The 69,895-nt window shown below is 54.5% G+C and overlaps 1 protein-coding gene across 1 annotated transcript; it reads right to left on the bottom strand.

Annotated features, from left to right (window-relative positions):
- Positions 1–14,478: 14,478 nt before the first annotated feature.
- On the bottom strand, positions 14,479–30,797 carry SH3TC2 (SH3 domain and tetratricopeptide repeats 2). Its single transcript, XM_082005999.1, has 17 exons — positions 29,953–30,797; positions 28,710–28,814; positions 28,311–28,438; positions 27,193–27,298; positions 26,693–26,836; positions 26,369–26,570; positions 25,640–25,713; positions 24,648–24,843; positions 23,442–23,578; positions 22,431–22,472; positions 20,624–22,327; positions 20,328–20,508; positions 18,694–18,844; positions 17,115–17,237; positions 16,412–16,562; positions 15,572–15,768; positions 14,479–15,211 (listed from the first exon to the last, which is right to left on the bottom strand). The coding sequence occupies exons 1-17, from the start codon at positions 30,317–30,319 to the stop codon at positions 15,020–15,022; spliced, it is 4,200 nt and encodes a 1,399-aa protein (XP_081862125.1). The 5' UTR covers positions 30,320–30,797; the 3' UTR covers positions 14,479–15,019.
- Positions 30,798–69,895: the final 39,098 nt, after the last annotated feature.

The following is a 69,895-nucleotide window of genomic DNA, read 5'->3' as shown; positions in this document are numbered from 1 at the left end:
ATCCACCACCTAGAGCTGGGACATCAGGTATCAAATTAATTTAATTAGTAATTACTGTGGGCTTTCAAGAGCCATTTGTGCACAGAACATGCCACAGTGGCCACACAGCCATCTGCCTGAGCCTCAGCCTGCAGCCCGTCTCCCCACGAGAAGTGTGGGCAGGGTGAGAACGACGAACTCTCCGTGCTGCGGCCTTGGCATTGTGCAGGATAACCCAGAGGACAAGTTGCTTGCAAGAAAGAAATTAAAGTTAACCGCACCTGTCCTCTCATGCCCCCTTGGCAGTGGCACCTGGGGTCTCGCTGCACAGCCGGTGGGGCTGGTAAGGAATCATGCACCAGAGGGGGATGGAGAGAATGAGCACAGAGAATAGGGACACGTGCGGTGGGGAGAAGGAGCAGGGAGCCTGGGTGACCTCCCAGGGATGAGAGACCAAGCCCTCTCCTAGCTTTGGCTCGGTTTCCCTTGGTCCCCGATCAACCACGCACCCTCACCCTCTCCAGCATGTTGCACAGCCGGAGACGTGCCAGGGCTGGGAAATACCAGGGCTGGGAAATACCAGGGCATCTTGGGCAATGCTGGGGAGGCCAGCGGTGCCCAAAACCGCTCACCTGCACACAGCAGACAGCAAATGAGCAGGATATTGCATTCAGTAGCTCCTGCCTGAAGATAAGACTGCTGGTTAGCTTGCACTGTAATCTGCATCTTGTTTAAAGGCTGTCAGCAGACTGCTGATCTGACCGCCCTGTTCCTGCTGCCCTCCCCTTGCTACACTTGTTGGTTAAATAAATGTCTATTTTTGTGCTCAGTTTCTGCTCGTTCACCACGTACTCTCAGGGAAATGAAGAGCTGTGTTTATTCCAAATGGGTTTATTGAAGTATCAGAAAGCACAAATCAATCTACAAACGAAATTATATGGTACCCCAGGAATCAAAACTGACAAACGCAGAGATTTGCTGTTAAATTAATAGCAAGCCATGATAAAAGGCAATGCAGACCATAAAATTAGTCAGGTACAACACACTCCCTAAAATTTAGAGCTTACAGGCACACTGTTCAATTTCAGAACTAAATAACCAGCACAGGGGTTTTAAAAATCAATATTGCAGGCCACATGGCAAAGCACATTCCAGAAAGCACTGTACGCATTTTGCAATGAAGGACTGACTGACTCCTGCCTTCCTCTATCCCCCACGAGGCAGGGGCAGCACCGACGTATGCGCTGCCCGTGGCGTGGGCTGCAGGAGAGCAGCACTGGTAGAACTTCTACAGCAAGTTCTCTCACTTTTCCAATTGGTTTGGGCAGAGGCAAATTCAGTGCTGCCTGCTGCACCTCTTGGGCAGAGGCTGAGGACCTCCTCACGTCTTCCTCCAACGCCGGCGGGGCCGAGAGTCGGTGTTTCTCTGGCTGGTTGTGGTACAGGGCTGAGAGCGTGCATCGCTGCCGGGCTGGGGAAATGCCCTTTGTTCAGTAAATAAATTAACAGGAGAGGTCAGGCTGGCAGGGAGGGCGCATGGCAAAGCAGGAGCAGAACAGTCGTCACCCACCGCATGACTAACAGGCATCGCGGCTTCCCCAGGGCAGCGTAACCCAGGTCCAGCGCTGTAAAAGCGATGCAATGCTGGAAATCACTCTCCAAAGCCAGAGGATAGCTCCCGGGCAGCCAGCGTACGCCAGCACGGACACTCTCTGGAGACGCTCCCTTCACCCCGCTCTGTGGTGGGGGGGTCCCTGCTGAAAGCTGGGGACGTGGCACGCTGCGGGCAGTCACCCTCGGACAGGAGGTGTCCTCTGGGCGCGGTGCGGCAGCGAGGCGCTGTGCTAAGCGCATTTTTCCACTAATAGAGCTGTCCTGGCATGGCACAAGCATCCGCCGGCACGCCGCGTTCATCCTGAACGACAGCAACAAGATGCCCAAAGTGTGGCTTTGTGAAAGGGGCAGCACCTTGGGCTTTGCTTTCTGAGCTCATTTGACATTTTCACATGTTTTGCAGGGCTTCTCTGACTTCTGCCGCTTGCTATCCTGTCCTCTAATTAACTAACAAGACACATGATGAAGCCATGACATGCATAAGAAATGACAGGGCCACCGACTACTCCAGTGTGGCATTCCCCTCAGGCGCCCTGCAAAGCGGCAGGCGTGGGGCAAAGCTTTCCAAGATAACGTGCTAATATGCATCAAAATACGAGAACTTTTAAAAGTGAGAATAACACATCCCTCGGTAGAGACTCCAGGCACTTGAACCCCGGGGTGCTCCTGCCTCCCCAAGCGCCTGGCATGGCAGAAGGGGTGGGAGAAGATCGTTGGCTTCTCTGGGAGCCTGTTCAAGGCAGTGTGACACATCCTCTGTTAAAGTCGCTGTAGGGCTGTCATGAACACTCATATCTTGAGGACATAGGCTAAAACTCTCCTGGAATGTTCCAGGCTTTAAGCTAATAAAGCTATTACAAGTAAATTAAGTTATAGGTATCTAATGTTATAGTCTCTTTGGTTTTCGCTGCCTTTTGTTTATGAAACTAAATACACTGATGCCTAATAACAACTAAAGATTGGCTGATGAGCAGGAAATCAATCCATGTCTCCTGGGCAGTCACTGACTATCAGTCATTTTCTGAAATCTGTTTTTTTATAAACATGCAACTATCGTCTTACTAAAACTGAATTAACAAATTGAGCTGATGTATGACTGTATGTAAAGCAGCTCTGGTGAGTGGTGATGACTTCTACAGGCTCCAGCTCGGACTTCTCTCTGGAAGAGGTCCAGGGCAACCCAGCACAGCCCTGTTTTGGAGCAGCCCGTGGTCCTTGCCATGGTAACCCCTCTCTGCCTGGCCACGTGCAGCCTTTCACCTGCTAGCCCTGGCTTGTGTTTTTTTCTCAGGCAACCTCCGAGTTTTAGATGCTGTCCCTCATAAACCCTTCCTCTGGGCCAACCCACTGGGTACAGACCTCAGCCTTCCCCTGAAAACCTGCTTGCACCCTAAAAAAATGCAGAATAGCCTCTTCAGAGCAAAGTTTTCTGTATTGAACTTGTTCTCTTCCACAAATTAAGCAGACAGAGGACTATCCTGGGAGCTGCCTGTCTGAATGTTTTGTTTCATGTTGAATCAAGTAAGCCACTGCCCCGGTATCACTCGTGCTGCTCCTGCAGCCTGCCAGACTGAAGGACATCTCCAGTGGCAGCTGTACCTTGTTTTGGGCTGCAGTTCAGTCCCTGCCGCTTTCATACCCATAACAAAGCCCATCTCTATCAATATTAGCATACAAATATGCATAAATTACAGCGCACATCCCAGAACACATTACAGTCCATCAAGGCTTGCTCGCAGGGTGAGGCTATGAGCTGCTTAACACCTTGAAGGAGCACCCGGGGGGAGGCTGGGCAGGGACACAGGACACAGCTGGCCGCTCTCCAGGGGCAAGGACACAAAGGTCTGGGCTCAGTGGGAGCAGAGGAGCTCCCCCAGCCTCGCTGGACAAGCCTTTTGAAGTCCAAAAGTGTAATTTAAGCATTCACACAATCTCAGTGTCAGAACCTGATAATGATTATAATTTCCTGCAGCCTAATTGTGCAAGAAGCAATGCATAAACAGTTATCCCAGACATGTCTTGACTCAGGGTGTCCCTTAGCTGAGTAAATCCACCTTAATTAATGCTTCTTAGAAGAGAAACGGACAAGGCTGGCTGCATGCCACATTCCCAAGCGAGTTGAGTGTTAGCTCATCTCTGCATCTACAGGCCACTGTAGGCTGAGATCAGCCGACTTATCTCACTAGAAGCAGCCCAGGGTGATGAGGTGGTCACCTACAGCTCTGTCCCGTCATTCACTATGCTGCCTCTCCTTGGCAGAAACCAACACCCAGACACAGGGCGACGCTGAGGGCAGCTACCTGCAGCCTTCTGGAAGCATCTTGTGCTGCATCTTTCACCTGCTGAAGCACCACTGGAGAGCTGACCAAGGGATCCTCCATCCTAAAGGAGAGCTGCAAAGCATCTCCCCACTAAGGACGTTCCATCTTGCTTGCACTTGATTTCAGGCCAGCATCTCTCTCCATGTACCATCCTTTCCACCTCTTCTGCTGCTTGTGAGCAAGATGGGACTGAGCAGGAACATCATCTGCTGCAAAGCCCAGTGCGAACGGGATACCAGTGAGCTGAGCAGCTCGGTGCACGCCTCACGGGCAGCTCCCGGCGATAACAGGTACAGACGGGCTTTGCTCCCAGGCCAGCGGAAGGGATGTCCAGGAAGGGCTGTAGCGGCAGGTGGGTGGATGCCAGAGCAATGCTTCAAATCCCCACAGCTCCCAGCAGTGAAGAGTTCCCCTTCTCTGCTGCCTTCATCCCCTTCCTCTCACACAGACACTGGACAGCACTGATCTGCATATCAGCCCAGCTGTGAGCTTTTGGGAAAGTGGCACCCAAAACAAGGCAGGGAAGCCAGATGTAGGGAGACGAGCCGGGCTGCCAGGGGCCGGGGGACCTCCAGGAGAGCCTGGTGCCTGGGGAGGGGACGCATTGTTTACAACAGCAGCCGGCCCAGCAACACACCTTTGTCCTGATCATGGTTTGTGTTTATTTTTTGCATCAGCCGAGGCCTCTCACCCTTGTTTGAAGGCAAGGGAAAGGAAAGAGCTCGTTTCCCTCAGTCACAGGAGTGGCAGCTGTGGCGTGGCAGGGATGAGTTCAGGATGCCTGTGGAAGAAGAGCTGTGTCTATGAGGCTGCTCAAGGGAATGGCCTTTAGCCTGGAGACCAGGAGATATTAATGAGCTGTTAATTATTCCTGAGCTGCTCTTTCTCTCTCTCACATATACCCCCTGCACTTACGCATTCACCCAGGTCTGGGCGAAGGGGTGTTGGCAACATCTCAGCCAGCCAAAAAGGTGCAGTTCTCTCTGCTACTTTCTCTCTTCCCTGTGGTCCAAAGTTCCCAGACCCACCTCCCATCATTTCCCACATATTCACCTGTCATCCGAGCGTATTCATCTCCTTGTCCTTTGCCGATAAGCTATGAATGCTTCCCCCTCCCGGTAGTTCAGGCAATGCAATCCCCTTGGAGTGACACAATGCCCGGGAAATGGGCATTTATACAGTGTCCTTTGCTTCGGACACTTGTTCCGGAACACCAGAAAGCTGGTGAGGGGCCAGAGCAGCAGAGCCCAAGGCAGGCAGCGCTTCACCCTGCTCCCAGCTGCTGGTACCCAGCCCTGCAATCTCAGAGCCTCCTGTAGCCCTGGGAAAAGCCAGATACTGGCCATTTCAGGTTGCCAAATCAAGCAAATCCAGGCCCCTCTGGTAGCGCATACATCACATACGTGACTGGGGAATGGGAAACAGCACCTGCAGTTTCCTCGGTGCCTTGCCCTGGACCAAGTGCTGAAGCTTGCCCAAGGTGTGCCAGCAGCTACCCCACAGCTCATTAGGATGCTCAAGCAATAAAGGTAATACCTGGGACTGCAGGGACTGATACTTCCAGGCAGCATTGGAGGACTTGGAGCAGGAGGCAAGGAGGGAAACACACGTTTGTGCCATGTGCTTGGGCCAGCAGAAGCTTGCTGTGGCACGTACCAGGCACAGGCAGAGAGACCATCTTAGCCTGGCACCCACAGCCAAGCAAACAGCTTCTGCCTCTCAGCAGGGCTTAGCGAGGGGGTTCAGAGCCACGTACATGTAGTCATGTCATGCTGAGAGCAGAGCTGGCCAAAAGCATGGAGTACCCACAGCCGTGCCATGCCACTTCCCTGCTTCTTAGGCTGAAGCACTAACAGGGTTCAGAGACAAGCTGGCTCCCACAGGCGCAGGCAGTCAGAGCCAAGAAATCCAGCAGGACAAAAAGAAAACAAAAGGCACCCAGAAAACAACCTGCACAGCAGCACACCAGCTTCCAGGCCCCAAGGCTTTTGATACGAGAAGGGAAGTGTTTAGCAATGGGGCATTCTTCAGAGCACAACGGGGAGGCAGCAGAGCTGCAGCAAGGCTGGCTGGGGGAGGGCTGCGAAGCCAGAGCAGCAGCGTTACAAGCAGGAACGGGAGAAGGCTGCATATGCTGCTAGTGGCTCTGGAAGTCCCCTCGACATCCCACCTGCAGAAGTGACAGCACAGGAAAGGCTTTGTGTCTGCTAGAAATCAGCACTGGTGAGCAGCAGCTTATCAGCCGTTGTGATCCAGGAAAACAACATCCAGTTGTGAAAACGGATTTGTTTATGGATGAAGTTCACAAAGCACCTGACCTGTAAAATAATCCAGCCTTCAGAGCCGTGTTGTTTTCACTACAGAATAGGAAGAAGGAGCTTGTCTGTGAAATGGCACCTAGGGTCAGGCTTGCTGGGCGACTGAAGCAAGCTCAGCAATATGCCACACTCCAGCAGAAGAAATGAGATAAAGCAAGAACACATCTAAGAGTATGCAGAGATAAAAAGCAAAAGAGAAACATAACTGCACCCACAGTTCTGTGGGTGGCACTGGGAAAAACATAACAATGGAAAACAATGTGCATACGGTTCCTGTACAGTCACCATGGCAAGAGAAATTGTTATCCTAAAGCTTGCAGAGCGGAAAAGCAAAGGAAAAAGCCACCCTGTCAAAGCCGTGACTGAAGGTTTCTGTTATGCCCATGGGTGACACTGCAGGTAGTGCAAATCTGCACAGAAGCGAGTGCCCAGACGAGCTCGGAGGAAGGCATCTGCATCCAGATCAACCTCCAACTCAGTGTCAAAACAGCAGCAGGACATCAGGAGTTTTGTGAGTGAAGAGAAACTTCTTCAGCGCTCTGGAAGCAGAGGTGGCACAGCCCAAGCAGGCAAAGCCGCGCTGAAGCATCTGTGCTGGCACAACCACAGCAGGAGCTGCAGGGTGGCAGTTCCCACAACGCCATGGCAAGCAATGCGCTTGGAGACTTCGCTTAGTGTAGGCAATACCCCCAGCTCACAGACCCGGTGCCACCAAACCTTAGAGAAAATCTTTGTGTATTACAGGCAGAACAAAGACACAAGGAAGTCCCAAATGCAAGTGACACACTGTGACATGCCTCTGCTGACACAAAACACTCAAGATGGATTTCCAGGAGGAGCCTTACAGAAATGGTACCAATAAAAAGAAGGGAATGATTCAGGCAGCACAGGATCTGCCCAGGGAAGATTTATTGCACTGGAAGCAAAAATAAGGGCGTGAAGTAAATTGGAAGAGAAGCTGCTCCACCAACAAGTCAGAGCCCATCACCCATTCTCAGTCCTTCATGTGACATTTTCCTTCTCCATCAGCCAGATGTAGACAGTCACAAACCTGAGTTAAAATGCAAGTGGAAGAACAAGACTGCTAGCAGCATGCCAGGCTGGCAGGACAATGTCACAGCAGATGACACTCTGGAGTAAGGCACTGAAACACCACCCATCACACCCTGGCTTAGGTCTTAGAGAAGAGGCAGGAGCAGGCTTCAGCTTGGCCAAAAGCAAGATGAAATTTTCAGCAGCTGTGGCACCATCGAAGGGACACCTGCTGACTTCCCAAGGCAACAGCCTTCCTGCCAAAAAGCAAATGCAAATCACCAGATATCCTTTCAGAGACTATTAGGATTTGTAAAGTATCTAATAGATACTCCTTCCCAAGTGTCTCTTTATTCATTGTATCCTTCCGCATGAAAATACAACAGATAAACAAGATCTAGAGATTTCAAATCTGAAATGAATACTGAGAACACAGAGGGATGTTGCATCAAAAAAGTAGTTATGTGCCAGTTTTCAAGGCAGGTTTGGAAAGAATCTGAGAACAAACCATACTGCTAGTGCTCATGGCTACTAGTTTATCAAGATAGCGTCAAGGAGGTTTAAGAAAAGATGTCAATCCCAGACACCGGTATTTTATGGGGGAGTTCAGCAGGACACAGAAGGAAAGGACTGACAGAAGCCAGAACAGACTCACGAACGCTACTCTGCAGAAGCCAGGTACAAAGCAGGGCCTGTCATCCCCAAAGACTGGAGCTTCTGGAGTATCAAAGAGCTTCCAAAATAGACATAAAGATGATGCAGACACAGAGGGCAGAGAGATGACTCAGAAGGCAATGACCCTCCTGACAAGTTTGGCTGCCCAGGGATACTCAGCACCCCGCAGGTGCCTTGCACCTCAGCGGTGCTCCGGCATGGTCTGCCCCAAGTGTAGCCACCACCAGAGCATGCAGTTTATTCTGCTGTCAGATCATGAGACGGACAAGATGGGAAAGCCCAGCTGATGGTTTAGGGAAGTCTGGGAGAGACTTCAGAAAAACACAAGCCTGACGCACCGGAGTCATATAGGAACCTCTGCCAATCCTTCCCAAAGCACTGGAGCAAAGATTTTTTTTTTTAACCTGATTAATACTGTACTAATACTTTGGGATCAAGCATGGCTTAAATCTTGGACGGCATAAGAAGTCGTCATGCTGCAATTCAAAAACCAGCTGCAAGGAACTGAAGGTGTCCCAGACAGAATTAAACCTTAGAGACAGGACATAAATGCTGCAGCCATTGCTCCCTACGCACCGATCTATGTTTATGCATTCTTGTGTGGCCCCAACGCCACCGTCAGAGCAGGTGCAAAAGAAAGGAAAAAAACCCCAAAATAAAATAGCAAAATAAAACAACCACCCCATAACCAGTGCACAAAGGGAATTTGGTTATGCAAGAATTTATCCTTCCTTTCTCAAAAACCGTCTGGTGCTCAGGGGCTCATTTCTTTGTATTCATCCTGATTCCTGGGCTGTATCCCAACAGCCCTCATGGCAGCCAAGTACAGAGTCTTTCCCCCCCCACACCCCCTGTAGCGTGACAGGAATTGTTGGCACTTGTGCTGTTTCCTACACTTGTCTCCGGTGCTGTGGCGAGGGGAGCCTCTTGCTGCCAGGTTTCCTGCCCATTTCCCTCTCGGGGAGCCATAGCTGTTGGGACAGCATGCAGGAGCTGTAAGCAGCTTATCTGGGACCCCCAGTGCACCCTGGCACCATCGTGCTTGTCTGCAGAGCTGGGACAAGACAGGAACATGGAGCTCTTTGCCCATCAACTGGTACCAGGAGACCCAGTTGCCATTCCCTGTGTCCCTGTCACTAGCACACATGGTTTCTACCAGCTGCACACTCAGAAGGGATAAAGCTTTCTGCACCACGTTTACCAGTTCATTCTCTGCCCTCTCCAGTCCCAGAGGGATGTTTTCCCTGGCAAAGCCCAGTACAACATCCAGCACTGGTCCCCCATCAGTCCTGCTGAATGCAAAGCGCCCATGAGAGCAGAAAGTGGCTCTGGAGATCAGTGCTGGTAAGTCCTGGGGATACCTGGGTGCCCTGTGGCCAGTGACAGCAGAGCTGACAGCTCCAGAGCTGACCCATGCCCAATGCCATCTCAGCACAAGAGGTATTAAATCTCAGCTGGGAATTTTTTTTACATCTGGCCTCATTATTCCCTGTCCACAGTCCTTGGCCATTTCCCAGCTGCCCTGTCCTTCCTCTTTTTGGTTTTGTTTCTCCTGTCCCTCAGGGACACGGCAAGCTCTCAGGGCAGGGACACCAGCAGTGCAGGCATAGCCCCCCCACCTCAGCACACAGACAGGCTGCGCTGCCCACCTTACCGTAGTGCAGGCAAGGGGAGGGTTATTTAAGCACATGCAGTTACAGTTAGTGACTCCTGGCTGTGGCTCAGCCTCCAGCATCAACCTCCAATATACCTTCTAGCATACATATTTATGATCCCAATTATGACTGAACAAAACCCCAGGTTGCTGTGAAAATAAATTATTTTTAATGTAAATTGCCCAGTTTACATACTTCACCCACCTCTGCTTAGCAGAACAGCTGGTGTTTACCAACTTCTCATTACTCTTCCAAGCAACACAAGAAGGTGCTGGCTGGAGAGGACCAGCCACCCCGAGAGAAGATGAGCTCAGGTTTACCTCTGACTCACTGCTCCTCCACATCACTGATGAGCCTCCAGCAGAGGCAGGCTGTGCTGGAGGTCAGCCTTAGCCAATGCCCGAGGTTTAGGGAGATGGTTCACAGAAATGGATAAATGATGTGACCATCCATAGACTCCAGCTACAAAACCTGGGCACTGAGCTCCAGAACAGCTCTGCGCAGCCGCGGTGTGCTTTTAGCAGGGGTGGTGCAGGAGCATCAGCTGTGGTTGATTGCTCTGGTTAAGGGGAGGCCCAGGTGGGGATCCTTGGGATGGGAGAGGTAGTTCCCACCCACACCCTGGAGCTGCACAAGCACACCACCAAAATTCAGACTTTTGTCCTAAGCAGCATGTGCTTTCCCTGCCCAACTGCTAGGCTTTGACAGTACTCAGAGAGGGTTTCTATCCCCCGTTTAACCCATAGGACCTGAGGCATGGAGTGGAGAAAGGCTGGTTTGGAGCTGGATGGTGCAGATGGGAATAGGAAGGTCTCTCCATCCAGCCCAGCCTCCTTCCAGCACAGGCCTGGTGAAAATTTGCAGCACTGTACAGTGAAAGAATGATGAAAGATGTCTGCTGATAATAATTATTATTGTTGGGTGTTATATTTCTGCAGGAAAGAGTAGTTTCCATGTAAACCCAAATAAATCTAGCTATCTCTACACTCTGTCCATATCTGTATTTACAGTTATCAGCACTTCCTTTTTCCTAACACCTCGGGAGGCTCACACCGGAGCTAAGATGATCCAAGAATTATTCTTGTCATGGTATTTCCACTGTCCAAGAACAAGTATATGTTAAAGAAATCCAGTCCCTCTTTATTCCAAGCCTTAAATGGCCCCCTGAGGCATTAAACAAAAATGGGGTGAGAGTGCCAGCATCGGCAGGACTGGCCAGCATATGGGGTGAGAGTGGCAGCATATGTCAGGACTGGTAGCACTGGTGCCCGGAGGGTTGCACTGGTGAAAGACTGGAGTGAAACGGGTTGGCACCAGGTCCAGACACTGTCACGCAGAAGCACTGAAGCCAAAGCAAGGAGGTGCCTACAGCACCCTTCACCCTTTGGAAGTGCTGGAAAGGAAGGTGCTGCTTTTAGCAGCTGTGTGAAGGCATGTGCTGCTGCACGTGGTCCCCACCAGTCCTATTTCCAGCTCGGCTGGCTGAGTACTGAAGGAAGGAAGGAAAACTCCGAGGACTGGGCATGGAGCAGTCAGTCACATGCGGCTCAGAAATAAGTCAAAAGCCACAGCAAGATAACGGCACCTGGCATGAGGAGACTTGATCCATCCTTTCCCTTTCCCCTATTTCTTCCTCTGTCTGTTTGAGCTGACATTAGTGCTGGCGAAGGCGGGCTGGACACTGGTGGCCAATGCCTACTGTAGGATAAATGCCTCCTGCGTTTCTACAGTCATGCTCTTCCAATCTTCTCTTGCAGCAACATCCCACCTCTGGCCAGGCTCTGCACCCTGCAGCACCTTGGGTGCATACCCCTTACGTGGTCCCTGTGCTCCCTCCTTACATGCACACATCAGTGCTCCCTGCTGTGTCTAAAAGACAGACAGCTCTCAGTCGCCTTGCCCCAGAATGATGGACAATAACCTCCCCACCCAGGAAAGGTGGAGGACAACAACCCCCAGCCTGGCTGCCCCAGGACCTGAGCCGTCACCTGGTGACCTCCTCTGGCACCAAGTCCCCAAAGCATCCGTTTCTCTGCCCACAGAACTGTGCTGGTGGCTGGAGGGACGCGGTATCCTCACCCTCCCTTGGGCACAGGCCCAGGAGCTGGTATGCACGACTGACGGCTCTAAGTTTCATTTTATTTCCAAGTATTATTATGGAGCTTAATTAGCCCTGGCCACTCTGACCTCTCATCCCACTAGGAAAACTGCCCAGCTTTGTCACAGTATGTGGGAGCGGGCGGGTGGACAAGGGAGAGGGGAAATGATGTTTTAGGGGACGTTCACAAGGAGCAAGTCTCTACTTTTTTTTCCCCACGCACCACAAATTTGTTTGTGGTGTTTGTGATTTAAAGAGGACACATTTGGTTAAAAACCATGGGCCAAAACCACAGTCCCTGCAAATCAGAACATCTCCATTTGACTTCATGGAGCTTAGCTGATTTAGACCAGCTGAGACACTGACCCTCTGTTTAAACAAAGCCCATTTTTTCTCACTGGTGCTAGGCAGAACACTCTCAGGCTTGGCTCTGGAAGGGATATTTTAGCGGGGATGCTCTCTGCATGATTCATCTTCCTCTTGACAAGAACTGCAACAGACACTGGCCACCACTGTGGGTCTGGGGGCTCTGACACAGACAGAGGCACAGCCACCCACATCCCGTCCCCCACGCGCAGAGCCTGGCCAGCAGCGCGGCACCAGCCGCTACAGCCGCTGGTAACAAAAGCCCCGCTGGGATGCCGGGGCAGCAGCCTCCTGGTGGCCTTGGGCCTCATCTCAGGGACCCAAAGGGCACTGCTGAGGACCAGGTAGTCTGGGTGCAGCAGCTGCTGCAGACAAGCTACTGTGGGGCTGGGCAGCGTCCCTAAGCGAGGTGCGGGGGATGGCGGGAGAGAGGGGTGGAGATCTTGGAGCCAGGGCAGGGCACTTCTGCACCACGCAGACCCTCAGGTCTTCCAGAGCCATCAGAGCTTCCCTCTCCCCTCCCCTCCATAGCCTGATGTCCAGTCGTTGACCTGCCTTCTGGGACGAAGATGTGAGACTGCGCTTTTCCGTGTGCATGAAAAGAAAAAGGGGAACTGACCTGAAAAACTGCTGAAAAGATCCCGCCCTAGCAGGGTGGGCACCAGCCACCCGAACTGAGAGCAGGCAGCCTCGTGGAGTGAGGCAGGAAGGTTTTGGGGACCGGCTCTCTTGGGATTGCTGTATTTCAAACGGGACCAAGATTTACCTCCTCTGAGCTCAGGGCTGAGTCTCCCCTAATGGCATTGCAGGAATGCTCAGTAAACAAGCAGTAAACTATTCATTGCCTTGCTGATGGATGCCTCGCAGGGATTAGAAGGGGAAAATGAACTCAGCGTTTGCAAAGAGCAGTGAAGAAATAAATGTTCTGCATTTGGTATTTTCAAGCAGTGGAGCGTGTCAGGGAGGTGGAAGGACATGGAACAGGGTCCCCCTGTGAAGCCCCAGCTGGGTGTCCGGCCACCGGTTGCCAGAGCAAAGAGATGAGCTGGAAAAACTGCTCATTCTTCACTCTGTACCAGTCCAGACTGAAAACCGAGGCCGGTGTTAGCCGGGAAGCGACACTCGCCCGCATGAGGCTGCAAACATGGGCAGTTATTGCTCTCTGGTGGCGAGAGGGGCTGTGGAGGAGAGCTGCGTGCTGCTCCCGGTGCTGGGCGGCAGCTCTCAGAAGACACCTCATGCCCGCTGCTCGCTCCGCAGAGGCGTTTCTGCTTCTCCTCCGGCCCTGTAGCTCAGCTTGCTGCCTGCGGGGCGGCCGGCTTCTCCTTGGGCTGCCAGTGGCCCATGCAAAGGCGGCGCAGCTGCCTCTCCGCACCAAAAGTGCCCCTGCGCCCTGTCAGCACCCCCTCCCGGGGGGCTGGATGTGTGCCACAGCACAGGCCAGTGCACCCAGCCTCACCTGTCACTCACCCCAGCGCTCCTGCGCCCTGCGGGGCTCTGCAGCCTGGAGAAGAGAGGCTGGGGAGGGTGCTGGGCTGCGAAGCCTGGGCCAGGTTGGCACTGATGGCTCTTTTCCTGTGCGGGACCCATAGCGTGCTCATGCTTTAGATGCTGAAAGGGCAGGTGGGCTGTGGGGCACAAGAGGTCACCCCGGCTGCTCCGGTGCCAGAGCTGAGGCTGAACGTCAGGGCTGGGGTGAGGCTCTGCCTCCCTGCCAAGCAGCCACCCACCTGCATACGGGGATCGTCCCCAGGCAAGGCTTGACCAGCCCCTTTCATTTCTCCTCCTTTTTTCCTCCTTTTTCTCCTCCTAATTCTACCTCTCTCTGTCAAAAGCTTTGGTGGTGCTTTGTACCAAAGAGGCCGCAGGCTCTGCAGAGGTGCGGGTCACAGACCTCTGCAAGAGCAGACAGGACAGAAGCCAGATAGGAATAAATAAAAGAGTTACTATTCACGTTAAAACACATTTGGGTCGGGCTGCACTGTTCCATGGGCCCTGAGGTGGGGGGCGCAGCTTGGGGGGCAGGCAGGCCCATGGCAGCACTCTCCTGTCCCCATCCTGGGCAGAGCAGCAGCGCTTCCAAAATGCGATCTGTCGCTGTGCTGGTTTTGGCTGGGATAGAGTTAATTTTCTTCACAGTAGCTGGTATGGGGCTGTGTTTTGGATCTGTGCAGGAAACAGCGTTGATAATACAGGGATGTTTTGTAATTCCTGAGCAGTGCTTACACAGAGTCAAGGCCTTTTCTGCTTCTCACCCCACCCCACCGGCGAGGAGGCTGGGGGTTCACAAGAGGTTGGGAGGGGACACATCTGGGACAGCTGACGCCAACTGACCAAAGGGATATTCCACACTATATGATGCCATGTTCGGCTTATAGAGCTGGGGAAAAAGGAAGGGGGGCATGTTTGGAGTGATGGCATTTGTCTTCCGAAGTAAGCGTTACATGTGATGGAGCCCTGCTGTCCTGGGGATGGCTGAGCACCTGCCTGCCGATGGGGAGTGGTGAATGGATTCTGTGTTTTGCTCTGCTGGCGTGTGCGGCTTTTGCTTTACCTATTAAACTGTCTTTACCTCAACTCACGAGTTTTCTCACTTCTACTCTTCTGATTCTCTCCCCCGTCCCACCGGGAGGAGTCAGTGACCGGCTGCGTGGGGCTTAGCTGCTGGCTGGGGTTAAACCAGGACAGCTGCTGGGCCCGGCTGCACCACGCGCTCCAGCACTGCTGCTGGGGCCCCATCCTGCCCGGATGCCCACCCTGGGCTGTGGTGCACAGCCCTGCTCCTAAAAAATGAGGGCAGGGCCTGTCAGGGACAAGAAGATCAAACGCTGCCAGCTCCTTAGGATGTGGCACAGGACCTCTCCTGGGCCCGTTGTTCTGGAGAGCATATGGACACATGCCAGCAGCACGGCACAACGCTGCTTGACAGCTCGCACTGGAGTCCCTGGGGTGGCGGGTGCGTCAGACAATGTGGCCACCTTCGCTCAGCCACCTGGGCCGGTATGTGGCACAGCCCAGCGTGCCCTCGGGCCCCCACGGGGCACCAGGGATGTCACCCAGCTTGGCGTGAATGAGGCCTTGCAACTCCTGGTCTCCCAGCTCCGTCGCTGCGGCGAGGGCCAGGAGGAAGTAGGCTGCTGCATCCTGTTCATCCTAACCGTAAAGGACAGGGTACGCATTAGGAAGTTGTTTAATTGAAGGTCACAGGGTATAAGGGAGCTGGAGCAGAGCCCAGTGGTTCCAGGCAGAACCCAGTAACACCTGACCTCATTGAAATGGGCTCTATATAGTTGCAGCTAAGTGCCAGCACTTCTTTCCAAATTACCTTTCCCCCTTCAAAACCTGGTTGTGCCAACATTGTGCACATCTATTCTAAAGCTGCAGGTAGGATGGAGAGTCACAGGATGCAGCTGTGTATGTGTGGCTGCTCTGCCAGCAGAGGTGATACTCCACCTCCCGCTCTCCATCGAGACCAGAGGGCTCAACACAGCATCATGGAAAGAGGTTTCCTACCTTCAGTTTGTGCAGGGTCAGGTTGCCAAGGTGGCAATACATCTTGGAGTAGTACAGGGCCTCTCCAGAGCACTGCAGCAAGGGGGGACGCAAGGCAAGCGTCTTCAGGTAGCAATCTTCTGCCATCTCATACATATGCAGAAAATAGTAGACTGTAGCCAGGCGGTGGAATGCAACCAGCTCTTGTAATTGGTCTCCTGGAAAAGAGTTGCTGGTGCAGTCAGCCCACAGCACGCTCGCAACACATGCCCAGCCCAGCAAGCTGAGCCACTCAGGGATGCATTTGCTCAACAGTCTGGGGGTGCGGATGTCTTCATAAGGAGATACTGGGTTTGAAGATGATGCAGAGAAAAGAGAGCCATGGGTGCTGATACCAAGGCTGGACAGATTGCCCAGGGAGTATATCATTCAACCAGGGGATTTTTTGGGTGCTGGAAAGGGCTATTACAAGACTGGCTCCATCTCAGACATTTATGCTGGCATTTGGCCTATTCAAACTATTTCTGTGATGGGAAGGGATGAGTTTATCAGAAGAGCCAGGGCAGGGAGGAACTGTTCAGTCCTGTGCCTTCACCAGATTTCCTGTGCTCTGGTGTAGCAAGAACCCTCCACTCAGCCGGTCCCACCAGCACCACGGCAGAGCTCTCCCATGTGGCTGTCATGCAGCCTAAAAGGGGAAGTGGCCTTAAAAAGATGTTACCCCTTAGGATAAGAAAAGGTCCAGAGGTCTTATGAAAGCAGGAGATCCCCCTTTCACATGCACACTGTTCTCACCCAGAAAGGCAACCCCCTCCACAGGAGCCAGTAGCTCCCCATTCCCTGCTGGTGTGCATCACTCACCGACCCTGATGCTCAGCCTGGCTGCCAGCGTGGCAAACTCCAGTGCCTTCTCGTAGCCCTGCAGCCCAATCTGCAGCTCTGCCAGCTTATTGAACAGCCGTAGCTCTGTCTTAATGGCCTTCAGTTTCCTGGCCAAGGGCACAGCACCTCCCTGAGGAGAGAGAACAGAGAGTCCAGGCTGTTCCTGGAGGTATTGGTACAACAGTGCCCAAATAAGGGTGATAGAGCAGCCAGAGATGGACCGAGTTTTTGGCATGGCAGGCAGATGATGGGGTGATTGAGTGCTGCAGGTTCGGGTTCTAGCCCCTTCTTTCCCTTGAAAATGAGTTTCATATCCCAGAGCATAGTTCTCAAAACCTGCGCCTCATGTCTCTGCCCTTCCCTATGTGCCTGAAGTTCTGACTCTGAGCATGTCTCCAGGAGAGACCAGCTCACACCTAACGCTGCCAGGATTTGTAATGTCAGGACCCTGTTCCCACCTCCCAAATGATCTCTGGGGTGAGCTGCAGCCATTGCAAAATAGGTCTGTGCTCCAGGCTTTCCCCCCGCAGCAATGTTTGTACTCTGGCACACTCACCCATCCCTCTCCACGCTCCACCCCTCCAGCCTGGCCATGCAGTGCTGCAACCAGCCCTGGGGCAAAGCTCCCCACAGCATCGCCTTGCAGGGACACAAGGACAGAAATGCTCGGAGGGATCAGTACCCTATAAAACTCCACCGCTCGATCTCTGTTTCGGCTGCCATTAAAAAAGGTATCGCCTGCTTTTTCATAAAGATCCATCGCCAAGGAGAAGTTCTCGGACTTCAGAGCAGTCTGAATGGCTGCCTAGAAGGAAAAGGAACTGGAGTGAGGCTTGGAAACAGACATTTGCACTTAGACATTGGTGTGATTAAATAAAACCAAGTCATCGTAAACATGAGCCACAATGCTGCAAACAGCACGACGCAGGTTGGCCAGTGGGTGTATGGGACTGTTGTGCTGCGTTTGCAAGCTATGTGTGCAAGGGTGGAGCCAGGAACCAGATAACCCATCCCTGTGCGGGGTCAGTGTGCCAGACTGGTCAGCTGGGATATCCAATGGGATCAGGATTCAGAGTCAGGACAGTGCAGCCAGCAGCTGTCCCAGCCCTGGTCTGTCATTGGTGTGATGGAGCCAACGTGAAGATTGACAAGGGGGACAGACAGCTTATACAGAGAAAGGGCAGAGCCAGCGGGAGGCAGGGCAGGTATGCTAACTTCTGGGAAGAAGAGTTATTTGTGCCAATTATGCACTTGGCCCTGGTGCCACCTTCCAGCCAGAACATGTTGTTCTTTACACCATTACAGTTTATCATTGCTAGTGACCTTGCCTGGGAGGGGGCCCCTCAGGGACTTAGACATGCCCTGCTAAGATCCCTTCTTAATGGGACGTCATCTCTCCTTTAGCCCCTGCATCTCTGCTGAAACCATGAGCCAGGGAGGCAATGACGGCTCTTTGTTATGGGCCTCAGATCTCCCTTGTGAACGCTAGGAAACAGGCTGATGCCAAAGCCACCTATTCATTTCACCCAGGTCACTGAGCAGCCACCCAGTACCAGTAACTCCCTGCCTTTACCACCTGATTTAGGGGCAGGCTGGTGGGACCTCAGTCACCCAGCCCCACCAGTTTAGAAGTGCTTCTGGGGTAACTGAGTGAGGACCTACATCTTCTACATGTATGCAGGCTGGTGCTGCCCCAGCTCAGTGCAATCCCAACAGACCCAACCAGCCTTCTGCTCTGCTAACTCTGGGCACATGAAAGGATTTCGCATCTTTTAATAGAAGCTGCTCCCTGAATGAGGGAGCCCTAAGATTTTATGAGCTGCTCTTCCTCTTTGCAGCTCAGCTGATAAAATAATGCTAGATATGGAAAGAAGCCAGTAGTCTTCTACTCCAAGAAGTCTCAAAGCATTTCCCTGGCACCTTACTCCTTATCTATGTGTATTTCAATAGGAACCAGTCACCTGCCACCTCCAGCTTGCTTTGGCACCCCTACATCACTTTCTTACTCAATAAATTCACTTAATTTCACACAAGAATCCTCTAAACCCAGTGTGTGGGAGGAAAGATAGGAAATTTAGTGCCAGATAGTTCATGAGTGTAAGGCAACAGCTCCTCCTTCCAGCAGCAGGTTTACACTGCTCATAATAACTTTCCTTTCCAGGTCTTCCAGCCTCAAAAGACTCCTATCAAACCACACAGCTGTGATGGGAATGCAGCTAGCCAGGGTGAGAATGGGACTACTCCAGCAACCTCCTCCATACCTGAAAGTACATTTCCACCAGCTCGTCTTCCTGCATGAGATAATAGAGCCTTCCTGCCTGCAGCCAGGCCTCTGCTGCTTTCACAGTCTCCTCAAGGTCAATGAAGATCCTTAGACTCTGTTTGGTGCAGTCCAGGGACTGTCTCAAAGACCTGTGACAGTAACAGGCAAAAAGCCACTACAGAGAAATCACAGGACACCCCCAGCAATCAGCTGCCAAGCTACCACACCACCTCCCCATCGGCAATCCTCTCTTCTCCTCCTACAGTTGCCACAGATTAGAGATAAATGGACAGCCACAGCTCCGAGCAATGTGTCCTGGCAAAACTGTGGAAGTCTCCATGCTTTAGTGCACGTGTGTGTATCATCTGGCAACTTTCGACCAGCCTGGGACCCCAGTGCCCAGCAGAGTCCCAAGGCAGCCCACTCCCAAAAGGGCTGCTCCCCACCCCTGTTCATTTCAGCTGATAAAGAGAGTTTTGTCCAGGTCATCTGCAAACCTTATTTGCTCCCCTACACTGAGCCCCAAAGTCACTCCCAGTTACACACGGGAGCATAGGCAGGGAGTACTTGCACCTTTGTTTTCCAGACAGCATCTGGCACCCAAAATCTCATCTCTGCCTATTGTTTGTCCCTCGGTGCAGGCGAAGAGGCAGATCTGTGGCCACATGAGCAAGACCTTACAGCTCCTTTCCAAGCCCCTGGTCACTAGAGGACAAAGCGACAAGCAGCAGGACGAGCCCGAGGGTCAGACACACTGCCTGCAGAAGGCAGCTGCGGCCATGCTTGTTTGCCGGGTGTCTCGCCTGCTGGCAACGAGGCTCCAGCTGTCCTTTGAGTCCAGGGAATGGGGTGCTTTGTGATCTTAAATAGCACTGTTCACATGACAGGCGTCTGCTTCCTAAATTCCTTCCCTCTGAACTCACTGTGACCTAGCACGGGAAGGTTAACATCCAAGTTAATGACAGCCCCTGCCCATTTGTCCTTCTGCGACAGGGGAGCTAGCTCTCCACTATTTGACACGTCTGCCTTCAAAGATGAAGAAAGTCTGTGGTCTGTCCAAGTCTCTTTCTCTCCCCTCGTGCCTAATCTAATCAGTCACCTGCATGTGGCAAGCGGGAGATTGAGAGGTGAGCTGATACAGGGTCTTAAGTACCTCCCTGGGGAAAATATTCCAGCAGAGATAGGAAGGGCAGACTCAGCAGCTCGAAGCTGAAGCCAGACTTATTCAAATAACAGATAAGGAACCTATTTTTACTGGTGAATGGTGATTAATCGCTGGAATAAGCCTCCAGAGGAAATGATGAATTCCCTGTCACTGGGTCCCCTCTGATCAAGGCTGGATGTCTCTCTGGAAAACTGTGTTTGGCCAGACCCCAGTTCTGTCGCAGCTAACAGCCCGGCATTTGCCCGGCAGTCGCGGTGCTCCGGTTGACATTGAACTGTTCCCCTCTTCACCGCGCAGTGGCAGCTCGCAAATCTCAGCCGCTCACTAACCCGAGGCTGCTGGCGGGGCAGCTGGAGCTACCACACACCCTCCCCACAACCCCCGAGGGACACCCCAGGAAAACCACTGCTCTTGCTTTGGGTGAGCAGGGACCCCACTGACAGCATCTGCACATAGGCAGGACTTACTCAGCTGTGCCCAAGGCTTGGTAGAGCCGGCTGAGGGTCTGACGGACATTGCCCTCCATCCCTCTGTCCTGGAGCTGTTGTGCCAAAGACACCCAGTGCTCATGGTAGGTAATGCAGGCCTGGAGATTGGGGGACACTTTGCTGTAGAAATGGCAGAGAGACTCAGTGACGTGAAGCTGACCTGCATGGTACAGGGAAGGGAAAAGGACAGGTCAGGGGGCTGCGTTAGGGACCTGGCAGGGGTGCTGCACAGACGTGAACGCTGCCCTGGCTCCCGCCAGCAAAGCTGTACTCACTCCTCACGTTATGCCATTTCAGGGCAAGAACCAACGCCAGTTCATAACAGAGTTTGCCATCTTCCACCCTCTGCTTGTTCACCATGGCCTGCGCTAGCCACAGCAGCACCCGCACCAACTCCATCTCCAGGTCTTCGCTCTCCTGGAGCTCAGCGTACAGCTGAACCGACTGGAGCAGGTAGAGCTCAGACAGCTGGCTCGCCCCATGCGAGAGGATCAGCTGCCCCAGGTTAGCCAGGGCAATAGCCTGGTTCCTCTTGTTCCCGGTCTCCTTGGCTTTGTGCAGGGCCCGGAGGTAGTTCTCTGCAGCCTTTTGCACCTGCCCTTCTCCTTTGAGGGCGATGGCCAGGAGATTGTGCACAGCTCCACCCTGGGTCACGCTGTCCGTCCCATGCAGAGAGCGCAAGAGCTGCCACATGATGTCTGCAGCTGGGCCTGGCTGGCTGTTCAGGAGATGCATCCACCCCAAAGCGAGGGAAGACTCGAAAGCCTCCTCCTCACCCATCAGTCTGCTGAGGGTTACAGCTGTGGCTGCGTAACAAACCGCCCCGTCCAACACGCCATGCTGCAGGTACATCCTGGACAAGATGGCACACAGCGTCCTCTGGATGGGCACAGCTCTGGCCTCGCAGGAGAAATGCAATGCTTGCTTGAGATAGAAACAAGCCAGTGCTGGGATGCTGCTCCTCTCCAGCTGGCTTCCCAGAAGTTTGGAAGTATTTTGGAGGATGAAGCCAGCTCTCCAAATGGGTGTCGGTGCCCCCTTGATGCCACTGGGAACAAACAACCTAGCAGAGGCCACTGCGATATTTGGCAAATACTTCTTGTCATACAGGTAGCTCAAGATGGGGGTGGCATCCAGTGGCAGAGAACTAGTGTCCGGGCTGAGTAAAGTGGTGGTGAGACATTGAAGGTGCTCGGTAAAGGGCAGCACTTCATCATTTTTGCCTAGTTGTAGGAAAAGTTTGACAATAAGGAAGGAGACCCGTGCTTCCAAGGGAGCGTTACCCACAGCAATGGCTTCCCTCAGGACGTACATCATGACTTCTAGCTCATTCTCAGAGCTGAAAGAGCGGCCAGGCAAGCAGACAAGCAAGGCCACTGTTTTTCCCAGCAGGGAGGAGAACTTCTGCTTCATGTTCTGTTTCAAGTAGATGGAGGCAAGGTTCACATGCAATGCAGCCAGCAGGGTCAGGTCCCCAAAACCCCTGTCCAGGATGCTCATGGCTTCCTCAAAGTAGACTCGAGCTTGGGAGAACTTGACCTTTTTGATGCAGAGCTTACCCAAGAGGAAACAGAGCCTGACATGAGCCCACACTGAATGAGTCCGCTTGGCCCAGTTCCTGGACGTCTCAAGGTACATGACCAGTTCATCCTCATCAGAGAAACCATAAAAAGTGGAGTTGAGAAAGGAAAAGCTGAGATCATAGAGGCTTTGAAAACTGGGCACATAACTGTCTTGGTTAAGGAAGGTCAATATGGGTTCAAAGACATCAGCATCTTCCATGTGTCCAGCGTTCAGGTCAATAAAGAACTTGGGATCATCAAAGTCATCCAGATTCTCCAGGAGAACATCTTGCAGCGTACCAGGGGCTGATTCACTCCCTGGGCTAGACAGTTCGGAGGTGCTAGTCGTAGCCAAGCCATTTATTTCCTCCCAAGACTGGAGCAGCTGGGTATCTTTACAGCCACGGGGAACAGCCTCTGGAAGGGACAGGCAAACCATAGTGGGATGTTTCCCCATGTCAAAATTCACCCTCAGAAGTCATCATAAAAGCATCCCATTCTGTCCCCGCCACATACTTACCTGATGGCACTTTCGGGAACATGGCTGTAGGTTCAAAACCATCTACACAAAGAGACAATCAGAAAACAAAAAGCCTAAAGCCTTGGTTAGTGTTAATGTGCAGACACAGTGCTCAACCCTTATAGAGATCTTCCGCTGCTCTGCTAAACCCCAGACCGGTATGTGGGAGAGCAGGTTCACTTCTGTCCGTAGACACCATGGCCAGCTGGAATTTTCAACCCTGCCTGTCTGCTGAGGCTTGGCTGGATGCAAGACCATGGAGTTGGTGGTGGGGTAAGCACCAGTGACATTATAGTTACCTGGGATCAAGCAGGTCTTATTTTTCATGGGTAGAGTTTTATCAGCTCTGTCTTTCTTAAGAGCCTTGCTGTGCCTATTCAGAGGTTTCAGATATATGTGTGTCTCTGACAGGCTCTACCCCAGGCTCACTGCACCTGAGCTGGCTGGTCTGGGAGGTCCCCTGAACCCCAGGGGATCCCAGGCTCAGCCCTGTGTGGCCACATTGTGCTTTGAGGTAGTGAGAAGGCAAGAAACAGAGACAGAGAAATTAGCTATGGCCAAAAGCCAGACAGCCAGCATAGAGAAACTGAGAAGAGCACCCAGGAACCCTGGCCTCCTGGCTCCTGCTGTGGGCATGGAGACAATGACACCTGCCACTTTAGCTGTTCATCCCTCTCAATATACACCCAATGTCAGACAGCAGCAGGGGACCTGCTGTAGGCAGGGATCTACAGCCAGGATCAGTCGAGAGCAGCATCTGCCAGAGTCAACCACAGCTGAGGAGCTGCCCTGGAAGCAAAGACCCCTGCAAACTGCAGTGTGGCAAGGCCCAGCTCTTGAGGGTATCTACAACCTTTCATGACCAGGCTGGGCAGAGGGCTTGGAGGCTGTCTCAACCACAGCAGTTGTCTCCCCTGCAAAGTCTTGAGCAAGGAGCTCTCTAGACACTGCCCGGCATTGCTCTCCATGGGGATCCATGGGGCTGGGCACATAAGAGGAGGGGAAACTCACCCAACCGGTACACAGAGGTGATGTCAGTGCGTGCCAGGTCACCAAGGAGGGAGGTGAAGTGCTGCTCGCCACCATTGCAGGGGATGCGCAAAAGCGGGGGTTTTTCTTCTTCACTCAGAAACACCAAGCCCTTTTCCCTAGGTTGAGGGCAGATATCAGGGGAAAACAGTCAGTGTCTCCCCATCCCCTAACACTACAGGTGTCCTGTGGGATGGAGGTGGGCTTTCCCATCCCTCCTTTTCCTCCCACCAGAAAAGCTCTGCTGCAGATGGATACCAGAGTCTGGACATCTTCCCCATTAGAGCTCTCAGATCCAGCTTCTCCATGAGGGAACTGATGGGTGCCAGAGGAAGGGATTTATCGGTCTTTTTTTCCTCTAGAAGCCCTTTCTGAGGCCAGAGCATCATCTGATCTCCTATCTGTTCTCTGCAGTCAGAGAAAATTGCCTAAGATTTACCTTGAGTGAGCCTGACCCAGGAAAGCTCAATAGACCTAGCAACAGATTGAGACCTCATACCTTCCCCTCCCCTGCCCCTCCCTCCCCCCCAGACCCTTGGAGGAGAAGCTTTTTTGGATGGATATTGAACCAGAGCTATGTCTTTAAGCCACCAACAAAGACAACTGCCTGGGTCATCAGAGTGGGGTTCCATCACCCTCCCTCCCCGGATAACTCCTGTCTGTGTCCTTGGGAGGGTGTTTAATTCTGCTCAGCAAGGAACTGTGCCAGTGGTCATTCTGCCTCGACATCCCACAGAAAGCAAAGGGGCAGAAGGAAGCAAAGCAGGACTTGGTTTCCTTGGCAGTGATCACTCTTCCCACCCTTGCCAGACTCACAGCCCCTCAGACAAAGTTACAAAGACAAGAACATTTCTAGGTGAAGCTGTGAAGCCAGCTTGTCTGGTACACATATGTCCTGGGCTGCCTTAACATAAAGCCAGGTCTAGCCCAGGGACAGATCTGTTCCTCTCCAAGAATCACCTGAGGCCAAGGAAATATGAATGCTTTGTCTGCGCAGAGACTCCCACAGCCTGTTGGCAGCAGAGCCTGGCCAAGTCTTCCGGACAGACCTCAAAAGTATCCTCTATGAAGGCCTTGCAAAGCAAATTACCTGCCCTGGACTCTTACATAGCCTTGAGTTTGGACTTGGAGTCTTTTCTTCACTTTCTCCTGAGTTTAAATTAGTCTAGACAGTAGCAGTAAACTTACAAAGGTTTGCAAGCCTCGGGATTTATGTATTGGGTTGGGACAAAACCGATGCTCCCACTGCTGAGGGATTTGCCCACAAACCACGGTAGTCCTGGCATGAGGAAGCCGATGACTTCTATGCTGTCTCCTTTGGAGAAACTCAGTTCATCCCACGCTGCTCCTCTGTGATCCTCTGTGGCTGTGCATCTGCCTTTGACTGGGAAACCAAGGCAAACAAGGGCATTTCAGTGTGAGGCCACTGTTAAAACTTCCCCACTGGAAAAGACTTGGGCAAGGAGAGACCATGATTTCAGCTTGAGAAAGCTTACCTCTCTGTCCCCTAGGATTTACTGTGCTCTCAGACTCAGATCACTGCTGTTTCCTTGTGACAAGAGGTTTATAATAAAATATACAAGAGGCATGGATAAATGCCACACAGCCAAAGACTGAGACCTCTGAGAGCTGCAGTATGGAAGGTGGCTGGAAACATGGAGCTTCACAGAAGCTGCACTGTCTCAACTCTGCCAGGAGTGAAAGCTTTAACAGTGCAAAAGTCCATTACACTACATGCAAAATGCACACCTGCAGTGACCTCCCATATCCAGCATGCTCTGGACAGTGCCCATGTCCGGGCAGGAATGGCCTGGGGCTAATGGGTGGATGATGGGCACAGGTGTCATGTGCACACTGGTGGGAGGCTAATTATTTAAAACTTCAGACCCGAAAGAATTAAAGGAGAGGTACAATTGCAGTAGAATAGAAAAACCCAGTGGCAGAAGGATGCCATCAGCAGCCCTCTGTACTCTGTGTTCTTCAGATCGCCCTTCTAAGTACATGCAATTTGCACACTCTGTTCTCCATTCAAGAGAGTCCAAAGGTGCAGTATTCCCTTAGAGCACCTTGCAATGGAGTGTCATCGTCAGAACAAGAGATGGGCCCTTTGCATTTGTGGCCAAACCCAGGTTTGCTCTTGCAAAGGGCAAGGGCAGCTGCATTGCCCAGGTATCACTCACCAATTGGCTGAGCGGTGGTCCCACTGATCTCCTGGGAGATGCCAAAACTCACAGCATAATTCTTCAGGAACCACCTGCAAGGCAAAGGGGAACCACACTGGTGCTCTCTGAGCAGTCCTGTCCTCAGGCCACCTCCAGGGATAGTCTCACACAAGCAGGACAGATGTTCTGTCCTGTGGGAGTGCTGGAGCTGCTACGGAGCATGGCCAGCGTGGCCAGTCCACTAATTCCTTGTAATGGTGTTACTGGGCATGGATGGCAGTTTGCACCTTACAACTGCAGCCTCACACCACATGGTAAGAACAGGGTAATTTTGCCAGCCGGTAAGGAGGATTTCACTGTGTGACTACAGGAGGAGCTGTGGGTGTCTTTGAGGCTCAGCCTAGTGTCCAGCGTGAGGCCTCACTTTGACTGGCATTATCTAAGTCTTGAGGTCTGCTTTTTCTCCCAGTTATTCACCTGTAAATCACAAATAATCTCATGTATGTCCTAAATCAATACCATACAAGAATGATATCTGAAGTATGTCCCTGCTCTGTCCCATTAACAGGACCTGAATTGGTTCCAGTGGTTGTCTTTATGCATAATGTATATCCTCACAAAATTATGTAGCTCTTGCACATTGCCAGAGGTAAGAGCAATATCTCACCCCAGGCTTGGTGCTGGCTCATGCATCAGGATCAGGAAAGAATCTTGGCTTGAACACTGTTAAGTGGCCAGACTACTTACTGGTAAAATGGGTGAGGTATTGGCTCTAGAGCTGTCACAGGCACCAGGCCTCGCTGACCCGTCAGTAAGGACATCCCTTCCCACTTGGACTCCTCTCCAACGTTCTTCACATGGATCAGCTCGTTTGTGCAGAGCTGCAGGCCTTCCTCTCCCTCCTGCTCCAGCTGCCAGACACCGGGCACTGCTCTGGAAAAAAAGTTACCTGCAAAGAGAGTCATGCCCAGGTCAATGACATCAGTGCAAGACATAGCCCAGCGCAGGGCTACAACACAGCCCTGCTGCGACGCTTTAGAGGAACTCCGTACATATGCAGCCCCTTCTCACCTTCCTGGAGTAGCAGACCCATGTACATGGTGGCCAAACGATCTTCATCCACAGTAACTCTGATCTCTGTGTCCTCCATCAGAGCACAGTTTAGCCAGTACTCCTGGTCAAAGAGAAGCTGCTCCAAGCAGCTGCCCACATACCCTAAGAAACCAAGAGGGAAAGCAGTGTTAGCACCCTCCTTCACTGGGCACGATGAAGTGCTCTTTGGATGTCTCCTAGTCTGCCATCTGCAACCATGCTGTGACACAACAGCCTCTAATTCTCTCTCCACCCCCAAAATGCAACAGAGGCATTACCAAAAATGCATCCTCCTAGGTCTCTTTTACTGGTCCAGACAGTGGTTTCATAAATCTGTAGATGGACACCAAGGTTTTCTAATTCATATTCTTTACCTGTCCACCCTGTTACATTACTGGTTTTTTGCTGTCAAAGAATACCTTCTGCAAAAATGCTTCTCACGCTGTCTGTTTAGATCTCCCACACCTTGAAAACATTACCTAAAGCCAGATATGTGGAAAACTTCCAGACTTCTTCCAGGGTTTTGAAGGTGAGGAGGAACCGATCCTCCTGTGCTTGCACACAGACCAGCCTGGCTGACAGCTCCTACACATGGAAGACAAACATTATTTTGTCACTAAGACAAAGATGAAGGGACAGTCCTGGGACTCTGACAGGGGGTCTCCTTTGTCAGTGTGGGAATAATATTAGACCCTGGAATGAGACCAGACACTCATTTATTAGCATAGTTGAGACCGAAAACTGTGCAAGTTGGTTGCCTGGGATCAAGGGGAAGATGATCCAGCCAGCTGAGTCCTTCAGCCAGCTGAGTCCTTCAGCCAGGAGGCATGGAGCACCCACAGTGACAACTCCCCGTGGCACAGCAGTGAGAGGGTGAAGAAACTCCATCTCCTCCTCCAAATCTTTTCCCCCATGGCACACCCCAGAACCACTGTGCTTTTGAAGCCCAGACACCTGAACCATACCATGGGAGGGTTAATGTTCAGTCAGGGCAGGCACAGCTTCCAAACTGCAGCTCTGAGGCTGCAAGCGGTAACTGCCTTGAGGCTGCAGCTCTCTTTCCACTATTGCTGGCACTAGTATGTCTGCACTGTTCCAGGTCTTCTGGGAAGCTCTGTAGGGAGCCCTGAGGGCCCTTGGAAACCAGGAGGGAAGGAGAGTTGAGTCCAGGAAATGTCTCTATACCTGTAGTGATTTTTCTATACGAAGCCAAATACTCTGAGAACCCCTGGGTATGTCCAGAGATGCCACCTCCACTGGGGACCCGAGTCTGGCACACAGCTTTGGTGATCCGAGGCCTGTGAAATGCTGGCTATTTAGACTCACCCCAGAGCTATCTGCATGATCCCTCAAGCAGCTCAGAGCCTCCAATATGAGGCTCCTGACATGAGAGTCAGCTTTGCATCTGCCTCTAACCTGTTACCAGTTCAATTCCCTCATCATTCCAGTCCCCTACAGAGCCCCCGTGTGCAGGAACACACATGCAGCAGCCTTGGAGGAACTTCTCTTTCTCAGCTGGGTTTGGTGTCCCGTCACGATCCCATCACGCCAGGAGCCTCCCTGCACATTCTCTGCCCTGCTGGGCTGCGGCTCCTACCTTGAACAGGGCACAGACGTCTCTGTCATCGCTCTCCAGGGCCCACAGCTTCTTTCTGGCTGCTTCCTGGAGCTGGGAATTGGGGCACTGGGAGGAGCGGCTCGCAATGGAGAAGAAGAGCGAAATCTCTTGAAATGGAAACGTACAGGGTTAAGGGGGAGAAGGAGCTCCAAGCCACACCGAGCTGCCTCTGCCACACTGCGTCCCTGCAGCCAGCCCCCCGGTGCCTCCAGCCCTCGCCTGCCTGCAACGCTCAAACACCACAAACCCAGCCCCTCATCCCCCTCCAGCAACGAAGATGAGAAACTCACGGGGTGGCAGGGGTGCAGTTAGCTGCGGTGCCAGGCCTTGCTACATTTACCACTGGAAACCTGGGTGATGCCAAAGGCAGCATCTTACCTTGTGGAAAGCCCTCCCCGACAGTGAGCAGCATCGAGGAGGGGTCTGGCAAGCTTTCTGCTGCCTCGATAGCAGCGTCGCTTGGCTCCAATGCCGCAGCCTTACCTAGCAAGGAACAGGGATGCAGAAGAGTTGCTGTCAAATTTTGTGGCAGAGGTCTACGATATTCTGCCTAACCGTGCCACCTGAAAGCAAAGCCCATGGGTTGCACTGCAGATCTGGCTGGGGATTGTGTGAATCTGGCATCACTCTAAAATCATGCTCAAGGGTGGAGGCACGACCCATGGGATTGATGTGTCCTAACTACGTGATACCCTTGATGACCGACTTCTTGCCGGTGCTGGAGTGGTTTTGAAGTGAGAGGACTTTCCCTGCTTCCTCTTTGGGACAGACCCTCACTGGGCAGACCTAGCAGAAGGATGACCCCACGACACTGAGAATTTTTTGGAGGACATCTCAGAGAGAGTGCAGAGAGCTGAGGGCTTGCAAAAATCTTTGCTCAACAATTCTACAGTCAAAATGAGATTTCCTCCCCTGCCTGCCCTGGTTGGTATCTGAAATCCAGGCTGCATTCTGCCTGCTTCACACATCATCAACTGTTGCCATAAAGGATTTGGGAACTGAAACTTCAGCTGGTAATTATGTTAATGAAGGCTGAGGCACATAAAAAACCAGCTTGCCTTTCCACAGCTGTATTGGCTGTGGAGGGATAACAAGATTAAAAACCAATTTTTGTCGGTAATCAGATTGGACTTGTAAGACAAACATGTACCTGGAGATCTGGAGCTGGAACGTGCAGCGGCTTTTGTAAGTCACTTCTGTGACCGTAACTATACTCTACAGTTCTTTTTATTGAGCCAGCTTTGCTAGTCAGTTAAATAAACTGTTACTTGCACACAGAATTATAATCCTCATTTATAGCTAGCAGTAGAAAAGAATGGCCCAAGGCTGGACATGTAATGAATGAGCTTTTCTTTGAAAGAAAAGGCTCTACATTTCTCAACAGTTGATTCGAAGACACTTAACAAGTGACTTCATCCGGCAACTCTGTCCCCTTCCATGTGTGGGGGAAACAGAGATGGAGAAGCAAAATGAGCCAGAGGCAGCGCTAAACCCGAGCTGGCTCCTGCCCGGGCTGGGCTTGCCTGACAGTTGCTTCCCTCCTCCCTCCCTGCCTCTTCTCCCTGCATCCCAGCAGGGCCCGGTGGGCAGGGCTGGGTCCCCCTTCCACGGGGATGGGTACCTGATGCCATGGTCTTCTGCCGCCACCATTTTCCCCGGTGCTCGGCTGCGGTGCGCTGCAGGCGGTCCCAGCGGGGCAGGAGCACGGGCGAGCGGGGGCAGCAGGAGTCACAGTCCCCACCTGGGGAAGACAGGTGGTGGGGAGAGGCGATCGGACCCCCGGCAGGATGCTCCCCGCCTGAGGGGTCTCCATATGATGTGCCGAAGGAGGTGGCAGGTTGGACACCGCTCATGCCACCTCTGCCAGCGGCACGACGAAGCATGCTGGTGGGTCTCCGTGGAGCCGGGCGGGGGCCAGGGCTCGCTTGGGCGAGAGGAGAAGTGGGTCTGCTCCCCGCAGCACTCGCCAGTGCAGTGTTTATTTTCATTTGGGCCAGGCTCAGAAAGGGAACTGGGAGATTTTTCAAGAGACCAATTGAAATTGCTGGTGGGGAGTCGCTCCCCGTCGTGCCAGTGACTCACTCACCTCCCCGGTGCTGCAGTATTTTGTAACAGTGGGCAGGAAACAGCCCCAGCCCGGAGCCGAGCGCAGGTCCCGGCGCTCGGGGCTGCACTCTGGCAGCCGGGGCTGAGGCGCTCGCGGCACCCGCTGGCACCAGCTCTCCCGGGTGACACATGGCCACAGCCACTGGCCATGAGCCACCGTCCCTGAGCCACCTCCCTCCTCCTGCCCGTTAGCACAGCCCCGTTAGCTCATTTGGGCACGCCACTATGGGAGTCACGCCTTGGGGGCTGGCAGCACCTCATGGCCTCTGCAAGCCTTGAGATGTTTGGGGTGCTCTGGGGCAGCAGTGGCAGCAGGACAGGGGTGGCAAGGAGGCTCCTGAAAAGCCAACAGCATGGGAATAAACCAACCCCCTGAGTCATCCTCTCCCCTCTCTGGCCAAAATGCCCTGCCTCGTTCCCCACGCACCCAAATCTAGTGACACAGCAAGTGCCCAGCAAGAGGGGACACGAGCGGCCATCTCTGGGAGGGCAGGCAAGCAGCCAAAGGGAGCCACTGCCCAGTGCCGGAGTCTCCCCAGCAGCCCCGGCAGCAGGGTGAGCTCTGCAGCCACAGGTCTGGCAGCCCCGCTCGGACAGAGCAGGGCTGTGGCATCCCCACAGACAGCTTACCTGTGCAGCCCAGGGACAGGTCCTGGCGCCAGGGGGTCCCCAAGCAGCAGCCCATGTGTCCAGCAACACCGCCAGCCCCGGAGCCGGCAGGCTGCTGCTGCGCTGGCAGGGTGAGCGTGCCGCTCGCTGCCCGGCCGGCACCACGGCTCGGCCCCAGCCACAATGCACAATGCGCCTTTTGACCAGGCAGCGTCTGCCGGCGGGGCGGGGGCGATGGGCACAGAGTCAGGGAATGGTTTGGGTTAGAATCATAGAATCACAGCATCGTTTAAGTTGGAAAAGACCTTTAAAATCATCAAGTCCAATCGTAAACCTAACGCTGCCAAATCCACCACTAAACCATGTCCCTAAGTCTTTTAAATACCTCCAGGGATGGCACCTCAACCACTTCCCAGGGCAGCCTGTTGCAATGCTTGACAACCCTCTCGGTGAAGAAATTTTTCATAATATCCAGTCTAAACCTCCCCTGGTGCAACTTGAGGCTGTTTCCTCTCGTCCTGTCACCTGTTACTTGGGAGAAGAGACCAACATCACTTTGCTACACCCTCCTTTCAGGTAGTTGTGAAGAGCGGTAAGGTCTCCCCTCAGCCTCCTCTTCTCCAGACTAAACAACCCCAGTTCCTCCAGCTGCTCCTCATAAGTCCTGTTCTCTAGACCCTTCACCAGCTTCGTTGTCCTTCTCTGGACACGCTCCAGCAACTCAATGTCCTTCTTGTAGTGAGGGGCCCAAAACCGAACACAGGCTTTGAGGTGCGGCCTCACCAGTGCCGAGTACAGGGGCACAATCACTTCCCTACTCCTGCTGGCCACGCTATTTCTGATACAGGCCAGGATGCTGTTTGCTTTCTTGGCCACCTGGGCACACTGCCGGCTCATGTTCAGCTGGCTGTCAACCAGCACCCCAGATCGTTTCCTGCCGGGCAGCTCTCCAGCCACTCTTCCCCAAGCCCATAGCGTTGCATGGGGTTGTTGTGACCCAAGTGCAGGACCTGGCACTTAGCTTTGTTGAACCTCATACAATTGGCCTCAGCCCATTGATCCAGCCTGTCCACATCTCCACATCCCTCTGCAGAGCCCTCCTACCCTCAAGCAGATTAACACTCCCACTCAACTTGGTGTCATCTGCAAACTTACTGAGGGTGCACTCGATCCCCTCATCCAGATCATTGATAAAGATATTAAACAGAACTGGCCCCAATACTGGGCCCTGGGGGACAACACTTGTGACTGGCCACCAACTGGATTTAACTCCATTCACCACAACTCTTTGGGTCTGGCCATTCAGACAGTTTTTTACCCAGCGAAGAGTATGCCCATCCAAGCCATGAGCAGCCAGATTCTCCAGGAGAATGCTGTGGGAAATGGTGTCAAAGGCTTTACTAAAGTCCAGGTAAACAAAATCCACAGCCTTTCCCTCACCCACTAAGTGGGTCACCTTGTTGTAGGAGGAGATCAGGTTGGTCAAGCAGGACCTGCCTTTCATAAACTCATGCTGACTGGGCCTGATCACCTGTTTGCCCTGTATGCGGCACGTGATGGCACTCAAGCTGATCTGCTCCATAACCTTCCCTGGCACCGAGGTCAGACTGACAGGCCTATAGTTCCCCAGATCCTCCTTCCAGCCTTTCTTGTAGGTGGGCACCACATTTGCTAACCTCCCAACAGCTGGGCCCTCCCTGGTTAGCCAGGACTGCTGGCAAATGATGGAAAGTGGCTTGGTGAGCACGTCCACCAGCTCCCTCAGTACATTTGGGTGGGTCCTATCCAGCCAGCCATGTCCTGGGCTGCACTCAAAGCAGCATGGCCAGCAGGTCAAGGGAGGCAATTCTGCCCCTCTGCTCTGCTCTGGTGAGACCCCACCTGGAGTCCTGCATCCAGCTCTGGAGCCCTCAGCACAGGACAGACATGGACCTGTTGGAGCAGGTCCAGAGGAGGAGACAAAAATGATGAGAGGGCTGGAAGAGCTCTGCTGTGAGGACAGGCTGAGAGAGTTGGGGCTGTTCAGCCTGGAGAAGAGAAGGCTGCTGGGACACTTTAATTGCAGCCTTCCAGTACTTAAAGGGGGCTTATAAGAAAGATAGGGACAGGCTTTTTAGAAGGGCCTGTTGTGATTAGGACAAGGGGTAATGGTTTTAAACTAAAAGAGGGTAGATTTATACCAGACATAAGGAAGAAATTTTTCACAATAAGGGTGGTGAAACACTGGCACAGGTTGCCCAGAGAGATGGTAGATGCCCCATCCCTGTAAACATTCAAGGCCCGGGTGGATGGGGCTCTGAGCAACCTCATCTAGTGGAATATGCTCATTGCAGGGGGGTTGGACTAGATGGCCTTTAAAGGTTTCTTGCAACCCAAACTATTCCATGATTCTATTCTAAGTTGAAGTCCCCCAAGGGACATTTAAAGACCTTGTTCCAACCCCTGCTATGGGCAGGAACATCTTCCACTAGATCAGATTGCTCAAAGCCCCATCCAACCTGACCTTGAACACTTCCAGAGATGGCACATCCACAGTTTCTCTGGACAACTTGTTCCAGTGTTTCACCACCCCCATAGTAAAGAATTCCTTCCATATATCTAATCTAAATCTATGGTCTTTCAGTTTAAAACCATTACGCCTTATCCTACCGCTACAGGCCCTAGTAAAAAGCCTCTCTCCATCCTTCTTATAAGCCCCCTTTAGGTATTGAAAGGCTGCAATAAGGTGTCCCCAGAGCATTCTCTTCTCAGCCTTTCTTCCCAGGAGAGGGGTTCCAGCCCTCCAATCATTTTCATGGCCCTCCTCTGGATCCTCTCTAACAGGTCCATGTCTGTCTTGTACTGGGGGCCACAGAGCTGGATGCAGCACTCTGGGGGTCTCTCATCGCGCCGGCTGGTGCTGCTACCCCGTGTTGGCCCCACCGTTGCCCCAGGCTCCGCTCTCGCCCTTGCCTTTGGCAGCGTGTTGCCTGGCCTACGTGGCACATTCCTCTCATTCCTCCCGCCGGCCACAGCATGGGGAGCCCTGCGGTCTAGAGCTTCAAGGCTGATCTCCCATCACACCCAAGGGCAGCCCTGTTCCTTACGCTGCTGCAAGCACCTGCCTCACCTGCGGGGACAGCCCGCTGGGGCTTGTCCAACATCCTCCATCCAGGGCTGGCTGCTCCTGACCACCTTCCCGCCCGGCCAAGCCAGCACCGCCGCGCTCTCCCTGTTTCACGGCAAGGGCAGCTGGCAGCACCGCCTGCTCCACGCCGACCTCGACGGAGCAGAGCTACGTCCAGGCAAGCCGCAGGTGAGTTCTCTCCAAGCACAGACACTGTGGGCTCCTGCAGGGCTAGCAGGGCTCATCTCATCTCTGAGATCAGAATTGTCTGAACACCAGATGTGAACCCCAGGAGGGACCGATTCGGCTGCTGTGCAGGATCCCTTGGCCTGCCCAGGATGGAGTCTCATTCCCTCTTCGCTCACATGCTCTGACCTTCCCCAGCTTCCAGGACCAGGACTCAGGACCGGCTGCGTGGTCTCACTGCGATATGGGTGGCAGATGTCTGCAGAGCATCTCTGGGGAAAAGCAACACAGACCCTGCAAAATAAAAAACAAAAGGGCTAGCGAGAGAAGTCACAGGTAGGGAGGTCTTTTAGGGATGGACCTTTACTTCGGCAACCAGCCAGTGCCAGTGCCACCACAGCAGTGACTTGTTTGCTGTGATGTGCTCCAGGAGCATTGCTGGCTCTCCCAAGACACCCAGGCTGCATCCCAATGCATGACAAGGCCCTGAGCTTCTTCAGAGTAGTGAGTAATTACTCCAGTGAGTAATTTCTCACCACACAGATTCCTGTGCCGTGGCTGGGGCTGCCAGGCACCACTGCAATACCTCTAAAGCAAAGCATGAGGAGTAGCTAGCTGTGGGACGGGCTGTGGCAGGATGGAGTTCATGTTCATGGAGATGGCTGGGAAACTTCTAACAAAATTGAAGTCAAACCAAAAGGCTTTGCAGGGAGGGTTGCACCAAGTGATGTTTCTGTGCATTCCTGGCCAGCCACCAGAGCCTGCCTGCCCGGGAGAAGGCTGAAAGAGTGGGGATTTCTAGTCCTCATTGGGAGAAAACAGATGTTGAAATGCTGGGGTTCCCTGGAGAAGGGACCATCCTCCTCATCCTCCCCATCTTCCTCCTCCCCTCGCTGTAGCTCACCTGCCCTCCTGAGCCCCAGACGCAAAGTGCTGTGGCTCTCTCCTGGCTGCACAGTCAAGCTGATGTTTCCCAGGCAGAGCTGCGGGGACCTGCACGAAGGTGAGCTGCTGGGACAGGCTGGCACTGCTCGCCCTGTGGCAAGGACGCTGTCTCCTCCTGTTGCACGCCAGCCCTGGAAAGCTCCGCATTTAGAAAACTCCCCCAGTCGACCTAGGGATGCTCTGAAGGTGAGGGAACAGGAGGGGGAGTTCAGATCAGGTGCAGATCAGAGCACACTGCCCAGGTTTCTGTGGTGACGTCAGGCACCTCTTTACATGAAAGATGTTGCTGTTTTGAGCCCATGTTGTCAAAGTGGTCAGTGCTCGAACAGGGCAGGTGTTTTCAGACAAAGCTTTTTGCTTCATTCAGAATGCTGTTGGCTTTAGCAATACCTGCTCATCAATTAGCATCAAATTCTTCTACCCAGGGGAAAGTAATATTATCCTTTTTTAAATCACCGCAACATTATTTCCTTTTCTAAACAAGGGTGTCTTAATTTGTGAGTTTGAAATGTTTTTTTGCTTTTAAGTTTACCTACATAACTTAGTGACAAAACCCACCCTTCTATAAGCAAAGGCATCAACCTCCTGTTTGACCCGAAACATGATTTTCTTCTTGGCCAGCAACCCAAAAACCTCCTATTCCACTCCCTACCCTGCTGCTCACCACCCCTGGATCTCCCCTGGAGAGCTCCCATTGCAGCAGCTGAAGCCCTCAGCCTGGTTTCCCTGGAAAAGCCCGCTCCTAGTAAGCACAGAAGCAATTTCCCGGGGGTCCCAGCCTACGCTGGCTGAGGGTCTCTGCCTGTGCCAGCTCTCCAGGGTCTCTGCTCCCTTTGCCAACACAGCGTAGCCGTGCCAGCCGGGCAGCCTCTGCAGGCGGAGTGCCAGCCAGCCACACTTCCCTCCCCAGGGCACGAAACAGGAGGCAGGGCGAATGTCTGGGCACCCTTTGTCCAGGGGACGTAGCCACCGCAGACACTGTTCTCCAGGGCTCCCATGCAGCAGCACCCTTCCCTGGGACCAAATCCACTTAAAACCAGTGTTTCTGCTGGAATTCTCCCATCATTCTCCTATCAGTTCTTGGGTACCAAGGTCCCAAACCAGACCTACCCTTCCCCGGTGTGCTCATCACCGCTGGATCTGAGCCTCAAATTCATCCGGGACCAAAAATGCAAACTCTCTGTCACAACCTGGACTTATGCAGCCATGTCCCCGCACTGGGCTGCTCCAACAACCTGCAACCGCCGCGTCCCGGCTGTGTTTGCTCAGCTGGGGACGAAGGGCACAGGCATGCGACCGGCGCCCGGCGAGAGACCCAGCACGGCGGCTGGAAGGGCAGAGCGGTGCAAGCGGCTGTACTGACCTGCTCCTCCGCACATGCCTGCGTGGGGCCCCTCGCTCTGCTCCCTGGCACTGCTTTTCTCCCGGAGAACTCTTGGCCACAAAGCTCCGACCTCTCCAAACCAGGTCCCCCGAGGGAACGCTGCTGGTGCCAGGATGCGGCGCACGACCGTGCGTGCGCACAGGGCTGTGTACGTGTTTGCAAGGCGGGCGAGCGTGCCCAGCACCGCCACTCCCTCGCACAAGGAAAGGAATTTCTTCCAAGAGCGGCTTATCATCTTGGGAACCTCCGCTTCCCAGCAGAGCCGCTGGCGTGGAGGTCAATGAGTTACCCAGAGTTATGCTATAAACAGCTCGGCACGCCGGCAGACCGCCGGCTCCCGAGGGGAAGCACAAACGCCCAGGCACCAACTTCGCCCCGGCCCTGCGGTAAACAAGACCCAGCGAGGCTGCTCGTGGCTGTGGCGGCAGGGAGCAGCTCAGGGCTCTGCTCAGCCCGGGCACGACTGCACCGGCTACGGCTCCCTCCTGTTGCAAGCGGCTGCTTTGCAAGAGCAGCCTCTCCCAGACTCACCTGTCCCCTGCTCCCGGCCCCGCGTCCTTGGGGCTCGGGACTCTCCGTCCTCGCCGCGCGCCGACGGTGTCTGCCACCGCAGAGCCCAGGGAGAGGCTCTACCTGCGCCACAGTTAGGGCATCCCGGGGAGATGGCAGAGGCACTCAGCTCTGAAACCCCCTTCTTCTCTGGCAAACTGCAAATACAGACACACAGAACAAGAGATCTGTAGACCCAGCAGTATTTGTGCACCCCCGCTAAACTCCGCAAGCACGGCTAGCAGAGAAAAATACGGGGATTTTTTTTCTTTTGAAAACAATGAAAGAGTTAATATCAAGCTTTTCTAATATTCCTGTTTCCTTCTGGGAGTGCTCAGAAGTTGACCATTCCCTGGCAGGTTCAAAATGAAGCCTCCTTGCTTTGCACTTTGTTATTTAATAATGAACCTGAAAGAAAAAGGAAGTCAGCCTAAACCTAAACAAGACAAAGCGTTTTCTTTCAGGTCAAACAAACTCCTGTTTCATGTTTTTGTTTCTCTGATATGGGTGGGGGGACCCGTTTTGGAGTTAGGTGGAGCAGCGCTTTCCTTTCCTGCTCTGAATGCCCACCCAGCCCGAGCCCCGACTGCAGCCGGGGGAGCCGCGGGGACACTGGCAGGGGTGAGCAGGGCCAGTGGGGACATTTCCTCATTCTTACGCTCCCTGCTTTTGCTTTCACCCTCTCCAAATGGGTGCAGAGCGGTGATAAGCATCCCGGGCCCTTCAGGCTGCGCCAGCGCCTGCCTGCTTGGGGTGGGGAGAGAAGCATGGGCAGGGGGACCTGCCCCACGTACCTCCACGCATGCCTTTGCGTGCCCCAGGTGGGGTGGCCTTGGGACAGTGTCTTTCCTGGTGTGGCGGCAGCTGGGGAAGGAGGGGGTTCATGCGTGGCTGCAGGACACAGGGGAAGTGCAACGTTTTGCAGAGAAACCAGCGTGGCATGCCACTGAAATGTAGCTGGACAGGCCTGGCTTTAAGATACTTCTTTTCGCTGATGGCCCTTACTCAAGACTTTTCTTCCACCTCCAAGACCCTTCTTGCTTTTCTCCACCCTGTGCAGCTCATGGCAATCCAAAGCTGCTGCCTCCACCGGGAAATTTTCTCCATCCCGCAACTAAAGGGTTAAGCAAGCTCCGGGGCTGAACTAAGCTGAACTCAGCGCTTAATTTTCAGAAATGCTGAGGACTGCTCCTCTCGCATTGTTGTCGGCCAGAGGCGGAGGAAGTAAGCGCTCTTGGAAAACAGACCGTGTGTGTCAGCCGTGCCCGGGTGGGTCAGGCGGCTGGGACCACCCTTGCAGCCCACGCAGCGGCCGCTCCTGCGCCGGCGGGAGCGTGCAGGGAGCAGCCGGGGCTGCCGCTCTCAGGATTCCTCCTTGGCATTGGGGAGCGAACCCCCAGCATCCTCCCTGCTCCCGCCCGTGGCTCTCCGAACGTGACCACCACTTCAAAGGCAGCGGCCCGGCGTCACCACCCCGGGGAGCCTCCAGACGGCGCGGAGACAGAGCCAGGGAAGTGGAGGCCACAGATAAGGCATGGGAAGGAAGAAGGACGGACCAAAGCCAGCCAGCTGAGCTCCAGGGTTTGAAGACTGCTGCAGCCCCTGCCTGGCACTGTGTTGCTGAAAGAAGCCTTCTAGTTCACCCCTGTGCAAACGTCTTGGATTTTTTCCAGTTCAGCTTGCAGGAAGGTTTGGAGGCGTCAGGGAAAGCCCCGCTGTAATACTCCACGTGCAGGTGTCTCAGAGGCACCGGTTTCACTGCCGAGAGCTTAAATGATAAGGTGTAGGAGAGCGGCAAGGAATAGCAGTCGCAAGCATATGGCCTGACGGTGCTGCCTCTCAAAGCCTTTTCGAGCTCTTTCGATCATTGCATCCCTTCCTCGGCCATCCTGCCCGCAGCAGTCACCGCTCCAGCGCGCTGCCTCGCTCGGGCACCCTCGCCCAGGCGCAGGCAGAGCTGCAGCACCTTCCAGCACCACCACTGCTTTGGCGGCGGTGGCAGGGGGCACAGCCACAGCATCACACATCTCAGCAGTTTTTAGGCACAGAACTATCAAGGAAAACCTCTTTCTGCCTCTAGAACAGCTTCTTCCAAAGTCGCAGAGGTAGCCCGGACTTCGTGTCCTCTGCAAGATCTGAGCTAACAGCTTGTGAAACCATCGTGCACCCTCGGGATTCTTTTCCCAGCTCCCTCTGACTCCCGCCAGGTCTCTCCCGTCTGCACCACGACCAGGTCGCAGGGATGAAGGGTAGGGTGCCAGGCTCTCTGCCCCAGAGCAACTCCATCCTGCACAAGGACACCTGCTCCCCAGCGGAGGGCACAAGGGGACAGGAGGAGATGTGTCATGAGCTTCTGATGTTCCCAGCTTGTCCCACATCCCCAGGCAGCCCAGTTCCAGACTTCTGACTCTCCTGGGATGGAGCAGGGGCTGCTCTCCACGTCACCTGCAGAAGAGGAGCCCTTCCCACCGCCCCTCTAACCAGTGCCTCCCCTGGAGCTGTTGTACCCGCTCTCACCCCCAACACCACTTTCTCAGCTCTCCCACCACCGTGAAGCCTGGCCCTGCCATGCACCCAGCCAAGATTGCCACCCACCCCAGGGATCAGCCCCACAAGGAAAGACTCACAGCTGGCAGCCTGATCCACCTGGCCTTCACAGCAGAAGAGGGTCCCCAGGTGATGAAAAGTGTCTCCTGGCCACCTGATCTCTCCTGGACAATGGAAGAGCTGCTGCAAAGAGGTCCCCCAGCTCCACTCTTCCTGCTGCCCCACTCAGTCACGGCTTCTCTTCTTGGCCTCTCATCCTTGCTCTTCTCCCAGGCTGGAAACATCCATGCGCAGCACTGGCCAGAACATTAAATGGCCTTAACCCTATCAAATAATGCAGGACAACTGATGGCTTGTAGACAGCTGCCAGCCTCTGAGGGGCACCGAGACCTCCCTGAGTATGGCCAGGCAGGACCTGGGTGCAGATAAAAGCCTGCAGCCCACATTGGGGTGGTGAGCTCAGGCAGGATCTGCCTGGGAGACCTCCTGCCTTGCCCACGTCTTTGGACCTGGAGCGAGCTGAAGAGCATCCTCTCTGCTGGCCCACGTGAGATGGCTGCTCACCGGCTGGAGGGACGCAGGGAAAGCACTGGCTGGACACGGCTGTGTGCGATCGGCCGTCTCTGCCTTTGCAGCGTGGCCTTGTACGTGCCGGACAGGTTTTCCTGTCAGGCTGTGCTGGGACAGCAGAGGAAGGTCTCTCTGATGTGTGCCACATGTGTTGGGAAGCTACTCCCAAGCCCAGAGGCTGTGCTTTTCCCATCCAATAAACTGGAAACAGCCGGCACTGTGCCTTTCTTCGCGAAGGCACTCGGAAAGCCGCTGCACCAGGGCTATGCGCCCAAGAGAGGCGAATCTGAGCTGCTTTCCTGCGAGTTGCAGACTGGTCTGGGAGCCGCTGGCATGCAGCTGCTGGCTGCGAGACACAAGCCAGGCGGCTGCTCCTCCACCCGGGGGGGTGCGGGGCCCGTGTCAGGGCAGCGCAGCCGGTGCCGGGCCACCCGTGTGGGCAGAGCGGGGGTGCTTGAGCGCACGGAGGCTGGGGGTCTGCTGAGCGGGACGGGTACAGCCAGTGCTGGGAGCGCAGCCCTGCCTGGGACTCGCTGCATCGCCCGGCTTTTCGCTGGGAGGGGGAACCAGCTGAGGGGCCTCTTGGCTGCTGGGAGACTCCCATCACATCTCCCGAGGTGGGTCTGGGATGCAGACCTTCAGCACGCAAATCCCGCTGCTTCCGCAGGCTTGCAGATGGCAGGGTGTGACGGTGTCTTCAACCTCCCCCGGGGAGGGCAGAGCTACCAGGACTGGCGAGCATCACTTCTAAGGATCTCGTCCCAGGCTTTGAAGTAGGAATGCCTGACCTCTGCCTTCCTCTCTGTGCCCAGTGCCACCTTACGGGACGTTGAGCTGCTTTTCAGGCTCGGTGTCCCCCCAGCAGCCCTGCAGCCCCACAGGAGAGCTCGTTAGCTGATAGCTACCGAGCTGGTGGAGGTGCACGGTGCAGCCGGGCTCTCCCTCTCCTGCATATTAATTGTCAGAGCCATTAGATGGCAGCAACTACCGTGCCACCAGCGTCCCGCTCCCCGCGCAGTCCGAACACCGCAGAAACGGTTTTGGAGCCAGGCCCCAGCCCTGCTGCCCACAGCCCCCAGGCACCAGCAGCCTGCACCTGGTCCACAGGGTGGACCCTGGGATGGAGAAATAACCCCGCGACGGGGCAAGCGCTGCGGGACTGCAGAACTGGGCTTGCAAGGGAAAGGGAGGGAAGGCTCTGAAATAGGGAACTGACATCCCGAGCAGCAACGTCGGGATCAACGGGGACACGAGTGCAACCAGCTGGGTCCAGAGGACGTCTCCTGAGAAGATGGCTCTCTGGAGTCCATCTGCAAGGCACCACCGTGAGCGCACAGCTGGCAACCGCCGGTTGCTGACCTGCAAAAGCCAGCCTCTGTGCACCGCGCTACCGAGTAGTCAGTGAAGCCACAGTCGCCATGTGGCAGTGATTCCATTGTCTCTGCATTAAAGACACCATGGGTCAGGTAACGCGCCAGGCAAACCCCGCCTGGGATGTGCAGCCAAGGTTCGTTCAGCTGCTGCTTTGGATAGAGCTGACTGAAAGTCAGAAGGAAAGCTGCTCAAAACGTCAAAGTTGTTCTCCTTGAAGAGGTTACCAAAGGAAATGTGTTTCATTTGGAAATATGTCTAGAAAATCAAACTTTCAAAATATTTCATTTTAACTTCTCAATTTCCCTGTATTTCTTCTCTCTAGACTCTCTTTTCCTTTATTATTCTCCCCTGCCTCTGCTTTTATCCTGTTCCCATTTTGCCATTAAAACAGAAATGAACCGGACGAAGAAGGAGAACAAAAAATGACAGAGTGAGCACAACCCCCCAGATCTCAAATTTTTCTTTTTTCAATTTCACCCACAGTAGGAAAATGGTCATGAAAATGCATTTTGTTCATCTTTAGACTACAAACATGTATAAAATCCCAACCTCCGTATTACTTTTCCTTCTAACAGCCACAACACGAGTTGCAAGGGGCTGAATAGCCATCCTCTGCACATATAGCACCAAAAAGCAATTCCAGTGTTGCTTTCCCCACCGCCAGCCCAGCGAGTGTCGACACGAGCAGCGCCCGCCACGGGGCCTGAGCAAAGACGTGATTCATATGAACTAATCTAATCCACACAGCTCAAGCTCAAGCTTAACCATACAGTAAAGGGAAAATATTTAAAGAAATCTTTTGGTAATTTGGAAAAAAAACATAGACTTTCCTTTGGAAGAAAAAGAGAAAGACTGGTTAAGATATTAATTGCTTATGCTGATCTAGGTTTTTTTTTGAAGCTCTTAATGATCCAAGCTGTTTGTAAAGGTGTTGGTCTTGATGCCATTTCCTTTTACAAAGCAACAAAGCAGCTCAGTGAGGGTAAGCATCTTGTTTTGATAATTTCAGGGTGGAAGATTTTGATTTTTCAACTTATAAAGCTTTGCTGCTTTAATTTTTTGTACATAAAGCCAAGATTGAAATCAGAATGAAAGATTTCAGTTTAAGCTAATTAATCCAAATACTTTGATTCAAATCCCGTTGTGTTTTCTCAGTTTTGTTCTCCAGGAATTTATTTTAAGTGTCTGCATTCCATTTTTAGACCGGGGGGGGGGGGGGGGGGAAGTGAGATTTCCTAGAAAAGAGATAACCAGCTGCCTACCCGAGGCTAGCCATTCTGCAGTATTTCATATGCTTAGCAGTGTAAAAAGAAATTATCTTTTCTGAATTATGTTGTTCGGTCTCCTTCTGAACTGCACGGGCAGCATGGTCCAGAGACCTGGGCTGAGCTTTGCCGCCAGTGCCCGGAGCGAGGTGTGCCATGCTCCAGCCTCAGTGCCCCAGTTCTCCAAGAATCACTCCGATTCTCAGTTTCCCCATGAGACAATATGAGGAACAAAAGGAAAAACACGTTATCGTGGTAACACCACTCCAGCAATAAGAAAGAAGCAGCGTTTGCCAAGGCAAAATTGCTCTTTCTGAGAAGGTGGTGCTCCCCGAGGAGCTGTGGGAAGACGGGAGGTGTGCCAGCCAGCTTCCACGAGTGGGGAGGTCCAAGGGCTGGGCTTCTCACCGGCAGCTCGTGGTGGGCAAAGCTGTCCATTAACAGCATCTCGGGTTCCTGACCTAACAACTGATGGGAGGGAAGATGTTTCTTCCTTCCATCAGTCCCCACGGCCTCAGCACAGCTTAAAAGGGAAAACTAAAAATAAACCCAACTTCCGATGACCTTTAATGGGTTGAAACATAGCTGGCAATGGGAAAGCAGGTCAGGTACCTCGGGGGCCAGAGCCGCAGCTGGTATAAATCTTTCCTTGCGTCTCTTTGCTGATGCTGCTGGGCAGGAGCCGCTGGCCAGGCTTTGTGGGGCAGCTGTCCCCAGTGGGTCCCCATGTGCCTTGCAGCAGCGCTGGGAGTAGGGGCTGCACCAGCACAGTGCACACCAGCCCAGCTACACACACAGAGGGGAAACAAAGCATCCCCGAAATGCCCGGCCCCAGGCAATAAGCCCCGATACTGCCCGGGAGCCCCAGCCTTGCTGCATGCCACAACAGTCTGCTCCTTGGCTTTTCACAGAATCACAGAATCACCAAGGTTGGAAAAGACCTTTAAGATCATCAAGTCCAACCATCAACCCAACACCACCATGCCCACTAGACCAGGTCCTGAAGTGCCATGTCTACATGTTTTTTGAACACTTCCAGTGATGGTGACTCCACCACCTCTCTGGGCAGCCTGTTCCAATGCTTGACCACTCTCTCAGTAAAGAAATTTTTCTTAATATCTAGTCTTTTCTGGCATGCTGCTGTGGCAGAGGTCTGCGCAGGGACATTGGCTCTCCCGGAGGGCTAGAGAGTGAAAGACTCTTGCAGGTTTTAGGAGAAATGCTTGTTTCCAATGACCTAAAGCCTTTGCCATCACCCCTCCCTTAGGCAGATCATACAGCACCTCTCTTCTCCTGGTGTCCTGATCTTTCAGCAGGGGAAGTGAAGGCCCAGCACCCCTGAGATGCAGGACGAGTTGCTCCAGAGCTTCTACAGCACTTTGTTTCACCCATCTGCTTTTGATTCGTGAATATTTGTTGCACTTGACCTAAGGAGTCAGCCCCTGTGATAAGTTTGATAATGCCAGAGGACCTGTAGCTCCTCCCGTACACAGCGTAGGCATCCCTTCCCAGCTTTGCAGGACGGCTGCAGGTCACAGATGGGCCAAGGTGCACACCGGCATCACCTGGAGCAGATCCAGCTCACAACTGTTCTCCGCTGTCTGGGTTTTGGTTTTCTTTTCCTGAAACCATTTGCACAGCACTAAAATTAATGACTGAAAATGTGAGTTTGCTTGAAAATAATCTATCATTTGATTATCACTTTAATGCAGGCGGCCTGGGGAACATCTGCCTCTGCCTGTCTGTGTCTCCTCCTGCCAGCACGGGGAATTGCTGGGAAAGGCTGTTGTGCTGCTGGAAGAAAGCCAAACCACTGGCAAATGACTTGGTGGTTGCTGTGACTGAGGAAGAGGAGCGGGGTCCTGTGCTGGCTGAGGTACCAACTGTGCTGTCAGGTCCCACCACAGCCTCCCAGGACCCCCTTTTAAAACACCCACTGCCCAGTTCACTGCCTCTGGTCTTAGTTGCTATGTTTTCCAGGGACTCCCAAAGTAAAATGCTGATCCCCATCATCTGGAAAGTAATGCTGTCACCACTGGAAGAGTGAGTCTGGCTTTGCACCAGGGCAGCGGGCAGCAGCATCTGACCCCTCCTGACTTTACCTCTGCCAGATCCCACCTCACAGGGGAGGCAGGGGACAAAACAAAAATAGGTGAGGAACAGCCCAGTGCTGCAGTATTTCCTCCATCCCGAAACACAGACCATGTGCTGTGCTATAAGCCAGACCCCTTAGGCTTCTCTGCTGCCTTTTGGGAACTTTACAGCCCTGGACCTACAGGCTTTTTTTGGAAAATGTCACCAGCTTCCAATGAGTCAGAGTCCTGCCTCTCTGCAGCCTGCCCACTGCTCCACGCGAGGTGTCGGGCTGCGCTGGGGTCCCCGCGGGCAGCTCGCTGCCGCTGCTTGGACTTGAACCTCCTTGCTGAGAAAGGAGAGCCTTTCGCTGCCAGCGCACACGCAGGCAGGTCTGCCGGGAGCTCGGGCTGGCAGGGCTGCGTTCGGCCAGCTGGCGCCTCTGGGACAGACGGACACGTTTGTGCCATGGCACGCTGGAGCAGGGGCTGCAGCTGGGATCTCTGGCCAAGGCATTTCCACTCCTCCTGCAACCCTGATTCACAGAGCCCAACAGTGGAGGTTGTTCACCAAGATAACTACCAGTCGAAGGGGAAAGGAAGCGGGTGGAAAGCCTGGGGCTCCCGCAGAGAGACCTCTGAAAGCTGTCCCATGTGACTGTAACGTGTATGCATTTGCAAACATGTTTGTGTGCCTGTATCTAGGTGTGCTGAAAGGGATGCTATGGCTTCAAGTAAAACAGAAATGCCAGAGCTAAGGGTGCTGCTGAGCTGTCCCTCCACACACTCTGAGGACAGAAACGCTTACATGATCTTAACTGTCTGACCTCTCCTAACCCTGTCTCTCCTGGCCTTGGGACCTGCTATCCAATATTTTCCTCGCTTCGCCCTCTCCATTCCTCACCAGGTCCCCAAGTCACACAGGAGTGAAGAGGGATCCCCTTTCCCGGGGCTTTCCCCAGGCACCCCACTGTGCGCAGTGGGGCAGGGGCTGCCCCTCCGGCCCCGGGCGACCAACATCCCTTCCCAGGGACAGCGGCTGAGCGCAGCCTCAAACAGAACGTGTGGGTGGTGGCTTCCCAGGACACAGGCTGCAGAGGTGGTGGGCCTGATTTCTCCAAGTTCCTGGTGCTGGTGTAGCGCAAGATACATTTTGAGCCCAGCTCCTGGTGGTTTCGCATGCAGCCAGCAACACCCAGCTCTCCCAGTAATCAGCCAGCCAGTGTTCGAGTTGGGCATCAGGGAAGAAGAAAAACAGTTATCGACTGGGTGGGGAAAGTTTGGTTCAGGTGACTCTTGCAGGATCTCACAAGGCCAAGGACACAGGGATAGCTGTCGGTAAAATTAAATTAAACTAGCACCTTTTTTCCTTCTGTCCTCTTACCCCCATCACTACCGTGTTCCTTTTCACTGGGTGATGCAGGGTCCTGCAGGCAGCAGCTTCCTCCGCACAGCCTGGGCTACGTGGTACGCGCTGGGTACTGACTGAGGCAGGCGCCTTATGGGAAAAATACACATCTAGTAATTGCCGTGAAAGACTGCGTTGCAATGCACAGACACAAAGGGATGAAAGGAGGCTGCATTAACATCCTGACACTTCCTCATTTCTGACTTCTTGTCTCAGGCATCCCTAACAACCTTTTATGGCAGCTTTTGCAGCCCGTTTCCTCAGTCAGAGAAAAGGAAATGGGATTTCCAAAACACCCTGGGACAGCGCTGATGGTGAGGGGCTCTGACCGATGCCCTGCACCACAGGCCCCTGCCACAGCCGGGCAGAGGTGGGGGGTGTGGCAGGGATTTGGGCTCCCTGCTGTCAGCTCAGCAGTGCTGAAACCCAAAAGTCCCATGGCAGGGGACACCCAATGCCCTTCCCACCTGCCCCTTCCCCATGACGCAGCTCCACGGTTCTGGGACCATCCGGCTGGGAGGGGATGAAGGGGAAGAGGTTCTGCACTGATGCCACCGGAGCTCCACCAAAGCACCCCGTCCTCCTCCGCAGCCCTCTGCAATCCCAGCCTGTCTGTGCTGGAAATTTCAAGTTGTTCCGAAGGCAGCAAGTTAACAAGATTTGGAAACCAGGTCAGCGGAAGAAGCTTAATTAGCTCACTGAACCGTGGGGACCAGCTCACATCGCGTCTGCTTTATTAACTCTCCAAATGGATGTTATTGATACGGTAGGCGTGACCCTCACTGCACCGGAGTCCTGAGCTCTTCCTTCAAAGAGGGGACACCCTGGACGCTTGTCAGGCAGAGGCAAACTTCACAAAGGGCCCCAAATCAGCACCACGGGGCAGCCCGAGCCATCCCGCCATGCTGTATCACCTTCACTGCTTTCCCTTTACCTGCTCCCCTCAGCCCTGCAGGGACCCCCGGACCCCGCTGCTGGCTCTGCTCTTCTCACCCACCCAACACCTCTCGGGAGGGGACAGAGCCGAAGGGGACAGGCAGCAGGGCTTGCAGCGAGCTGGCTGCATCACCGGCAGCACAGGCGTAGCTCACAAGACCTGCTACCTGTCTTGTCATGTCACCGCAAACATCTGCTGCCACAAATAAAACAGCAAGAGAAAGGGAAAGCAAAAGGCCCTCTCTGGGCGGCACTCCAGCCCCAGGAGCGGGAGAGATGCAGCGCTGTCACACTGCATGAAAAACCCCTTTCATTAGCAGCAAGATCGTGGCTCGGCTCTTTGAATCGCAGGGCAGCTTCTCGGGGGCTCCGCAGGCCGGGCAGGCACAGCCCCGTCTCCGCTCACACCCTGGAAGCGGCTCCGCTGGGTAAGGCTTTATTCTGATAGACAGCTTCTCGCAAACAAAACAAGGAGCTAATGGCTTTGAAGCCTTTCCAGGAACCCCGATGCGCTGCTGGCAGCAAAGGCTGCTTGCTGCTTGCGAGGGAGGAGCCCCCTCTCCATCCTGCAGCCAGGTGCTGCGCAGGCACCCTCAGCCCCCTCCCTGCTCCCACCGTGGGACAGACACCTTGGCGTGGGACTGCCAGGACAGCTGCGGGTGGCCAGCCTGGACAGCTGCCGGAGGGACCCTTGGCACGAGAGGAAACCCAGTTTTTCAGCATAAATTGTGTCCCTCCCCACCATGTCTCCGTCCTGGGCCAGCGCTTCTGTGCATGCTCCGCCAGCACACGGCCGAGCGAGCGATGCGGGAACGGCAGCCGGTCCCACCCAGGGCTGGGTGGGACCCCCGTGGTAAGGAGGGGCCAGCCTGGGAGCCCCGGGAGCTGCAGGCAGAGCCGCAGGAAGGGCTGACGGCAGGACAGCGAGTAGGTCACCGGGCAGGGCAGCGTACAGGACTGAGGACAGGGCAGCAGGAAGGGCAGGGCAGCAGGCAGGGCAGAGCCGCGGGCAGGGCTGCAGGCAGGGCTGCGGGCAGGGCAGGGCCGCGGGCAGGGCAGCGGGCAGGCGCTGCCCAGCAGATGGCGGCGGTGCCGAGGCGGCGCGCCCCGCAGCCGCCCCCCGGGCGGGGCCGCCGCCCCCCGCCGGCCCCCGCCGCTCCCCGCCGCTCCGCGCCGCTCCGCGCTGCCCCACCCGGCGCGGCCGTTCCGCGGGCTGAGCCGGCGGGGCGGGGCGAGCGGCGGGGAGAGGCGCTGCGCGGCGCTGCGCGTCCCCGGCCGCGGCTCCGCGCCCCGCTATAAGAGGAGCGGCCGCGGCCGCGCTCCGCAGTGCATGGCAGCGCCTCGCCCGGGTCGCTGTCCGGGCCGGTCCCGGGCGTGCCCTCGCCCCCCCCGCCCCCTCCCAGCCGCCGACACCCTTGACCTTGCCATCCGGCAGCCGGGGCGTGCGAGCGCGGCAGCCGGGGGATAGCCGTCCTGGGTCCGGAGCTGCCTTGGGCTGCGTTCGCTGGTGGATCGCACAGAAATATTTCTCCTAGGAAGGAGAGAGGCCACCTCTTCCCACTGGCGGGGGGGGGCGGAAGAACAAGAGGATTTAAAGAGCATCTTTGCCCCCTTTGTTGGATGAGAAGGACAGAGGAGGACCAGCAAGATGAGCACTAGCAGTAAGTACAGCTTTCCCTTGCCTTTGCTGTGGGAACGGGGCTAATACTGCACTGATCTGGCTGGGAGGAATTGGAAAGAAAATGTCACAACAGGGTTGACAAACCTAATGGGATGTTTGGGTTTTTTTATTTTCCAGCCTGCCTTTTGTTTTCTGACAGGGTCTGGCTTTGCTGGCCTTTCTTTCCTGTAGGCTAAGCCATGGTGCTTATCTCCACTGAGTACTTCTCTTGGCTGGTATTTCTGGGGTTTGGAGGGCAGATGATGGACTAAAATGTCCATATGCAACATGGTGAGAGGGAGCCAGGAACATTCTGACAGGCAGCAGGCTCACTTGCTGATGCTGCTGCCTACATATAAACAGACACAGGGAGAACAGCTGATGGGGAGAAGGAGCAGGGTAAGGAGAGACCCAGAAACCAGGGACCTGAGCAAAGCACAGGTGTTCAATACTGAAAAATGTGCTTTCTGCAACTGAGGATGTGGGTGTTTCTATTGTGTGAGTCGGGGATAGAGGCACTCATGCACTATGTATGAATTTCTGAAGAAGCAGAGCTTGGAAATGTGCTGCATAAGATGAGAACTGGCACCTGGTACTAGTGTGGTTACTACTGGTTTTATGCCTATGTTGCAAAGCCTGGAAAGATTGATCAGGTGTGATCAAGTCACAATCAGTTTCTTTTTGGTCACAGATATGATGTGTGACAGCTGTACCCCCCTCACTAGCACAACTTTGATCCATTCTTTTTAAAGCAATGAGCCCCCAGCCAAAGGAGTCAATGCTGATGGCCACCTGATGGTCCTCCCCCTGGGATGACCTGCCCCAGGAAGGGGTCCTCCCTCCTGTGGGTCCTAGAGGCTATGTGGAGAAAGGAGGACTCCCCCAGGCAGAAGGCAGCAGAGCAGTGACTTCTCAGTTGCACTGGTGTGTTGAGGTTTCTCAATCCGAGGACTTGGGGTGGTTCCCAAGCAAAACACCATGAAAAATGCCTTGGCATGCTGCAAGGCAACAGAACAGGTGATTCCAGCTCTGTTGGGCTGTGTCAGAGGTGAGAAAACTTTGCAGGTGCCCGCTGCATGAGCCACACCTGGGGCAGGAGCTAGCCCCCTTCCCCCAGGGGAGCGGGGCTGGCAGTGCCCAGGTAGGAAACAACAGGGACTGGTTCTTTCTGAGCCTGCTGGATGCCTGATAACAAAGGGTCCTCCCTCCATCTCTCTGGGTGACAAGCTCAGGTTGGGCGCAGAGGGCTGCGATGGCACATGGTGCTTGCTGGGCTCGGTGACCACAGTGGTCAGGTGGGACTGTTATGCTTCCTCTAAGCCAATTTTGACAAATGTGTGTTGGTTCCTTGCAGGATTCCTATCCAGCCCTTAATAGCTGGCTTAGGTGCTGATGTGTTATAACTATCTGGTTATGCTGCAAAACTCCTTTTCTGGGTCCTCCCCAACACAGAGGTGCCAGCAAACCCAAATGTGCTGCTTGCCTGTTGCCCTGACCTGACTCATGGGAGGAGGCTGCTGGGCAGGCAAGCACAGAGCTGGGAGTCTCCTGGGAGGTGCTCATCCTTCTGCCACTGCCCTGCTCCGTGACCTTGGGCACAGCACTCGGCTGTGCCTCAGCTTCTGGATTTACCAGTAGCAGGCTGTGACCGTGGCTCTTGCCCAGCCCTTTGATTGGCTTTGTAATCTTTGCCTAAATATTGCCATTACCTCTTTTTAAGTAGCCATGTGTTTTAGTAAATGTTTGGGAACTTTGTGACAGTTGGTGATCCTTTCCTGTGCTGTGGGTTGATTACTTACGGATTATTTATGGTCCTTTTGGGACCACACCTGGTACAAGAGTGGTGCAAACCCTGCAAGGTAGTGGGCTCTGCCCTGTTAGGCTTCCAGGCTTTTACCCAGTAAGCAAGGGGCTCAAGGCAGGGCTTGCCATACCCAAATGCTGGTTTGTGTCTGTTCTTAGCAATGGCACGATCCTCCTAGCTGGTTCTGTGGGCAAGGCACAGGGTGCAGGGCCACGTCTTCTGTCAGCATGTTCTGTGGCTGCTGTGAACACTGCCAAAAGCTGTGTCTCACCTCTCGCTGCTGCCTTGCCCAGCTCTGTGCAGCCCTACCCAGTCTGTATCTCTCAGGTGTGTGTGCCTGGGAGGCGAAAAAAGAGCCCAGGTGCCTTGTGTCAGTGCCCTCTGTGCCATCTCTATTTCACCCCACTGATGCTACCAGGCAGTGACCGGCAGTGGGTTTTGCAGCCCTTTGCTGGTGGCCAGTGGCTCAGGGGAGCTTGGTGCCACTTGTTGGTCAGAGGCTTCCCAGCCCTGCTTGCAGTCCTTCCTCCCGGGTATGGCCAGCTCTCTTCCCCCAGCCCCTGTAGTGACTGAGCACTCGGATGCAATGGAGTCCACCCAGCAGGCTCAGCTGTACTCCAGCCACCCAGGTCTGGTCTCCCTGCTGGTGCACAGGACCCTGCCTGTGCAGGTGTGAGGGGAGAGGGAGACAGGTGGAGGAGGAGGATGGATGATGAAACCAAATTGTACATGGGGTGATAACCTACAGGTGTACCTGTGGCTGCAGGACCAAAGTTTTGGGGCTAGCAAATCGATGAGATGGTGGCATTTTATCCTCATCTGTGAATTCCCACACTCCTTTCCACTTAAATCGGTACATTTTGATGACACTTTTATCCTGCCTGAAGCTGACACGAGGCAGGAAACCTGGGGCTGTGGGCCACGGCTGGCCTCAAGCCGTGCTGTTGTGCAAAGCTGTCGGTGAGGCCTCTGGGGAGTTCTGGGCAGGATTTGCTGGGCCGCGCAGGTGCATCTCTGAACATGCTGCACGCACAGCACACCGGCGTCGCGCCTGCCTTTGGGGGGACGGGGGTTGCTTTTTCAGCCCAGTATGGGTCCTGGGGTTGGAGGCCCCATCTTGCCTCCTCTCCCATGATACAGGGAAGGCAAAGCCGTATGGAAGCCTTGCTTTTAAGGGGAAGAAGGAAAGGCCCTTGATTTTTGGGTGTAAACTTGTATCCTGAGGCTGCAGAGCAGATCAGGTGGCCCTGAGGGTATAAGGGTTATGCTGACTGGGAAGGAGGCTTCTCCTCCTGGGCTCAGGTGTGCAGTGAGTGTTTGGAGGGCACAGTGTTGATATTTACATTAGCTATGCTATTTATACCTCCCACTCTGGTTAGCACTGCTAATTGGTTGCAAATAGATTCATACATTCATAAACAGGTCTATCAGTGCTGTGCTGCATTTCCACTGAGGCTGGATCCTGTAGTACAAACCCTTGCCCAAGAGAACATCCCTTAAAGTCACTCCCTTAAGTCCCCTAGGTTTTGGGTTCAACCTCTCCCTCAAACTGGCCTGGTGTAGAGGCTAATGTGGCCAGTGCTGGTTTTGCACCCTTTGAAAGACAAAGGGCTGAAGCTGTCAGCTGCCCCAGGGGTTTAAGACTCTTTGAAATGTCTGAATAATTGTTTCTGCTGCTTTGAAGGTAGCCACCAGGTTTGGGTGCTGCAGGTCCATGCAGTGAGTATGGCCTGTGAGTATGGGATCACCCTTGTGGGACCCATGGGAGATGGCATTTCCATGTTGTCCCTTTTGGTCCAGCTCTGTTGGGGTGGGAGGGGGACTGCTGGAAGCCTTGTCAAGAGCAAGGTGCCCAGTGTTGTTATGGGCTGCCCTGGTCTGAGCAAAGACATGCACAATGCCTGGAGGAGGTGAAACCCTGGTGAAGTCCTGGGTCGAACCACATTTGGCCTGCTCTGGATCAGTGTTGCAATGGGTGATTGAAACTGGCTCACAAGCTAGAGATCTCCCAGACTCCTTTCGGTCTCCAGCATGTACCCTGAAGAGGGAGACCAGAATCTGTCCCTATGGCAAGTTAATTCAGGCTGGGGGGAACCAGTACCTTCTATCCCCCATCTTCTTTCCTCTGAGCAGTTGACAGCCATGGAGAGCCCTTGCAGAGGGTTTAGTATGTGAAGTGGAAAGTTTCCCTAGACCATACCAACCCCTGGCACCTCTCAAATGCCTGCTTGGAGGCTCTCCTAGCCTCAGAAAGCCAGTGAAGGAGACATGAGGAAAGGCTGGCCAGCTAAGCATTTGAGCAGGAAGGCTTGGCGACAGATACTGATGAATGCAGCATGTTTGCTTGGTTATTTTTGTCTTTCCTAAATCATGCTCCCTGTTGCATGGTGATCCACTAAGCATAATTACCCGGTAATCTCTAGGCACGTGTGGTTACAAGGTGTTTACCAGTAAACTCTATTAAGTCCCTGTGTAATTAAAGAGGCATCACATGGTGCTGCACATCTCCGGGAGCTCCAGCTCTGCTCTGTGCAGCTCATCAGGCAGGGTGATTCACCAGGTCTCCCCACCCAGTGGGGTAGGACCTGCTGAGCACAGGAGAAACACCACGTCCTCCCCAGCAGGGCAGTGAACCCAGAGGGATCAGCCTGTCAGTGTGATGAGCTGTGTTAGTGTCTTTCCTGTGAGGAGGCTCTAGTTTTTGTGGGGATGACACCAGGCCTGGGGGGTTGTGGTACAGACGAGCTTTTTCGATTATAGCATTCATGGTTCCTGGTCAACGCTGGTTCCCATTTCAGCTTTGTAACGCTGGAGGCTGCCACAGGCATGCAGTGAACTGGGGACAAAGCATGGCTCCAGTGAGGGAGGACCCAGCAGAGCAGTGGTGATGCTGCCTAGTCTCTGGGTGCTTGCTGAGGTGGGCTCTGGCCCTGGGGAAGCCCTCACGCTCCTCACCTGTGCTCCCCAAGAGCTGCTGGACAAGCTCTTTGCATGCAGTGGAGAAAGAGGCAGGTCTCCAAGCAGATCCCTTCCTCTTCTGGCAGGTTATCGTGGAGGAGGCTTTTAGAAGGAGGAGAGCTTTCAGAAAGGCTGCAGTAGACTCAGAGTTCAAGGTACGGGTGCAGGTGGGAGAGAGAAGAAAGGAGGGACACAGGTGCAAGACAAAGTCTTGCAAGAGATGAAAAGCTGCAGTATGTTCTCTCCAAACCCAGCCATAAACATTACCTAGTGTCTGTGCTTCTCCAAGGAGGGCTCTGGCACTGCCTTGGGCACCAAGGGGCACTCCAAGCTCTCCACCCACATCTTGTTCCTCTCAGTTAACACCCAAGCCTGACTCTGCTGCAAACAACCAGCTACAAATTGTCCACTCTGTTCTCCTGGGCAGCCTAAGCAAAGGGACAATCATCCATTGCGTTCACTTCTGTGCCAGAAAATTCAGAGCCCAGACAGCTTCTCTCTGTCCTCAGGCTGGTGGATGGACTCTGTCCTCTCACCAAGCTTTGTTCAGGCTCTCCTGCAAGCCATCTTTCTTGGCAGCTTGCCCTTTGAAGAGCAGAAGCTGTGGAAAGTGGCCCTGCAGGCCAATGAAGTGCATGCTGTAAAGTCAATTGAAGCAATTGAATTATTTCAAGGGCCTACCATGCTCTTACAAATAGCAAGTTTTGTAATGATAAAGTGACAATTGGTTTAGCCAGATAAGTGTATTTGTGATGCCAGCAGGCTGGACTAATGGCAGACTGTCCTGTTACCAGCAAGGAGTCAGTGTGGTGCTGCCTTTGCTCTCTGCAAAGGAGTGAAGGCAAACCCACCAAGTTCCTGCCAGACCCTGCAGTCCTATCATGATGGTGCCATAATGAAGTGGTTGGAACATCTAATTAGATATTTTTAGACTAAATACATCAGTGCCTCTCAGTTGTGAGCACTGCAGCACCTCCAGAAAGCGTTCTGGGGTAGACTGGTGATGGCAAGGACTCAGGTGGAGTGTGATGGGGGAAGGAGAGCGCTTTGCAGGATGAAAGAGGACTGGGAGTGACCCCAGTAGCTGTAGGGAAGGCAGAGCCCAAGTTCAGATGTTTCAGGCCCAGGAAGCTTGCTTGTGAGCAGCTTGGAGCAAGCGTGGCAGGGTGACTGGCAGCCTGCAACAGGGAAGGTGGTTCTTGCTTGGAGGACACCTAGGCTCAAGTCCTCCTGTGCCCAGCATCTCCATCTCTTGAGTCTGTAGGCTCAGTAAATCCCTGAGGAAGTACAAGAGCTTGAGTGCGCTGATGCACAGCCCTGATGGACATGCCTTGCTTTCTAGAAAAAGGCTGTGTGAAACTTAACAGGACCAAACTGATCTACCATGGCAGCGAATTCAAGCGCACAGTTACCATTTATTTGATGGTGTCTCAGGTTTTTTTGTAGGCCATAGTACATGCATGCATTTTTCACTGTGGGTATAGTCTTCTGAATGCTTTATCAGTGTCAGCCATAGCCCTGGCCTGGGAGTTGATGTGCCTTTTCTGCTGCCTGGGTGGGGACCCAAAAGAAAAAGGATCTGGTACTATGGTTTCCTTATGTAGCCTGTCTGACCTTCCATTCTTCTTACCCTTTCTACTCTGGCAAGGTCCTCTGAGCTCCAAGCATCACTCTTTCCTATTCATGGACATTTTACTCCACTTTCCTTTTGAATCATCTTGTTTGAGACTTGGAGAACTGGGAAAGTCCTTGGGGGGAAGTTTCTCTGAGGAGGAGGATGCGAGCATGTGTTTGAGGGTTTGAAGCCATCTTGTTGGCTTGTGTTTGCTTTCTTGGCAACAGGTGGCACTTTTTGGAGAGCACTACACTGCTGTGGGGCAAGAAAGGTTTTGCTGGTGCAATGCCAGCCCAGAAGCACTTCCTTGGCCCAACTGGAGTCCATTGCAATCTAAATTTAAGTTTTTGGATTTGACCTGATCTCATGGTAGCGAATGATACGAACGGTTTCTCGGACGCATGCGGCCAGGCGGCAGACAAGCATAACCTAGACCAGGACTTGAAATGAGAGCTCCTGAAGCGCTTGTGCCAGGCTCCGCAGTACCGCACCCCTCGCACACACTTGCAGCATCTTGCTTGTGAAAGGACATTGCGAGGCTCTACCTGTTCTTCCCAGCGTATTCCCAGCACACTTCCCATGTGAAAACCGACCCTGAAGATCTTGCTGCTTTTCTCCTGGCATCTGCTCCCCTGCCAGTGCTGGGGACCCCTTTGCACAGAGGCGTCCTGGGGAGGACTGCCCAGCCCTGGGGCACTTGCTTGTGAAGGGGAACTATTTTTAAAGCAGATGGGGGACCAGGTGGGTTGTTCCGTGGCTCAGCAGCACTTGCTGGGACATGTCAGGCACTGTGGTGGGGATCTCCCAGTTGCAGCTGCTCCCCAGCCCAGATTCTCGGCAGAGGCAGGGAGGGTCCCAGCAGGGTGGCCAGCCCAGGGTTGCTGTGTTTTACCCCCCAGTCAAGGACTCTTCCCTGCCAAAAGCTTTGGAGGAGGAGGGAAGGAAGCTGTGTGTGAACCCCATTTCTGTTGCATGACAGGAGCTGCAGCCCATCCAAGCCTCAGAGCGGTGTGAGAGGGGCAGCTGACTCTCCCCAGCAGCACCTCTCCAAAAGAAGGGCCTTCCTTGCTTTGGCCAGAGGGCAGGGCTGGATCAGGGCTTGTCTGTCAGCTGCTGCTGCCCTGCCCGTCTCCTGCTGCACTGAATCAGAGTGCCCTGCCTGGGTACAGCAGCAGCCTCTGGCTGGCTCGGCCGCAGCGGTGCCCGGCTGGGGTGGTGGGTGGCTTTCTCAGCAGGCTGGTGTGACTGCAAGGTCTGCGTTAGCTGGGATGCCTGTGCGTGACTACACAAGCGAACAGGTCTCTGGGCTGCCAGGAAGGACCTACAGCAGATCCCCATGGTTCGTGCTCGCTCTGCAAACTGGAGATCAATGGTCAGGTGCTGAGTACAGCAAAGGCACGGAAAGGCGCTCCTTGCCTGACTCAAAGCAATGGGGGCTGGGGCAGGCAGGGGTCCCAGAGCCCCTCCGGAGGTGGTGCAGAGCCCACTCGCTCTCAGCACCCAGCTCAAATGCAGCCTGTGTAGGGCAGCTGCCGGTACAGGGCTGTGGGAGCTGGGTCTGGGCAGGCAGCCTGCTGTGTGGCTCGGTGCCGGCTTCTCCTGCCGTCTGAGCAGGCAGCTCTGCTCCGGATTTTCCCTCTCTCTGCTCGTATCGCGGCAGTCCTCAGTGTGACAGAGTACAGGCTTCCCCAGCTCTCTCTCGTCTGCGCTCGCACAGCCTCTCGTCTGCGCTCAGATCACGGCACAGCGCTGGTCCCTGCAGATCCCTCCCTCCCTCTGCCTCGGCTGCACTGTGCCGTGGGGTGTCCCTCCCCATCGCCCTGCTTGCCCCTCTGCCTCGGCGCCTTCTGCATCAGCTCCCGGTCCTCAGAGGATGAAGAAGGTGGAGCAAGGTAAGATGAGCTCCCTCTAACCTCCTGTGTGCTATAAATAGCTGTGTCGCCCAAGCATCATCTGAGAGTGATGTGACCAAGTTCGGGCTCTTGGAGACCTGCTGCCTCTGTCGCAGACACACCCAACACTTGGCCAAAAGGGCTCCCGCGGGTCCCACCGGTACACGGAGCGTGTCGTCGCATTAGCGCGCCGTGGGACACCTCTCAGGTTATGCACAGCCTAATCCCATCTGGCAGCCGCCGAGGCTGGCACCCTGCGGCTGGGTCAGCGTGCCCGCGACGTGCTGGCAGCGGCAGCCAGACAGCTTGCACCGGGGAGCTTTCCCCCTGCAGTAAAGACTTAGCAACCTGCCTTCAGCTCTTGCCGAAGAGCACAGCTTGTGCTGGGGTACGGGTGGCATGGATGGGCTGGGGCAAGGGGGTGTCTTTGGGTGTGTGTCAGGTCTCTGGCCAGACCTTTGGGAGGGAAGGGGAAGGCAGCTCTTCTGTAGGGAATAACCACATCAGGGAGAGAAAAGTGTTTTGTGCTGGTGCAGTCCCTGTGTGGTACCTGAATGCTGCTTCATTTCTTCCATCTGGGCTGGACTGGAGGCTGGGGTTGATCAGGAAAACCTTGGTCCTCCCTATCTATCCAGGCTGTTGCCAGAGATTTGGGTCTTGGGGCAGGCTGTGCCTTTGGAGGGAGTTTTGCTGTCAGCACCAACATATCCCCCAGCTCCTGACCATCAACTGGCATGGAACCAAGCAGTATAGCAACTTAGATGTGCATGGGCATGCAGGGAGAAACACAGCCATCTTCTCAGCGGGGAAGCCCTCCTTCATCTGGTGGCAGGTGCTAAGGCACGATGCTGGATGATCCCCAGCTCAGAGCCTTTTATTTGGTGAGCAAAGCCATCCCTTCATACACCCACAGATGCTACTTGAGAGGACTTGCACTGTTGCCCCACCATCTGGCCCAGCTGCCCCCTTGGGAGGGTGGCGGGTTGGGCCTGATCCTTCCCCTCTGGGGCAGAGGTGCTTGGCAGTGCTGCCCTGGGTGAGCTGGCCAGGAAGAGCTGAGGGACCAAGCATGGATGTTCTCCCCTCCCCTGCTTTTGAAAAAAGAGTCACTGCCTACATGGTGAGTTATGTGGTGGTGATGGCTTGTGATGGGTTACATATAAAATCCCTCGCATCCCTGAGGATGCTACCAGTTGAAAGCTTTTATGGTGTTTTAAAAATAGCCACAGAGGAGGAGAGAATGGGAAGATGGATAGGTAGGTGGGTCCCTAATAAGGAGAGAAGAGGAAACAGCTAGAGAGGGAATGGAAAGACTTTCGTGAACGGCATGTGAGTGATTACTGAGGGAGGGGGTGGTGTGGTCATGCTGAGCTGCATGCCCAGCAGGAATGGGAAACCCTATAAAAAGCCTGGCTGTGAGATATGTTCCTTGCACGTGCTGAGGAGAGGGATGGGGCGAGCATCAGCTTGGGCTGTCTCCTGCAGGCGCTCACTGCATTCTACAAGTAGCTGTTAAAAATAATCCATGACTCTTGGATGGCTGGCCTGGGCTGGCTGCTGCTGCTCTTCCATGATTCCCTGAACAGCTCCAGGCTCATCTGTGTTCCTTTCCTGCCTCGAGGCTCAGGCTGATGGCCTTGCCTGGGAGCTGATGGATGAGGTTGGTCCTGGCCCTGGCTTTCCCCAAGGTGGCCTTGCCCACCTGGGCTGTGCTCCAAGAGGGATGCCGAGAGATGCCTCTCTGCTCTGTCTTCAGGCTTTCTGCTGCCTGACAGCTTGCAGCACCCAGAGGCAAGACCTGGTGGTGGTGGGTCTGGGGCTGTGGCTGAGGGTGCAGTTCCCCAGTGCCTGGCTGGAGCAGCAGTCCCAGAGCTGCTGGCAGGAGGTCCCTCCAGCAGGACAAACCCGCTCTGCCTCGCGGCACTGCCGGCACAGCGTCTCCTCGGTCCCGGGAAGCGGCTCCAGGCCCTTTCCTGTGCTTGTGGCAGCTCCCCCATCACTCAGGGAAGATTACACAGAGTGTCTCCAAGAAATGCTAATTGCTTTGGCTTGCGCTTGGTACAGCAGAGCCACTGGGCACGCAGAGCTCTTAGTCAGCTAGAGATCTGCCAGATCCTTCCTTTCCTTCTCCTGGAGAGCCGGCAGAGGTCTGCTGTGGCCATTGCTGATCCCCACATCCCTGGGCCTGAACTGCAGGCTTGCACCCAAGCTGACCCAGACCTGTGGTCGCAAATAGGTGGTGGCACAAGGCATGGTGAGCTCTCACCAGAGCATTGCAGGCTTGTGGTGAACGTCCCCAGCTCAGCCCCTGGCAGGCCCAGCATGGGGTCACATGCACCCCTTGTGCTGGGGGAGGCATGGTTGGAGAGACAGAAGGAGTTTCCCATCCTGGGGGATGAGGATGGAGCTCATGCTGCAGCAGAAGCCGTCAGCGCTGCTCTGCCGTCTGTCCCCCCGGGCCCTTCAGCTGCTGCTGCCCACCCCTGCTCCGCCACTGGCAATTAAAGCTCTGCGCAGCCGGGCTCATTTGGTGCAGGCTGCTGGGAAGCATTCCTTGGCTTTGCCCCTGCTCGAACTGCAGAGAAAAAACACTGCTAACAAGACTCCTCTGTCAGATTTGCCAGCCTGTCACATCCAGGCCATCTCCCTCTTGCTTGCTTTCTTGTCTCTCTCTTCCTCATCAGCTAGGCAAATACTCAGGGAAGTAGAGGCTGGTGATGGGTTAGTCCTGCCCAGCTCCAGGCTGGGAAATGGCAAAGCCAGGGAGCGTGTGCTGCCTGATCCTTGCACTGGCCTCTTGCAGAGGGTTGCCACTCATCTGTGTGCTGATTTTGCTGTGCTTTTCAAGCCCACAGCTTTTTTTAATGCTGTAGCATGGGAGCTGCGGTCCAAGCCCAGCCACCCTCTGTGGGTGCAGAGGTCTCTACCTCCTTTGCCAAACCCTGGCACCCAGGGAAGGGTGAAGAAGTACCTCCTGGCCTAACTGGCTTCTGCTGATGCTGAGGAGCTTCTCACCCAGTCTGAAGTAACTTCTTGGAGGAGCATCGTGTGGTTCTGAGCCAGCAGCACAGTCCCTGCTGGTGAGTGCCCGTTACCTCCCCAAGGCAGGGGCTACTCCCAGTCCCTGCGCCCGCCTTGCCTGCCCTTTGCTGGGCTGCTCTGAGAGCATCCTGCGGGCACATGGCCACGCAAGGGCTCGCCGGGAGAGGTCATCTGCGGCTGCCCCAGCCCTCACTCCCCGCTTGGCTGGTCAGGTGGCATAAAAGGTCTGGTTTAGAAAATAATTCTGTTCCTCGGCAGTTTTTGGCTCATTTAAGCCAGAAGCGTGCACAACAAAGCAATGTTCATTTTCCCCTGTTGAAAGAGGACTTGTGCCCTAGAAAGTGCTAGCTCTGCTGGGCCTGTTGATTGCCTGTTAATTGTCACTAATGAGGAGCTGGGTCTTCTAGAGGCTGTTGGGGACAGACCGTCGCTTCTGCTTGGGAGGGGCATCCCAGTGGGGGTGGGAGCTGTGACCTCGGCGTGGGCACATTGAGCTACATGAATGCGTTTGTTACCGGAGGATGCCCCAATTCCTGTGCCTATGGCACAGGGCAGCAGTGCTTAGCCCCGACTCCGGAGTGGAGACCATGGAGGGTTAAGAGGATCTTTGGTACTTACTGTACACAGATGGATTTATTTACGTATACGTAGCAGGGAGGTGGGATGGGGAGGGCTAAACCCACCTTGTCCAGAAGGGAGGGTTAAATCTCTCTGGCCCACATCAGGAGCACAGGGCTGCTGGGCAGTGGGACCTGATGCCAGGGCTTGGCTGTTGCCCTCCAGCCTGATGGCCAAGGGCTGTTTTTCCTCAGCCCTGATGAAAGGCACCGAAGGCTTTTTAGCAGGAGGCAGCTGCATCTGCCTGCCGCTTCCCGCGCTGGCAGCCCCCCCTCCTTTTGAAGTCTGGTTTCTGGGCGTACGCAGGAGTCAAGGAGAGCACAAGTGCAGGGAGGAAGAGGGGAGAGGACTATGTCTGTGCCAAAACTCCCATGAGCGTACGAGGGATTTATTGTTCTGGATGTGCCTTGTCCCGCCATGTCCCCCATCGTCCCCAGCCCACTTTGTCCCTGCCCAGGACACTGAGCTCTGCTTGGTGCTGCTGGGCTGCCCCATGTCCTACCAGCAGAGGCTCAGGATGTGACTGGGTGGGATATTAAGCCCCCTTAGTGTCTTGCTGTGTGAGCACTGGTGCAGAGGTGTGCTTTTACCTGCTGAGACAGCCCCATGCTGCAGTGGGGACGGATGTTCCTCTCCCATGGCAGCAGCTTTCTGGGTGTCCATCGTGGCCTGCCCTGCTCCAGCTGCTCCTGTAGCATCTGTGCTAATTACTTAGTGGTTTCTCACATCTCTTTGCCAAAATGGCTGAACTGTTTCACCCAGTGTTTTTCCTGGGATTTTTCTCATATTTTTTTCTGTTCCCCTCAGGCTTTCATGTACAGCTAGCCCCACTGAGCACCTCCTGCTCCCCGGGTACCTGCTCTTGTCCCCATGATCAGTGGTGGCTGAGGCACCACCCTAGCACTCGCTATGTGCCTGCAAGAGACTGTTTCTGTGTTTACCATCCAGCTATTGTGAGGGTGGTTCAGCTGAGGGGGAGCCTCCCTTTGGGATTTCTTACTTCATTAGAATAAAGAGCCAAGTGGGGTGTTATTTTCTATTCCAGCTGAGAGAGGTTGTAGATGCTGCTTTTTGACCCAAGCTCTGATGTTTGGGGTTTTTTTTAATGAAGTGGGACGGAGAGGCAAGAGTGGAGCATGCTTTGGCAGTGGATGCAGCTTGTGTTCTTGCAACAAAAGGGCTTCTGTCAATGTATTTGTGGTTGCATCTCTGCCTCTTACTCTGGCCTTGGGGTAGAGGTTCAGGTGAGCCTCAAGCCGTGTGACAAAGTGTACTTTGTCCTCCGCTGCCTCCAGGCTCCTTTCACTACCAGCCATGGAGATGGCCCACCGTTGCGGGGTTGGGACTGGCTACTGCTCTGAAGGGCTCTGTGCTCCACTCAAGGGGCTTGTTCGTCTGGCCTCTGAAGTGCCTTCTTGGGGGCTCAGGGGATGCAGGCAGCCCTGCTCTGCTTGGGAAGTAGCAGGACAAAGAGCTGGCACAGCTGGGCTGAGAAATGGGCCTGCACCCCAAAACTGGGGTGCAGTGGGAGTGTGGGCAGCCTGGAGCTAGCATGCTGTGTGATGTACTGTGACCCAAAAGCTGGGCCAATCCATCTGTGCTACTGAAAGAAGGAAGGAGATGAATAACTGGGCTCCAGACACCCATCTATCTATCACCTGAAGGGTCTTGGTGTTTGAGAGCCGCCTCAGGGCATGGGAAGGGCTCCTCCAGCCTCCTGGGTCTCTAGCAGGGTGCTGCCCGCCTGTGCCGCAGTGGGACATCCCGCTGGGGCCGGGGGCAGGGGGCACGTGCTGTGTCCTGGAGGGACCCTTTGCTGGGACAGTTGAAGCAGGGCTGACAGACAAGGTCTCAGTGGTGCACTCAGTGCCTGCCTTGGGTTGCCTTGCTGAAGGTCATCCCAAGGTGAACAGCCTAGAGGCAGCTCTCTTGCTCTTCCACAGCACCTGTGCTTTCCCACCCCATCACTCCCTCCTGCCCCAGCCTTCACTCCATGACTTCAGACTGTTCCCTTTTCCTTCTTCTCTTTTTTTTTTTGCTTCCCTCCCTTTCTTCTTTCCTTTTTCTCTCTTTCTCTCCTGTCAGCTTTCTTTGCCCTGGCTGTGTACCGGGGTTGCCATGGTGACTGCCAGAGCATCTCTGCATCCCAGAGTAGTGGTCCTGCACTTGCCCTGGCCATGGGGAGTGGCAGGGCCCCCTCCTGCCCCTCAGAGGGGCCAGCTGCCACCTCCTCCGAAGGATGGATGTCCCTGGGGACATCCCTGTGACACATCCTGGTGTCCGGGGAGAGGACAGGCACGGGGTGGCCCTCGCCAGGTCAGGATGTGGCTCTGCAGCACCTTGGACTGGGGGAGGAACTGGCAGGGCTGGCTGCATGGCACAGCTTTTCGTCTCTTGCTGCCAGAACTGCTAATCTTCAATAAATATTTTTTAATGAGCAAGCACTACTTAAGGAAAATAGAGGAGCTGCTGCAGCACAGGCAGTCCCTTTAGGTTTAATGGGGCACCACTGCCTGCCAGCAGAGAGGAGTATATACAGAGTATATATAACAAAATACGGCGCTGTACCCCGTTGCAGGACACATGCACCTTTCCTCTTGCTCTTGAGAATAAGCTTCCTTGTCCTATCCTGGGAGCTGTGCTATTTTTTCTCTTGATATTGTCACCTGTTGCCATGCAAATGACTGCAGTGATTTGACCTTGCCTTGGCCAGGGAGTGCAAACTTCCCAGTGTCCTTGGGCAAAGTGTCATCTGGATCCTAGATCTAGTCTTTGCCCATGACATGCGAAGGGCTAAGGCTGCCAGGCAGGGACTTGGATGCATCCCTCAGCGATGGTCTGGTGTTGGAGAACACAAGTGGAGCTGTGGTTTGGAGGCAGAGTGAGGCTTGTGGCTTTCTGGTGCTGATGTGCAGACAACAATATATCTTTTCAGTATTTGTCAGAGCTTCTGTGCCCCTTTCATGAGGTAATTAAGATGATGTGTTATTAGCTGATTACTGGGGAAACATATATTTACTGAGGATTTATTCTGGAAGCAACATTAATCTCCTGTACAGTTGCTAAACCCCCATAAATAATCTGATTTTGATAATCAATTGCTATTGCACACACACCCCCAAATCTCAATTAAATACACATTTAATTCACATAGTTGCCAAATTTGCTTGTACGTTTCTGCTGTTTGCCTCGGGCAGATGTCTCTATGGGCAAGCTCAAGTCTGTTTATCAGGCAGCTTGGAAGCAGAGCATGGTTTGCCAGGGCGGAGCAGGTACAGGAACAGCAACGCTCTTCTCCCATGGTCCCACATGGAGAACCCGGCGCATCCCAGCTTCCTGGTTCCAGAGCTGCTCCAACACAAGTGCTTTGCAGGCATCCCTGTGCATGGCCCTTCCCCGGCCGCTGTCTTTGGGCTGGGCTTTGCAGCGAGAGCAGCAGGAGCTGCTGTAGGAGACTGCGCACCTGGGGCAGCCCCGGCTTGCGCAAGGCACACGGGCGCCTGAGGAGGGGCAGGGCAGGGGTGTGGTTGCCGAAACCCATGGGGAGGCTTTCAACAGCACTAACCTGGTGTGGAAACTGAGGTCTTGTTGGGCTTTGGTGCTGACTGGCCTTGTGCCAGCCAGAGTGACTTTTCAAGCCTTAGTGCCGGCGGGTGGGTCAGAGGGGAAGAAGCAGCAGCATGCTGCAGGGAGGAGGCAGCTGGCCCCGGGCTAGTGGGGTGCGGTGCTGCCGGCTTCCTTTGGAGCTGGAGGGAGATTCCAGGCACCGACTGAGCTCTGTTTGCTGTGGGGGCCGTGTTGATTTATTTTATCTTCTTGTTTTTGCAAATAGTACACAGCTAGCTGCGGCGGTGTGTGCCCCAGAGAGGGCAGAGAGCCGGGCTCGTTGTGGCAGAGCTCTGGAGGTGCTGGCGACGTGGGTCGGTGCTGGGTGACCAGGCAGAAGTGTGCGAGACCTCCCGCTGCCTCTCAGGGCGTGGGGCTTCGGCCCTCGCCTGCGCTGCTCGGGTGCTGGCCCCCGCAGCTGCAGGGGCGGGTGCTCTTTGGAGCACAGTCGCCCCATCCCTGCTGCCTCTGCCGGGAGCGATGGCTGGGATGGTGATGGGGACCGCACTGGGAGAGACATGAAAGAAATGATGAAGCTGTTCACATCGCTGGGAAGATGTCTACTAAGATCTCCTGAGCCTGGCTGGAGCCCAGCCTGCTAATTGTGGTGGGGACGGAAATACACAAACATACAGATGGCAAGAAGAACAAAAGCTGCTGTCTTTTAATATCGAAAGCTCAGCTTCCGGCCAACTGAAACCAAGACATGGCAGAAGCTAAACGCTAACAGCTTTGGGTGAGGCCGGAGCGCCTCGCCAGCCTGTGCAGGAGCTCTCGGAGCCCTTGCAGAGCCTGGGGAGGGGGTCCGCCTCTCCCGGGGCAGTGGGATGGACCCGAGCCTGCAGCAGCCGCCGGCGGAGGAGCGGGGAGGCCAGGCTGCGGCGGTGGCTGGCCCTGCGTGCCCATACGTGCGCTGGGAGACTGCCACGGGCAGGGCTTGCAGCCGCAGGCTGCCAAGAGCCCCGCGCTGGCTGTGCGCCGGGGTGGCCTGTGACCGCTCCGGCCTGCATGGTCCTGGGGACCCCTTAGTGCATCGCTGCGTTGCAGGGAGGGAGTTTCCTCCCTCTGAACCCACCTTTCGTCTCTGCTCGATGGGGTGGGCCGATGGCTCACGGAGAGGCCTCAGGTGCTGCCATCGGGCACTTGCCACTGCTGTTGGCCAGCCCCTCAGCACCCTGCTCGGGGTGATGCTGGCGGGGGAGCATCCCCTCAGGGTATCTGTCTGTTGGTGCTTGCGGTGCCAAGGGGCTGTGATCTTCGTAGATTGTGCCAGGTGCTCTGTGCCACGGGGTTTTACCCAAACCGCAGGCACGTAGGATGGGGTGGGTGAGCTGGACATCGGGCGGCGAGGGGCTGGTGACGTGGGACCACCCTGAGGAGCCTGTGGGTCAGTGCCCCATCTGATGCCTTGCGCCGTCCTGCGGCACTTGTGGCACCTGGAAGCTGTTGGTGGCCGTGGGGCTCTCCCTGGCACAGTGCGGTCCCCCACTGCACCCCACCGCCCGCCTGCTGTGCTCCCCTCTGCCGCCCGTATGCATGGCCAGGTGTCTCAAGTGAGCTCCATGGGGGGTGGGTACAATCTTTTTATGACCACTTAAAGGCTCCATTTGCTACCTCTAACAGAATTAGAGCGGGGATCATGGTAGATTAAGAAAAGCAGTAAACACCCTCTGTGCGGCATGGCGCTCGGCTGCAGGGACCCTGCCGGGGCCGGGAGGGCTGGGGCTCTGCTGAGCCCTTCTCTGAAAGAGGGTTTGCACGGTTTTTGTGGGATGGTCTGTATTAATTGACTGCAGGTGTATGTTCTGTCTCTTCTGACCCCGCCGTTTGCAGGCAGTTTGATGGTTCAGCAGGGCTCTGAGGGGATGCGGCAGTGCCCTTCGTCCATCAGCCCTGGGCTGTGTTGCCCCCAGTCCCAGGAGCACAGCTGATGACATCCCAGTTGTTTTAGAAAGCACCTTCCCAGGATATAAGAGTGGATGAAGGAATTTGGAGCCTGCCGGGGAAGCTCCTGATGGTGTTTTGCTGCCAGCCCTGAGCTGTAATTCATCCCTTGGAATGGGACTGGCTGGGGGGTGACTGGTCTTGAATCTCCTGTCCCTCTGAGCATGCACTGATGGCATTGACATTGCTCTGTAACATACACCCCTTCCATGCATCCTATTTATGGGGAGATTGTCCCCTCTGTGACGCCAGGGCTCACTTTGCCAGCTGTCACCTCCAGTCCAAATTCCCATTTCATTGCATTAATATCTGTACAGTGGCTCTGGATAGAGATTTGGTTTCAGTTCCCTCCCTGGAGTAGAAGGAGTTAAAAATAGCAAATCCAACACCCCTCATTCCCTGGCTATGACGCAGTCTCCCAGGTTGGAGTTACAATGCCAGCATGAATATGGTTTAAAATAAAACAAGTGAGTGTACTGCACTCTGCAGCATAGGAGAACAAGCTCCAGCCTAGAGAAATGACATGGAGGAGTCTCTGGTCTTCTAACCTGTGCCTGCAAAAGGCAAGAATTTCTCTTCCTTGCAGTGCTTGTATTGGCCAGAAAAATGATGCTACTCAGAGCGATTAGCGGAGTAATACAGGAGGCATTCAGCCCATCAGGGAATCAACTGATCGCAGAAGAAACCAGGAGGAAATTAGCTCAGTGCATTATGGTTTGGGGCTGTCTTTCCAGCGCGTTGCGTGCAGACCACCTTGCCAAGTATCGGCTGGACGCTACACTGAGCGATCAGGGCAGAGGGGCGCTGGCCTCGGCAGCGCTGCGGTCCCTCTGAGCGAGCGCGGTGCGGGGGCTAACTGGGTGCCTCCTCTCGCAGAAGTGGGTACCGGACTGCGTAAGCACCAGTCTGCTGCAAGGTGGTGGATCGTCAGCCTGGCTCTATCTCATCTCATGGGGCTGCTTCTCTGATCTGGTATAGAAAATCCTAAATCCCCACATTTTTCACTCTCGGACACTGCCCTAGTTTAAAAATGCTGGCTCCTGGCTTGCTTTGTAATATTTTAAGTATGGCATCCTTTATGTTTTTTGATGTATGCGCCATATGTTTTGAAAACTGCAACAAAATCCATGGGACTTGTGGGTGGAGGTTAAAGGGGAAAAGCATTTCCATATGGGAAGTCGCAAATACAAAACACAGCAGCAAACAGAAATTCCCTCCATGCACCAGCCAGAAATAAGCTCCTTTCTGTCCTGGCGGTCTCTGGCGTGTTCGTGTGCGTCCGAGGAACCAGCCTGAATGTTTCTATTGTGTCAGCTCCTGTCCCGGACACTCTGGCACTGACTCCACAGCCCCCTCCAAGGCCCAGTGGGAGATGCCACCGTGTCGGAGACCATCTGACAGCTTCTCTGCCGTTTCCCTTTCTCAGAAAGCCCTTCTGCTGCTTTCTGGGGTTTGTGGGTTTTGTTGGGTTTTTTTTTTTCTAGCTCCTGCTAAAGCTTGCCCAGGCTGCTGCAGCCCTGGCTGGTGGCGGCGGGTGGGCTTTGGCTGCAGAGGGGAGGGTCCCCTGGGCTCCCCGCATCCCCACACAGCACGGGCTGCCTCCCACCATTGAACACAGGCTCTGTTTAGCAGGGAATTTGGCCTCAGCAAAACGATGAGCTAACAGTTTTCATCTTTTGGCTAGGATTTCAGGTTTAGTCTCTTCTACCACGCACATCTGGCACGCCTTGACTTTAGGACACAAGGGCATCCTCTCGCATGCATCCCCCAAACCTGTCCGGCCCACTTAGAGCAGTAAATAGCATCCTGTGGGCTGGGGCTGGGTCCAGCCTCCAGCTGAGGCACTTCTGCGTTCTCGCTGCCTGAGGCTGCTGGGTGAGCTGTTCGGCCGGCTGTAGCTCACCCACTTCTCACGCCTCGTGAATAAAGTCTGGGGGGAGGCGGGCTCTGCCAAGCAGGCTTCCTCCCTCGAGACCATGCTGCCAGGTCCCCTCTCCAGCCAGCATCACCCCAAGTAGGCAGGAGAGAGGCTGGGGTGGCCCATGTGGCTGTTGGGTGGCCCAAAGCTCCTGCGGAGGGTGGCAGCTCTGGTTTGGCCCCACACTCAGAGGATGGGTGGGATGCGGTGGCCACGTGTACTGAGGGAGGGGGATGGCACGGGATGGTCAGAATGGAGGAGGGGACATGGGGAAGGCTTTTGTACTTGGTCTTGCTCTGCAGCATCCCACCGCACTGGAGATTTGGGGCTGGGACTTTGTGTCACCCCATGGGGCATGCGTGCCCTGGGGACGGCAGGGTCCAGCAGCAGGGCAGAGGGAGGCTGCTGCAAAGGATTTGGCTGCACGCTGCAGCATGGTGTCCTCCAGAGAGCATGGACTCAGGTGGTCCTCCTGCACCTGGGATCCACAGAGGGCCACCAGGAGCAGCCATGTGTCTCTGATCGCTTGGGTGGGTTTGTGCTTGCCCAGATCCCTGTCCCAGGGTAGTTCCTGCCCAGCCCTGCTTTGAGACCCGGGCAGAGCTTGAGCCGTGGACGTGCGATGTGTCTGTGCACAGGATGCACTCATCTGCCTCACGCCCCCTCACTCATACACAATTTATTTGTATCTATAGCAGCTCGAGCAAGATTTTTTTTTTAAGCTAAACCAGATGTAAGGATGAAATCCCATCTTCAGCCTCTCAGCAGGAATCCCTTCTCACCCACCTCAAATAAACCTTTCTGCAGCCCAAAATGCTGATCTCGGAGGGTGCTGCACATGTGCTGGGGAGGCGGCGGCTGGTGGGAGCGGTGGCAAACACCGGCAGCATCGTGGTGTCCTGGCTGTGTGTGGGAGGCAGGGGATGCCTCTGGCTGTGGGTCAGGGCTGGGACGCTGCGGAGATGTGCGTGGGGGTGAGAGGGCCAGAGTGTTTGTCGGCTCTCGCCACGTCCCTGGCCAGGTTGTCGTTTTAGTGCGTAAAAGGGTGGGTTTTGTGCAGCGCCGTAGGAGCCCGGTCTCGCCTCCCTCAGCGGGTGCTGTGAGCGCTGTGACCCGCTGGTGCGGGGCTGGGGTGCACGGCACGAGGCCGGGGGCTCTCAGCAGCTCCCTGCTGGCTCCCGCATCTCTGCATCGCTCTGGGCTTCGCTCCTGCTGCTTATTGCTTCATCAGACCTCCTAAATTGCGGCTGACCCTCTGAATTGAGAGGCAATCCCTCAAGAGGGACCTGTTCTTGTTTTCTGGGCCTAGATCCAGCAACTTAGCAGCCTCCCGAGTGAAGAGCTGATGTGCGTGCCTGCAGGCATCTGCTCGGGGTGTCCGAGTGTGTGTCTCCTCCGTGGTGGTGGGGCGAGAGGGAAGAACTGTGGGCAGTGCACGTGCTCTGCATTC

Source organism: Phaethon aethereus (genome assembly GCF_964289735.1).
Source record: "Phaethon aethereus genome assembly, chromosome: 14".
In the NCBI taxonomy this organism is placed as follows: domain Eukaryota; kingdom Metazoa; phylum Chordata; class Aves; order Phaethontiformes; family Phaethontidae; genus Phaethon; species Phaethon aethereus.
This window is presented reverse-complemented; position numbering and strand designations above follow the sequence as displayed.

Coding starts and splice junctions, on each gene's coding strand:
- SH3TC2 (XM_082005999.1), bottom strand. CDS start 30,319: ATGAAAATAAACACTGCACTGGCGAGTGCTGCGGGGAGCAGACCCACT. Junction 23,579..24,647: donor CCCGAGGCTTGCAAACCTTT/GTAAGTTTACTG, acceptor CCCTCAACCTAG/GGAAAAGGGCTTGGTGTTTC. Junction 18,845..20,327: donor CAAGCCTTGGGCACAGCTGA/GTAAGTCCTGCC, acceptor TTACTGTCACAG/GTCTTTGAGACAGTCCCTGG.